Source organism: Dipodomys merriami, unplaced genomic scaffold, assembly GCF_024711535.1.
Source record: "Dipodomys merriami isolate MVZ:Mamm:240054 unplaced genomic scaffold, mDipMer1.0.p SCAF_73, whole genome shotgun sequence".
Taxonomy (NCBI): Eukaryota; Metazoa; Chordata; class Mammalia; order Rodentia; family Heteromyidae; genus Dipodomys; species Dipodomys merriami.
In genome coordinates, this window is record NW_027206324.1 from 84,873 (window position 1) to 156,961 (window position 72,089).

General features: G+C 39.5%; 1 long non-coding RNA gene across 10 annotated transcripts; it reads left to right on the forward strand.

The window, feature by feature from the left end:
* The first annotated feature begins 1,970 nt into the window (after nt 1-1,970).
* On the forward strand, nt 1,971-55,027 carry LOC138818284 (uncharacterized). Of its 10 annotated transcripts, none has more exons than XR_011369044.1 (9): nt 1,971-2,047; nt 4,317-4,385; nt 18,650-18,851; nt 19,111-19,250; nt 19,351-19,494; nt 24,027-24,109; nt 24,946-25,085; nt 26,072-26,175; nt 52,954-54,202. It is a non-coding gene; the product is annotated as an uncharacterized lncRNA (long non-coding RNA). The 10 variants fall into 10 exon arrangements; XR_011369041.1 differs by lacking the exons at nt 1,971-2,047; nt 4,317-4,385 and adding exons at nt 8,707-8,880; nt 10,403-10,457; XR_011369046.1 differs by lacking the exons at nt 1,971-2,047; nt 4,317-4,385 and adding exons at nt 8,707-8,880; nt 51,179-51,348.
* The last annotated feature ends 17,062 nt before the right edge of the window (nt 55,028-72,089 follow it).

The following is a 72,089-nucleotide window of genomic DNA, read 5'->3' on the forward strand; positions in this document are numbered from 1 at the left end:
TGTATTTTGTCTATTACTTTCTTATTTGAAAAAAATCATTTAACTGGTAAAAGAGGCTTAAAGTATAGATCTTATTTTACAATATCTTGTCTGATATACTGCTTGGTGTGTTAACAAATATAGTTTAGAGCCTCTCTTATTTTTTCTTTATTTGACAGCCAGTAAGATTTCTGGTACTGTTACATTTATGACTTCATAAATTGGAAATGTGGTCAGAAAGAGAAAACCATTATCACTTAGGAACTCATTCTGCAACAAGATTTTTACCCAAGATTTCATTGGAATTATGGTCTATATATAGAATCTACCTTGATGGTTTAATGTTGAAATCTGAAGTGAAAGAATTAACTCTGAATGTACTTTTGAAACCTCATTATTTTCATCATAGATTGAGTAATAACAGGCAACATTCTGATTATAGAAACTAGGTAGAAATGATCTCTGTAAACTAAATTGCTAACCTTAGTTTATTTCACTTTGTGTATCCATTGAATGAAATTTTGGTGTGCTGGAAAGTGGCAGTTAAGATACAGCTTAAACATTTTCCCAATATGAATCTGTATTACATTTGTGATTTTTGTGCTAGTGGATATTGAACCTGGTATCTTAAGCATGCTAGATAAGCACTGTCATTAAGCTATATCTCTAATCCTATATATATATATATATATATATATATATATATATATATATATATATATAAAATCCTTTATATATATATATATATATATATATATATACACAAAGATATATGAACATTTAAAACAGAAGCAACACAGAAGTGTATAGAAGTGAAGTGCATCTCAAAACCTATCAATAATACAGAACTGTTAAAATTCTGAAGCAGATTTTTATGCCTTCTTTATTTCCATACACAAAATAGTCCTCAGACATATATACAAACACACACATAAATAGAATCAAAATACAGATGTTTGTAATTTACAATTTTACTCACAAGCCTGAAATGTGGTTGTCTCATGTCTGTAAAGAAGAATCACTTTAAAAACACTATGAAATAATCTTTTATAGAAAATACAATAATATAACTAGTGTGGAACACTGAGGTTTCTAGTTTTTCACCATTGTGAGAAATACTGCCATTAACTAATGTGTATATATTTGGGTTTTTGTGAGTAGTGTAAATTGCCATGGTGAATTTGCTTGGAGGGAGGAAAACACATTTAATATTTCTAAATTTAATAGTATTGGAAAGAGTGTATGTATTATGACCAATGCATAGGAAAGGCAGTAGAGAGGATAATGCCTACTATTATAGAAACTGAAATAAAGAAGGCCATGAATGAATTTGTGCTGTTTCTAAAAGCTATTCTGACTCCTGTATTCCAATGTTAGAGTCTGTATTCCAATGTTAGTCTCTGTATTCCAATGTTAGACAAGATTTCCTGATACACAGGAAATGAAACTAATATGTAAATGTAGTATAGGTAGAAAGACTAGAAAAGATTTTTGTTGGAGTAAGACAACTGCATAACTTGTTTGCATTCAGTCCTCTTCTCTTACTCTGAGATGATCTTGTGGAATCTGAGATTACACCTGAGGTACTATAGGATTTGTGAGGTTCTCCATGAGTTCCTCACATATTCTATCTGATTGCTTCACTGTTGTTTTATTTCCATGTGAAGAAGCTAGTAGCCTTTACTGTATTCATTTCCTTCTCTTCTTTCTTCTGCCTGTTTTAGCTGAAAAATACTCTGAAATGTTGAATGAGAAGTTGGAGTAGAGTTAGAGTTGAGAAACTAGGTTTGAGAGTCTCTATTATAGCAGCATTGACAACAAGAAAAACAAATTAGAGAACTAAGGGATCATCGCTGGTTTGTCTTTTGCTTTCTGAAGGTCTGATGTAAAACACATCTGCATTGTGTAATGTGTTTTTTAGATCCAGGCTCTCTCTTTTGTGGTTTCCAGGGTTGTACTCTAAAATGCCTCAGCTCAGAAGAGAGACTCATTTTCTACTGATTATAATTTGTTCTGCTTTCAGTCCATGTTCACATGATATTAGCCTTATTACATGGAGACAAGAAAAGTGAGTCAGCACACAGTAAGTATAACTGTATGTAGAAATCAGGCCTGGAGTCACTTCACATCTCTACGGCTAACTGCTGTGTCAACTTGACAAGATTGTCAATAATTTAGTATCTTAGTTTTCTTGTTTATAAAATAAGGATAAGAATATGACTTTTCAGGCCTGGGAAGGTGGCTCAGTGGTAGAGCGCTTGCCTTGCATGCTTGAGGCCTTGGGCTCAATTCCTCAGCACCACATAAGCAAAAAGAAAAAGGCTTGAAGTGGAGCTGTGGCTCAAGTGGTAGAGCGCTAGCCTTGACCTGAAGAGCTAAGGGACAGCGTCCAGGCCCAGAGTTCAGGCCCATGACCGGACCCCCCCCCCAAAAAAATGAATATGTCTTTTCAGCAAAAGATTATTTCATAGTTTTTCAAAGTTATTCTTATTTACTGACATGAAACAACAACTGCATTTCAGGTTGCTGAATAAGTGACTATATGTAAAGGCACATAGCACATTCTTTTTATTGGGGGGGATGGGGGGTGTTCTGATTGTGGGGCCTGAACTTGGGGCCTGGATTGCTGTCCCTCAGCTCTTCAGCTCAAGGCTAGTGCTCTACCATTTGAGCCACAGCACCACTTCCAGCTTTTTTCTTTTTGCTTATGTGGTGCTTAGGAGTCGAATCCAGCACCTCATGCATGGAGGCAAGCGCTCTACCACTGAGCCACCGTCCCAGCCCCCATAGCATATTCTTAAGAAGTGAACCCAGGTTCTGGGGGCTCACATGTATAAGCTTAGCTGCTCAAGAGGCTCAGTTTAAGAATCATGGGGTTTGGAGTAGTAAAATCAGTGAGATTCTTACCTTCAACTAATCAGAAAAATGTTGGAAGTGAAGGTATGGTCAACTGAGAACTTGAGAATTCCAAGCCATGAGTTGAAACTCAGTTCTAGCACAGGAAAAAAAGAGATAGATTCTAGTATTAGTGGTAGTTGCACTGGGAATAGAATCATCAATCATGGCTATTGACATAAAAAATACAGAGAATACCTTTAATTGGTACAAAGAATGTGTATAGGAATTTGAGAGAATCAGCTTACTTTCAGTAAAGTTGAAAAAGTAACAATTCATGAAGAAAAATGCATTTGAGTAGGGTCCTAAAAAATGTGTTCCTTTTCCACTAAATCTGTGAAGAAAAATGCAATTTGCAGAATAGGGTGCCAGAGGGAACAAGGATATTGCTGAAGAAATTTGGTGAAATTTGACCTGAAATGCAGTGCCAATTAAGACAAATAGCAAGCTGATAAAAGTTATAAATGAGGGCTAGGGACTTGGCTCAGTATTGAGTGCTTGTTTAGCAATTACAAGAAGTTAATCCCAGCATCATGCACAGAAAACTTAAAATTGAGTAGTCTATGATTTATAAATAAATGACTGTGGTTCTTGTTTTGCTGTATGGGGAATGTGCTGTTCAGATGGGAGAGAACCTTGCCCAGGCCAGTGAGGAGCTGTTCAAAATTTGACCTCCTCTATCCTGAACAGGGAAGTGAAGAAGCTTTGAAGGGGGAGTTTATAGTTTTCTGACACTTTGAAGCACATGGATAGATTTATTTCTACTTCCTCTAAGGGAGAACTCCTAACTCATTTTTCAGGACATAAGGAGTTAGAAATTACCCTGCTTATGGAACCAGACTTATTCTCACTTTTTATTTATTTCAGAGCCCAGTTTCTGACATTTGTATTTGCTCTTTATTTGAGGGCTTGTGAAATCTTATCTTTTTGGTTTGCTTGACTTAATCGCCCATTTTAGAACATGGATCTGCTTTTTTCCCCTTGATTTTGAGGCTTCCTATGGAAGTTGACTCCTGCCTCATGGAACCTCTAGTCAAACAAAGCCCTGGATTCTCTTTTTAGCTTGATCCCAGGAGAACCTCAAGCGATGGAACTGTGGGATAATCTGTAAATGGGACAGACCAACTGTATCCAAATTTGTGTTTGTCAGCGAATGCTTGAATGACCTCATCTAGAACACTCAGTGTCTGTATATCTCAGACTGTCTTATTTGAAAATTGATGATAATAATCATAGTACCAGCCTCATGAGGTTATTGTTAGGATTTAATTGAGTAAAACTATGTCTAGAAAATCATTTCTTAATAATGTTCATGTGTTAGAATTTATTATCTATTGTAAGGGGTTCCTGTGGGTACAAGAAGATCAACATTAATTTGACCTAGGGGAGCAAAGAAGACCTCTAAAGAGATAATGATCTTTGAACATAAATTTGATCAACAGATCATTTCCTAAGGGATGCAATGAAGGGAAGGCAATCCAAGAAGAGAGAAAGCTGATGAAATGGTTCAGGTATGAAAAAATTAAGAAGTGTATTATGTGTGGAGCTCTGGATAAATTGTGGAAATGGGGTGAGGATGGAGAAGTTAGGGCAAATGATGTAGCTGAAGAGGGTGGGACAAAGGGAAACTGGGAAGGATTTTCAGGTTAAACCAGTGATTTGTAGTTTAGTTCTGGAGAAGCAGGATGCTAGTGACATTATTTAGGTAGGGAAATAACCATGATGAGGTTTGTAAGGTTCCTCTGGTTACAGTGTGAAAGATCGATTGCATTGAGCTTGAATGTTGGCAGGGAGTCACATTTAAGAAGTTATTTCATTTACTCATGGAGATAAATTAATGTGAGTTCTATACAGTGGGTCATTAATATCACCTATGCTTTCTTTCCTTTGTTGTTGTGATAATTGCAATTCTCATACATTGCTTTTGTTCCACGTAGTCATTAGTCATTAGTTGACTTGAAAACCTTTATGCAAGCAAAGGATTTTAAAGTGTTGAAATGTATTTGACATGGTACTGAAGCTTTAATTGTGGCTATGATTCAAATCACCCCAGAATTAAGTCCATCCTTTGCTTTACTTGTCCCACCATTAGTAGTATCCCCGGGTGAGTGACCTCTTGGCATTTTTCTGCATGTGTTGGTTGGATTTAGACAGATTTCATTAAACATTTCGTTTTACTTGGCTTGCTTCAGGGTAAAGTCCAAAAGAACTCTCGATATTTGTTCCTTCCCTCTCTTCAGCTAACCTATGATTATTTTCTCAAATGGATCCTTTCACACATAGAGTCATTTAAAGAATTTTACCATCTTTTGATTCTATCAGTCTATCAAAAACTTTGTACAAGCTCTAAACAAGTCTGGAATTTGAAGTCACATGTCCTGTCAAAACATTTTTTTTATTTATAAACTCATTCTTCTTTGCTGTGTACTTCTGAAAAAATAGCATTAGCTCTCTATGGTTTTGGAAATTCCTTTTCTTTCAGAACAGCTAGGAAAAAACTACAAATAATAAAACAAAATAATCTGTAACAGACTGTTTTTTTTTTAATAAAAGGGGGGGAAAAACCCTCATTTCAGAGAGGTAAGGTTGGTCAAGCATTTTAGGTAATGAGAAAGGGAATTTTTCTTAGCCAAACAGAAATGAGGGTTTTAGTGCTTTTAAGGGACTTCCAGAAAGTATTGGTGACTCCTCTTTGTTTTGATGTCTTTTCTGAGTCTCTCTGAATATGTTAGAAAGATCCAAGTAATTAAAGATCTTCAGTGTCTCAGATGATAAGGATTATCACTAAACTTTCTTTTTCCCACCTATATTGCCAACTTCTTTTAGAAAAGAAATAGTATGTGCATCTAACCTTTAGAGGGTCTTAAAGGAAGAGGAGGGATTTCTTCACAAATCTGGACAAATTTAAAATATGAAATACAAAGCTCTATGGAATAGTACTGGGATAAATGTATAACTAAAGAAAAGAAGTAAAAATTTCCCCACGTTTCTGTAGGTCAGTGAAATGTTAATAAATGTTGAGGGTAGCCTGTGGAAAGTTAATATGGTTAGGTGAGTTAAGGAATGTTCTACCCATCTTAAACAGAAAGCTAATGAGGATTATAGACAAAGAGGATTATAGATACCCAAAAGGAATAGATTTTCTGCTTATTTGACCACACAATGTTTTTCATGGGGTAGGTCAGAGGACCAGAACTCCTCATTTGGAGCACTAAGAAAATGTTTGGGTACATAAAACTAACATGTTTTAACATTAGAAGTTAAGAGTTTTCAGGCATAAATTCTAGTTGAAATCAAATACAGTGGGATACTGCAAAGCCATTGAAATTCAGGTTATTTTTAAGACATAAAAAATGAATATTCTTGGGCTGGGAAGGTGGCTCAGTGGTAGAGCACTTGCCTTGCATGCATGAGGCCCTGGGTTCGATTCCTCAGCACTACATAAGCAAAAAGAAAAAAGCCAGAAGTGGCGCTGTGGCTCAAGTGGTAGAGTGCTAGCCTTGAGCTGAAGAGCTGAGGGACAGTGCCCAGGCCTAGAGTTCAGGCCCCATGACCAGACTCCCCCCACCAAAAAAAAATGAATAATCTTGGGGGACTTACTGGCTCTGAATTGCTGTGGATGGCTTTAGGATATATTGTACTCTGACTCTTCCCATCACACTTTAACTAGACCTTACTTGCTTGGCACAGAGCATGAAGACTTTATGCTGGTTGTTGAGTATTTATCAATGACTTCTAGAATCTTACCAAAAATCATATGTGTCTTCTGAAATTGCACATGACATTGTAATCATTAATATGATTTACATGATGAAGTGAATAATAGAACTAATTTTATTTCTATATATGTTGACATACTCTGCTAATTCATAGATTAATTCCAAAGAAGGTGTACATAGTTTTGTTAGATTAACAATATGTGACTAAATTTAGAATTTCAAAGGCTAATAGAGTCTTAATATTAAGATCCATAGCAGTTGAAAGCTACTTATTATTGTATTTTTAAAATAGTATTTTTAGACATATATAATGGACTTTTAGAAAAGGCAAAAACCACAGAAAACCAATGTTTTCTAAAACACACACACACACACACACACACACACACACACACACACACACACACACACATGAATGTTTTACCTATTTATGCAAATCTAACTCCGTAAGTTTAAATAGTGACTTACTTATATTTTTAATGCTGGATTACGGAATTTGAATTTCAAGAAATTTGAACAGGATGAAATGACTAAATTTTGTAGAGGTAAATGTTATATTCTCTATTTAGAACTGTTAACTATCTCACTCACTGTGGAGCAGAATAATTTTACTTAGCACCAAGTATCAAAAATATCCTGGGCTTACCCATACAGTAAATGTGCACTCAAGTTACAAAAATGAGTCTAATAGGTGAAAGGGATGGCATCAGTTTCAACCCAACAATAGCTTTTAGTGAAGAAGTATAAGGTTGTCTCAGAATATTCAGAGGAATGAAATCAAGATAGGAAGAAATTTCCTATTGTGCTATAGGAAACGAAGCTAAAATTTTATGTTTTCTGAAACTCTAGGAAAACAAAGTTATAGAACACGATATCTGCTTCAAATGGCAAGATTCAATCAGTAGATAGAAGCTCTCAGGGAATGGATTATATAGCTCTTTCAAAATAGTGACACTAGAACATTGAGGAAGTAATTAGGTTGGCAAAAGATTAGAGATTTCCCTGATATTATTGCTTCCATAGTGTGTAGTTCAATTTTAGGAAAATGTATTGAACATCTATAACATCTCTTCTAAATTTATGATTATAGGCTCGTAAACGTAGAATTAGGTGCATTAACTAATAGTTTTAATTAGGTGACAATCAAAGGACAAGGGAAAATTTTGGAAGGAACTTGGAAATAGTACTGAGGAGAAATGAAAAAAAATATTATTAAAATGAGTTTTAAGAGTTTTCTTGAGCATAGTCTGACTTTGCTGTGGAATTTTCTTGAGAGCTATTTGCCTACTTTATGGATATCCACCAATGTGCAGCCATGGGTAAGGTTTTGAGGATAGATGTGTTTGAAATGGGATACATGAAGAAAAGTCTAACTACAGGACTATTAACACCATCTCTTATTTGTATACGCATCCTATGTGCCTTCTATATGTAACACCTAGGATATTATAGTAGTGAAATAATTCAGTGAGACTGTAAGAATTTGTTGTATGCCAGAAAAGTTCTACACTGAAATTGGCTTTGTCTTCTAGAGTAGTGTAGACAATAGTTTTCACTCATAATTTCTTTTGGGGGGGAGGAGAGGGTCCGGTCATGGGACCTGAACTCTGGGCCTGGACGCTGTCCCTCAACTCTTCAGTTCAAGGCTACTGCTCTACCACTTGAGCCACAGTGCCTCTTCCGGCTTTTTTCTTTTTGCTTATGTGGTGCTGAGGAATCGAACACAGGGCCTCATGAATGCAAGGCAAGTGCTCTACCACTGAGCCACCTTCCCAGCCCCTTCACTCATAATTTCTTTGAGGTTGATTTTAATTCAAGTTTCATTAGTCATTCTAAAAGGAAGGATATTCTTTCTTCAATTGAGATACGTCACAGTGCTCTAATTTACTTGGTTTTTTATTAACTTGTGAAGAAAGAGGGCAAACAAATGTTTCAATATTAGTTTCAATAGTTAAAAATTATTAAACTGGTTGCATAATTTACATTCATTAATAGCAAATGCTTTTATTGCAAGCCATGCATTTTCTAATTAGGAATCTGAGGTTAATATGTTACTTAGGACTTAGGTAGGGATTTTAAATTTTATTAACTGCTTAATTCATCCTATTCTCTGGCTACAGTTGCCTTTCAAAGGTTTAGAACCAGAAGCTGTGACTGTTTTCTATGGAGGGACACTAGTCACTCACCTACTTAGAACGTCGAATAGAACTGTTTTCTATTGTGGTTGGAACAGTGTTGGCCTTTGATGCTGACATTACTGTGACCTTTGGAAATCATGTTAAGTGAGGTAAGGCAGGAACAAAAAAGCAAATGTGCATAATCTCACTCGTGGTAGGACTTAAATGTTCAGAAATTGAGAATAGAACAGTGATTTTATAAGAAATAGAAGTTAGGAATGGGAATGGAGAGATGGAAAAATATTGCTCCGTATGTAGAGATTAATAATTCAGTAGAAGTAACTTGTAGTGTTCATGGTAGACTGACTACGGAAATATATACTACATGTTTCCAAAAGAGCAATGAGAGGAGTTTGATTGCTTTAACAGAAAGAAAGTATAACTATTTGAGGATATAGGGTTACTCTCATTGTTGGCATACAGAAAAGCCACGGAATTTTGAGGGTTAATTTATATACCTTGCCATTTTGCCAAAGTTTCAGATCAGCTCGAATAACTTGAGGGTGGAGTCTAGGGGATTCTTTAAATACAAAATCATGTCATCTACTAAGAGGAAGAGTTTTTCTATTTAGATCCCCTTAAAGTTTGCATCTTGTTTTATTTTTCTAGCTAGGTATTCTAATATTATACTGAAGAGGAATGGAGAGAGTGGACAATCTGTCTCATTCCTGAAATTTGAGGAAATGGCTTTACTTTTGCCATTATGTATAATACTAGTTATAGTATAAGTTATAATGTAAGTTTGTCATACACAGCTTTTCTTATATTGAGGAATGTTCATTCCATGGATTCCTAGTTTCTGCAGAGCTTTCTTAATAAAGTGGTGTTGGATCTTGTCAAATCTTTTTTCTGCATCTATTGAGATTACTATGTAATTCTTATCCTTGCTCCTGTTGATGTGATGTATTACATTTATTGTTTTGTGTATATTGAACCAACTTTGCATCCATGGAATGAATCCTGTTTGATCATAGTGTATGATTTTTTTGATGAATTGTTGAAGTTGATTGGCCAGGATTTTGTAGTTTTGCATTAATGGTCATCTGAGAAATGGGTCTTGAGTTCTGTTTCTTTGATGATCCCCTGTCTGTTTTGAGAATGAGGGTTGTGCAGGCTTCCTAGAATGAGATTAGTAGTGAACTTTCATTTGTATTGAAGAGTTGGAGTAGTATCAATTGAGTTCTGCTTCAAAGGCCTTGTAGAATTCAGCTGTGAATGCATCTAGTCCTGGACTTTTCTCTTACTCTCCAGTTTTGAATTTATTTATTTTTAACATCCTGCAGCATGGAGAGCTGCTGCTGCCATGCCGCAGAGGGTGGGGCCACCTCTGGCTCTGTTTACTCTGTGAAGAAAGTTGCCCTGCCTTGGATGGTCCTTCCCCCATCTGGAAAGGTCAAATTTCCCCAGTATGGAGCTGAGTGCCAGTGGTTGGGTTGCTTTGCACTGTTGAATGGCTCAGCAGTGTCTAATTCTAAGGCCTGAGGTATCTACTGGCTTCCCTGGCTCCGTCTTTGCCAATATGAAAGATGACATTCTTCTGGGATGATAGGGGAAGAGCTACCTTCCAAACTCTGTTTTGTGAGAAGGAATGGGAATGCCTTTTTGGGTACTTACCTTCCCTTGGTTTTTCAGGCTATCTGTGATCTGCGTCCATCTGTGGTCAGCAGGATGAAGATTTTTGCTCCTGGTAAATTCACACTGGTAGTGAATAGAAGCTGCTTGCACTCTGTTTCTGTCACCTTTTCCTCAGGCTCGGTCTACTGTTATGTTGGCAGCCACAGCCACTGCCACCTCGGTCACTGGTGTATGCTCAAATCTGCCTCCTTAAACAGGCTGCCTGAAATTTTCCTCTCTGGCCAAACTCTCTGTACTATGATGGCTCACTTGGGTGACTCTCCAGCCTTGGATTTTTCACTGGAACACTAAAACTGGTTTCTTCATGATATCTCAGTTAGCTCCTAGGTGCGCCTCTGCAATCTTTGAAGTCCAAATTTTTTTTAATTTTTTAATTGTGAAAATAATGTACAGAGGGGTTACAATTACATGGGTAAGATAGTGAGTACATTTCTTATCAATCATTGTAGCCTCCTCCTTTGTTTACCTTTCCCATCCATACCCATCCTCTCTCTCCCCCCAATTCTCCCACCCCCAAGTTGTAAAGTTCGTTTTCTACATGACAACTTGTACTTCTCATTGTTGCAACAGGTCCAGCTGTATCCTTATTTAAACAACTTGTTTTTCCCCTTCCCCTCCACAAACTATACCGACATCAAATACAGTGAAAACAGGGTTTATACTGTGGGGGAGGGACATACAAAGCAACAAAGAAATAATCTTATATATGCATTAGAAACAAATGGATAAAAGAAAAAAACATTAAAATACATATCTAAGGGTTCATTTTCCTCACATCATATTATCTGACCTTTTCTGCTTCACTCATACATATACTAGATATTACAAATAAGGGAAACCATGGGACCTATGCTTTTTTGGGCTTGGCTTACTTCACTTAATATAAGTTTTTTCCAAGTCTTTCCATTTCCTAACAAATGGGGCAATGCCATTCTTTCTGATGGAGGCATAGAATTCCATTGTGTATATATACCACATTTTCTTGATCCATTTCTCTGCTGAGGGGCATCTGGGTTGGTTCCATATCTTAGCTATGGTAAATAATGTTGCAATAAACATAGTTGTGCTGGTAGCTTTAGTGTGGTCTTGTTTGTGAGCATTTGGGTAAATGCCCAAATGTGGGATTGCTGGGTCATAGGGGAGCTCTATGTGAAGTCTTTTGAGGAACCTCCATACTGCTTTTCAAAGTGGTTGAACAAGCTTATACTCCCACCAACAATGCAGTATGGTTCGCTTCTGTCCACATCCCCTCCAGCATCTGTTGTTGTTAGAGTTCTTGATTTTTGCCATTTTAACTGGAGTGAGGAGAAAACCAGCAAGACCACAAAAAAGGCCAAGACACTGCACCCAAACTGAGAATTCAAGAACCATAGGAAGAACCCAGTTTTTGCAGCCCCCAAGAAGGTGCATAACATGGCAGGAACTCCCAAATACCTCTCCGTCCTATCTATCAACATTAACGGACTTAACGATGCAATTAAGTGACATAGACTGTCTAGTTGGATTAAAAAACAAGATCCTTCTATCTGCTGCCTTCAGGAGTCACATCTTGCCCATAAAAACAAACACATTTTCAATGTTAAAGGCTGGAGAAAAATCTACCAAGCAAACGGCCCCCATAAACAGGCGGGAGTTGCAATCCTAATATCAGATAAAATAGACTTTAAATTAAAATTTGTGAGAAGAGATAAAGAAGGTTGCCACATACTAATTAAGGGATCTCTCCTTCAGGAGGATATTACAATTTTAAATATCTATATGCCAAACAACGGAGCACCCAAATTTATCCAAGAAACACTACTTTCCCTCAAATCCCACATAGATCCAAAGACATTAATTGTTGGGGATTTTAACACACCACTCTCCTCACTAGATAGATCAACTTGGCAAACACTCAACAGAGAAACCACAGATCTAAACAACTGCATAGATCAACTAGATTTAACAGACATCTAACAAATATTTCACCCAACCGCATCAGAATACACGTTTTTCTCAGCAGCACATGGAACGTTTTCTAAAATAGACCACATTTTAGGCTACAAAGCAAACTTGTCTAAATTCAGAAACATTGAAGTTATACCTTGCATTCTCTCAGACCACAAGGGAATAAAATTAGAACTCAACACCAAAAGCCACCAAAGAAAGTCCGGTAACACATGGATGTTGAACAACACACTGCTGAATCACGAGTGGGTCATGGAAGAGATTAGAAAGGAAATTCACAGGTTAATGCTATTCAACAAAAATGAGCACACAAATTACCGGCTCTTCTGGGACACAGGAAAGGCAGTACTCAGAGGCAAGTTTATAGCTCTGAGTTCCTACATCAACAAATTGGAGAGATCTGAAACCAACAATTTAATGAGACATCTGAACCTCCTTGAAAAAGAGCAGCAAGATAATCCCCAATCCAGTAGACAGAAAGAAATAATTAAAATTAAATTAGAATTAAATGAATTAGAATCCAAAAAAACTATAGAAAGAATCAACAAAACAAAGAGTTGGTTCTTCAAAAAAATTAACAAAATTGAAGTCTAAACATTTTTTTGATTAAAAAGCAACTTCAGGAGAAGATATAGATGTATGTATATATGTATATGTATATATGTGTGTATACATGTATATATGTATATATACACACATGCTTATGTATATATGCACATATACACACATTTATGCATACATGTATATATGTATATAACATATATACATGTATGTATAACATATATACATGTATATAACACATGCAACATATATAAAACATATAACATATATGTAGATATACATACATAATATATAACATGTATATACATGCATATGTTGTATATGTATACATGTGTATGTATATGTATGTATATATATATATGGAAGTGGTGCTGTAGCTCAAGTGGTAGAGTGCTAGCCTTGAGCTGAAGAGCTGAGGGACATTGCCCAGGCCCAGAGTTCAAACCCCACGACCGACCAAAAAAAAAAGAAAGAAAGTAAAAATGACTTGTACATTTACAGGACACTCACAGTCTGCAGTTTATGTTTATATATCTCGAAATCCCCTTCTGAGAATATAGTGAAAGAACCAAAATATGGGAATTTAGTTTTCTTCTTTCTTCTGTTAGATAATATAGTATCTTTCAAGTCTCTTACAGTTCAGAATACTCTGAATAATTGAGACAACATCTAAAGATAAAAATTACTAGAATGAAAGCAACTGGTTTTTCAATGTGTGTGCGTGTAAGTGTGTGTACTTGTGCACATAGTGGTGTGTATCATGCATTAAGCATGTTAGAAAGTACAGACATAGCTGGTGCTTGGACAGCAAGTCTTCTGACCTCTGAAATAACAGTGTTGCTGTGTTCGTTCACCTGTCAAACTTCCTTCTGTTTGGTTTAAGAATAAGCACCTTGCTAGATTTGTTTAGGTCTTTCCATGTCACCTAGCTGTTTCATTTGTATCACTGGCTAAATGTCACGCTGAGCTGCTGAAACCTGCCTGTGTTGCATTATATTCTGTACCCTTTCATTCCATATACCTAGTTTTTAAGTGGTTAGTAAATTTCAGGTACTACTGATTCATTCTGTGCAGCCAGAGGTGAAAAGTTTAAACTCTGGAATCTTTGTGAAATAGATGGTCATTCAAAAGGCAGTTTTAAATCTTTTATGCAAAGCTAAAAGATTAAGCCATTACTAGAATAGCATAAAATTGATAAAGGACCTCCCCAAACTGTAGTAAATAGCTTTTTCACTGTTTTATGATATAGGCGACTCTGAGTTCCTGTGTGTAGCCTGTGCTGACCTGGTAGATAGGTAAACATTTATTATTGGGTTTTTTTCAGTTCCAATTAGGATGAAGAGACATTGATCTGTTAAGTTTATCTTAACCTGTCAAGTCTCCAGCTGACAAAGATATATCTTGATGGAAACTCTTTCCTCTGTTTATCTGAAGTTCTCACTTTGCATATTCTATAAACCAATACAGTCAACCCTATGTCACTTAGTTCCTGTTTCTTCTCTTAATCTTCCTTCCCATCATCATTTAGTTACATGCTTTTTAATTCCTAGTTTACAGATTAACATTTTGCAGAATATTATTTCTTTCTGGGAATCTTTGGATCCTTGAAAATGAACAAATCTCTGTTTCGCAAATAATCCTGTATTTTTTAGAGCATATATCACAATGGGAAATTGTCTACTATTTTTCTTTTTATAGTTTAAAATGTTTTGTTTTTAGTATCTTAACTCATTTATGAATAATGTAAATGTAATGAAATGAACATGTAATCCAAAGTGGTGTAAAGCTTTCACCGGGTTTCATCAAGTTTCAACCAGTTATGAAATACACACACACACACACACACACACACACACACACAAAGACACAGACACAGACACACACACAGACACACACACACACAAACACACACACACATACTGTGGTACTGCAGAGTCTTGTGTGTTAGGCAATGACTACCACTGAGCTATGGCACCACCTTAACATCAACTCTTTATTTATTTATATTATTATTATTAACTTTATTCTTCAAGATAAACTATCCCAGGTCCACAAGTACATTTGAATCTTAACCCAGATTCCTCATAACAATCCTCCCCTTTTTACTTTATTGTGAAAATACTGTACAGAGGGGTTACAATTACGTGGGCAAGATAATAAGTATATTTCTTATCAAGCATTGTAGCCTTCTCATCCTCATCCTGACCGCCACCCAATCCTCCTCCCCCCCACCAAAGTTGTAAAGTTTGTTTTCGACATAATGACTTGTACATCTCATTGTTGCAATGGGTCCACCTGTATCCCTATTTAAATGATTTGTTTTTATCCCTTCCCCTCCACAAATTATACCGACATCAAATACAGTGAAAGTAGGGGTTATAAAATGGGGGAGGGACATAAAAAGCAACAAAGAAATAATCTTATAAATTTGTTAGAAACAATCGCATGAAAGAAAAAAAAGCATTTGAATACATATCTTAGGGTTCATTTCCCTAACATCAACTTGTCTGACCTTTTCTGCTTGACTCAAGACATACACTGGTTATTGTAATAAGGGAAACCTTGGGACCTATGTTTCTTTGGGCCTGGCTTACTTCACTTAATATAATTTTTTCCAAGTCTTTCCATTTCCTAACAAATGGAACAATGTCATTCCTTCTGATGGAGGCACAAAATTCCATTGTGTTTATATACTACATTTTCTTGATCCATTCATCTACTGAGGGGCATCTGGGTTCGTTCCATATCTTAGCTATGGTAAATAATGCATAATAAACATAGTCATGCTGGTAGCTTTAGTGTTTGTGAACAATTGGGTAAATGCCCAAAAGTGGCATTGCTGGGTTATAGGGGAGCTCTATGTGCAGTCTATTGAGGAACCTCCATATTACTTTCCAAAGTGGTTGAACAAGTTTACACTCCCACCAACATTGTAGTAAGGTGCCCTTTTGTCCACATCCCCTCCAGCATCTGTTGTTATTAGAATTCTTGAATATAGTCATTCTAACTGGGGTGAGGTGGTATCTCAATGTTGTTTTGATTTGCATTTCTTTTATGGCTAGGGAGGTTGAGCATTTCTTCATGTGTCTTTCCACTTCAGAGAATTTTCTCTTTAAATCTTTAGCCCACTTATTTATTGGACAGTTGTTTCTTTGAAGATTTTTTGTTGGGGGACAATCTCCCTTTTTAAAATCTTTTACTTGAAAAAATCTGTGAAATGTTGGTAGAATTTGCAACATTCTAATATAGGCTGATAATAGTTTTGATTATAAACAAAATGGGGTGATTATAATTTTGTACTATATTGTAATATGCTGTATATAATATGGTTATGTCAGTGTGTTTTACAAAGCCAAAATTAAGGTATTAACAGAAGTAGTGAAGTAGTATAATGAACCACATTTCTCAGCTAACATGAAGACTTAACTATCTTTTGGGACTTAACTCTTGGCTAACCTTCCTCTCTACCCTATCACTTCCCTTCACCTGGCTTCTGCCATGTAACAAATTACCCAAATCCTAGCAGTTTAAAACAACTATTTGCGCCGGGCGCCGGTGGCTCACGCCTGTAATCCTAGCTACTCAGGAGGCTGAGATCTGAGGATCGCGGTTCAAAGCCAGCCCGGGCAGGAGAGACTGTGAGACTCCTATCTCCAATAAACCACCAGAAAACCGGAAGTGGCACTGTAGCTCAAGTGGTAGAGCGCTCGCCTTGAGCTGAAGAGCTGAGGGACAGCGTCCAGGCCCAGAGTTCAAGCCCCACGACCGACAAAAAAAAAAAAAAAACTATTTGCTCATAATTTTATGAATCAGAAATTCAAGACAGGTATTATTTAATACTTTAGTGAGTTTCTAGACAATGGCTATCAGATATTTTCTGGGCTACATCATCTGAAAGCTTTGTCAGCATAGATGTACATAATGGAGCGTTTGAGGTTCTGGGTCACTAATGCTGGCTGATACACACTGTGATGACTGAAAGCCCTATGTGTAATCATCTAAAGACTTATTTACTCACAGTGTAGTATCTGTGCTGAACTAGACAGAGATCATTCTTTTATCTAAACTATTACCATAGGGGCCCTCCAGCTGAGGTGGGGAACAACTAATGCCTTTGTTTGCTGTTCATTTTAGTACAAGGTCTCAATTATTTCTAGTTTCTCAGCTTTTTGTGCACCTGGGACTATAGGAACACCCCTACCATGTTAGGCTCAATCCAGTTTTTTGGTGTGTGTGTGTGTGTGTTTATGTGTTTGTGTGTGTGTGTGTGTGTGTGTGTGTGTGTGTGTGTGTGTGTCTGTGTGGGTATGTTGGTCTTAGAGATTAATCTCAGACCTTGGGCACTGTCCCTCAACTATTTTGGTCAGGACTAGTGCTCTACCACTTGAATCACAGCTCTACATCCAGCCATTTGGTGGTTAATTGGAGATCAGGTTCTTACAGACAGGGCTGGTTTAGAATCTTGATCCTTAGATTTCAGTCTCCTAAGTAGCTAAGATTACAAGTTTGAGCTACTGGTGCCTGGTTCCCTTTGGCATGTTTGTGTGGGGCATTAGTGGAAGGGGGTGTAGAGTGGGGTGAGGCAAGGGAGTAGGAGGGCAAGGATGGTAAGGGGAAACAAATGAGGCGGCAACAATGCTTGATAAGAAACGTACTCATTACCTTTACCTTGCTCATGTAATTGTAACCCCTCTGTACAGTATTTTCACAAAAAAAAAAAACTTATTAATAGCCGGGTGCTGGTGGCTCACACCTGTAATCCTAGCTACTCAGGAGGCTGAGATCTGAGGATCGCGGTTCAAAGCCAGCCCGGGCAAGAGGGACCGTGAGACTCCTATCTCCAATAAACCACCAGAAAACCAGAAGTGGCTCTGTAGCTCAAGTGGTAGAGTGCTCGCCTTGAGCTGAAGAGCTGAGGGACAGCGCCCAGGCCCAGAGTTCAAGCCCCACGACTGACAAAAAAAAATTAATAAAAGAATTCTTTTTAATCATTCTATAATATGATCTTATGTTCATTGTAGCCAATCCCCATTTGCACACAGGCAAATAGACAGCTGTCTATTGGTTCCTCCATAGTACAGCATTTATACAGGATTGTTCTTCATGGCTGTAAGCACATTCCACTGATGAGAAAACAGTCTTCACCTTATTTCTTTTTTTTTTTAATTTAATTTAATTTTATTTGTGAACATACTATACAGAGGGGTTACAATTACATGGGCAGGATAATGCACACATTTCTTACCAAGCATTGCAGCCTCCTCCTTTGTTTACCCTTCACATCCCTTCCCAGCCTCCCCCTCCCCCCATTCCCAATTCTTCCCCTCCCCTCCCCCCGCCCCTGCACCGACATTGTAAAGCTCATTTTCGACATGACAACTTGTACTTCTCATTGTTGCAACAGGTCCACCTGTATCCTTAAACGACTTGTTTTTCCCCATCTCCTTCACAAGTTATACTGACATCAAATATAGTGAAAGCAGGGGTTATACTGTGGGGGAGGGACATACAAAGCAACAAAGAAATAATATTATAAATGCGTTAGAAACACATGCATGAAAGAAAAAAAAACATTAAAATACATATCTAAGGGTTCATTTTCCTAACATCACTTTATCTGATCTTTTCTGCTTGACTCATACATATATTATATATTGCAAATAAGGAAACCATGGGACTTCACATTATTTCTTAACACACTTTTCCTCTGACCTATTTTGTCCTCTCTCCTTAAAGGAAACTGGCAGTCCTTTTTCTGGCAAAAGTCGTGCCCTTGCTCCTGCCTCATGGCTTCTCTATCGACTGGGGAATAGGCAAAACTGAGTTCACCTTAGAGAAGCCTGGATAGTGAAGCACAACAAGGAAAGGATTTCTTACTTATGTTTTGTGTTGGATTTTGTGTAGCTGTCCTCCAGCTATGCAAGTATCATGAGAAAAGGTATTTCTTTTTTTGTTACTGAAGTTTTATTATGTTTTGAATATAATTGCTGTAAAAGATGCAGGCGGCATGGTCCTTCCTCCTTCAAATACTGCCTGCTCAGCCTCCACACATTCCCTGGCTGTAGAGTTGTTCAGTGTTGGGGATAACTGAAAAAGATATTTCTGATCTGAAGGTATTACATTGGACTACTGACGTTTCTTTTTTATTTGTTGTTGGTTGTGGGGCCTGAACTCTGGGCCTGGGTGTTGTCCTTCAGCTCTTCAGCTTGAGTGGCTTGAGCCACAGCACCACTTCCAGCTTTTTTCTGCTTATGTGTTGCTGATGAGATGAAACCAGGGACTCATGCATGTAAGGCAAACACTCTACCACTGAGTCAACTTCCCAGACCTATTCAAGGTACTTGATAACACTACTGGAAAACTATAGAAGGTATCTGTGAACATTCTATTCCTTTGTGAATCACCTAACCCATTAGGTTTTCTGTAATTGGTCATAGCATTCTTCAGAGCAAGAAGGAAGATGTGATACTTAACTGTGCCTACCCATAAGAGGTTGCTATTGGGAAGTTTCTTGGGTCTCCTGTTTGGTCTTCTGGGAACACTTTTTCACCAACTTGTTCTTAGACTGTGGATCTGAATAGGTGAGTACTTTCTTTTCCTTCCTTGCTGTGTAACAATGTCAGTCATGTGGGTTGTGTGATATTTTTTTGTGCCTCTTATTTTTTTCTTTCTTTAGTACCATTATTGGGGCTTGAACTAAGGATTGGAAAAGTGTCCCTGAGGTTGTTTGTGTGTACGTGTGTGTGTGTGTGTGTGTGTGTGTGTGTGTGTGTGTGTGTGTGTGTGTGTGTGTGTGTGATGTCTAGTTCTCTACCACATGAGGCTTTGAGTAGCTAGGACCATAGGCATGAGCTACCAGCATAGTGTCTCTTTTCCATACAAAACTTTTCAGCTCACAAGACTAGAAATAACCTTTGTCTTGGTCATCATTGTTTCTTTAGCCCTTAGCAGAGGCTATGTATATAAAACTGCCTAAAATAATTTGTTAATTGAATTGTGAATGAATAGCTCTCATTTAGTGGTAGCTTATTTGTTTTATTATTTTAACACTGGAATATTTTTCACTATATCAATACTCAGTATAGAATAGTTAAAGAGTGTGTCAGGATATGAGTATAGCAAAGGAACTTCCAAGTTGAATAATTATAAAGTATTCTGGATTTGAGGTGATTACACAAAGAATAATACAGTATCCCTAATGGTATAGAAGGGCCAGAAAACAGCAAAACAAAAATTTCATGCCTTCTACAATATGCACCAGTCATGTTTTAAGAACTTCTGATGAAGAATAACCAATGTTTGATTTAAAGGCAATTGATTGATTTTTTATTAATAAGTTTTGTTTTTACTGTGAAAATACCATACCAGAGGGGTTACAATTACATGAGCATGGTAATGAGTACATTTCTTATCAAGCATTTACCTCAAGATAAGGACTTAAATTGTTTTTCTTTCTTGCTATTGTTTCTAACATATTTATAAGATGATTGATTTCTAGTTAATCTGCCAGTTATAATTTTTTAAAAGCTCCAGAAGCCATTTCAGTTATATATTAATTTCCTTCAAGAATTTTCTACTTTACCTCATTGTTTTTCATATCCAGCTTGGCTTTATAATTAAACTTTATTTTGGGGCCTATTGGCTTTATGCCTAATAAACTGGAAGCACTTTTTATATATCTATGTGAACTTCAACATAGATTTCATTTTTTCCCCCTCACAGAACTCTGGTGCCTAGACAAATCATGCTAAACAACTTGAAATACATTTTTATCATCTAATCTTTTCTTTTTACTGTGAAAATACTGTACAGAGGGGTTACAATTACATGGGCAAGACAATGAGTACATTTCTTATCAAGTATTGCAGCCTCCTCCTTTGTTTCCCCTTCCCATCCCTTCCCATCCTCCCCCCATCCCCCACCCAATGCTCCCTGCTACCCCCCTGCACCAAAGTTGTAAAGTTCCTTTTCGACATAATTACTTGTACATCTCACTGTTGCAATGGGTCCACCTGTATCCCTATTTAAATGATTTGTTTTTATCCTTTCCCTCCACAAATTATACCGACATCAAATCCAGTGAAAGCAGGGGTTATACTATGGGGGAGGGACATACAAAGCAACAAAGAAATAATCTTATAAATGTGTTAGAAACAATCGCATGAAAGAAAAAAAAACATTTGAATACATATCTTAGGGTTCATTTCCCTAACATCACCTTAATTGACCTTTTCTGCGTGACTCAGACATATACTAGGTATTGCAAATAAGGGATACCATGGGACCTATGTTTCTTTGGGCCTGGCTTACTTCACATAATATAATTTTTTTCCAAGTTTTTCCATTTCCTAACAAATGGGGCAATGTTGTTCTTTCTGCTGGAGGCATAGAATTCCATTGTGTATATATACCACATTTTCTTGATCCATTCATCTACTGTGGGGCATCTGGGTTGGTTCCATATCTTAGCTATAGTAAATAATGCTGCAATAAACATAGTTGTGCTGGTAGCTTTAGTGTGGTCTTGTTTGTAAACATTTGGTTAAATGCCCAAAAGTGAGATTGCTGGGTCATAGGGGAGCTCTATGTGGAGTCTTTTGAGGAACCTCCATACTACTTGCCAAAGTGGTTGAACAAGTTTACAATCCCACCAACAATGCAGTAACGTAATCTTTTCAACATCATAACAATCCTGGTGATTTTTCCAAGTTCTTAGACAGTAACCTACAATTTGACTCTTATTGGCTTTCAATCTTTTAGTTTGATTTGTGGATTATAGAGTCATACTTGATATATGTTAAAATGTCAGTTTGTAGAGCTTTCTGTCCAACTAAAATGACTAGAGTTATTTAAGAAACATTCTAGAAAACCAAGTACAAGGATTATGTAATGGAACAACATCCTAAAACATTTTTAACAATGGAAATATGATTTAACTGCATCAAAAATTATTTAACATTATAGAAAAAAACAGAAGTAAGCAAAAGAGTAACTCCTAAATCAGTTATTCTTATTTTAAAGGGGATTAAATTGAGGTTGGAAGCTTGGATTAGTTGGTAGAGCCAATGAGCGAAAGCAGAATATACTGATTTAGAGTTCCAGTCTTGGACATAAAATTAAAAGAAATCAAAGGTTTTGACAACTTAGACAAATTCACCATATAAACAATGAAAAATCACTAGATTTTTTTTAGTGTATCAATTTAGAACCAATTTATAAAGACTGGGTATTGTGTGACAAATTTGTTTGATTTGCTTAACATAGAACAACAATGGATTTTTAACTTTCAATAGATATGTTTTTCTATGCCTTCAACATGATGTATATATTTAGAAGGGCTGTTTACCAGGTCTTTTTACAAAGACTGTCAGGATGAAGTGAGTGTAGTCATTCAAGAAACAAAAGCAAACATGGCCCATTTTCCAATGGTTTTAGAAAAAAAATACAAAGCTCATAACAAAGTTATGCACAACTCCTACATTGGAGAAGAATCAAGATAATTCATAAATATTTATGCTCTACATAATTCAGACTGAAATATTTAATACTACCCAGAAAGATTTGTAGTTTAAATTAAAAGTCTGATTTCCCTTTTTCTTTTACTTTGCCCTAAGAATGAACTGAGTAATAAATACATGGAAGTTTTTGGAAAAAAATAGATATAAGTATGTATTTTTATGGGTCTGACTTTTCCATATGCAGTGCAAGAATCCTAAGACCCACCAGCTTAGGAAAAATGGGATCTGTAAGGATCCCATCCAGACAAGTCAGTTGATCTTCTTTCTCCTCTATAGAAGGTTCTGTATACGAACTTCTGAGAGAGTACATAGACTGAGAAGATCTTTCGTTACAAAATATAAGGCAATGTAGTCAGAAAAAACAACTTTTTCCTTCTATTTCATTCCTTTATCATTTCTACCCCAGATGGCTCCCTCATCTATTTATGAACTTGCTACTGGGATAATAAATAAGAATACAAAATTGGAGCATGTGTTTATTTGAATTTCTTTTCTGTATTTTTAAAAATATTTTTGCTCTCTGAAAGCTTATCTGGATTAGATGTATATAATGGTGCAGTTTTATTACTGGTCATGCATTTTAGGTGCTACATGCTGTGATAATTCAGGCCAAATCTTCACAGATCGAAAGGCTTCATTACTCTCATGTGTGGTCCCTGGACTGGAACAATTAAAGACAAGGACTGGTACCTGTACTGCCTCCATGAAGCCTCTTTACCCTGCCAGTTGGGGAGCTACTAATGCTTTTTTGTTTGCTGTTTGTCTGGCTTATGTTATATTTGGCTAGGCTTATGTTCTTGGGCTCAAGTAATTCTTTCTGCCTCTAATTTTTTAATAGCCTAGATTACAGATATACCCTACCATGCCATACCCCATGCAATTATGATGCATCCCATCTTGGGGTCAATGTGGCAAACCCCATTCTGATACTTGGCCCCAAGAGAGACTACTTACTGGTTCTATATATGCATATAGCTTTTCTGTACACATTACAAAAAAGATATGATGTATGATAGCATTTGTAACATTTCTTGTCATGTTTTGGAGTTCCTGCAGTGCAGCATGTATCAGTGGCTTGTCCCATGATGCTGCTGAGCTTGTGCCACTGATGAGAAGCCACACTCTTCTAAGTCTTACTAAAATACATTTTTCACCCTAAAGTGAATGGGCAATTTCTTTTTGGCAAAATTCCTGCTGATTCTCCGGTTTCATGGCTCTTCCACCCACTTGTCCAAAACTGAACCTACTCTAGAGAGGCTAGACCTTTGAAAACTATGGGGAGAAGCTTCCTTGCTAACAGCAAGTGCAGATAAATATCTTCTAGCTTACTGAATATTGTCTTATCTCATTATGTCTATAGACCTCCAGCTGCTCCAGGACAGTATAAAAAAGACATCCCTCACCTGAGGTTATAACATAGGATACTCAGGGTTCTTGATCACTACTAGGAAACAAGGCTCTCTGTGACCAATCCATTCCTTTGTGACTCACCTAACTCCTCAGAGATAAAGGGTTTAGACCAAAAGCATCTTTAGAGGAAACAGGAAAGTGCTGATATTCAACTCTACCTATCTAAAGGAAGTTGTTATTCACAGGCTTCCTGGGTTCCTGTAAACTTTCCTTGTCTGTTGGGAAAACTTTTTGTATCAGCTTGCCCTTCAATTGTAGACTTGAATAGGTGAGTACAATTGCTTTGCACCTTGTGGAATTAATGCTATTCTTTACTTGTTTTGTGTGGTAATTGTCTAATGACCCTTTTCTGTAGAAGACTTACAGTTTATAAGACTAGATATAATGTTTTTGCTCAACACTATATCTCTAGCTCTCAGCTCGGCCCAATAGTTCATTCTTGCAATCCTAGCCACTCTGGAGTCTGAGATCCGAGAATTACAATTTAAAGCCAGACTGAGCAGGAAAGCCTGTGAGACCCTTATATCTAATTAACTTATGTAAAAGTCAGAAGTGGCTCAAGTAGTAGAGCTTTAGCTTTAAGCAAAATAGCTCAGGGACAGCACCCAGGCCTGGAATTCAAGCTCCAGTACAGCAGATATACCCATGTCCCCCAACCCACAAAACTGTTCAAAATATATTTGTTAAATGATTAATGAATGAATAGCATTGTATGAGTGATAATTGTTTTATGTTCTTTATTTTGAAAGTGGCATATCATAACTTATATTGATATTCAGTAAAATAATTGAATAATCATTCAGAATAAGAGTAGCAAAATAACTTCCATGATTAGTGATTTCTGAATGTAGCTGTAGGTTGAGGTGATAACACATCTCAAAATGTCCAAAATGGAATTAGGTGAACCAGATGAAGGGAAAGCAAGGCAGCCATTTCTGTCTGTCCTGTCTACCAGTCATTAAAAAAAAAAAAAAAAAAAAAAAAAAAAACTTCAAAAGCAAGGCAGCCATTTCTGTCTGTCCTGTCTACCAGTCATTAAAAAAAACTTCATGAAAAATAATAACCAATTATCATATACCTTTGATGCCTTATTTTTTAATACAGATTGTTTTGAGGTTTGGAGAACTGGGAAGGCATATATTTGACTTAACAGAAAGAAGAAAAGGAAATCTAAGATCACACATCTCTGATTATTCATCTGTAAGATGTACTATTGAATTACATTGTACTGAGAAATCATTCAGGTGAGCAAGAAAACTAGCTAAGTTAGTTCTTAATACTTATGTCTGGGAAGAAAGATGAGACAGATGAGGGAACCATATATGGCCTAAAATTGGGCTCACCTCAGGGGATACATGATACCCCACAGAGAAGAATAGAAAAAAGATAAGAGCAATAGTACCAGAAGATTATGTTTAACAGATCCTAATAAGGTAAGTGTAGTAGTACATAAAGCACCAAGAGAATAGATTTCTAAGATATTGTTTAAAAGCCTGTCCAAATTCTTGAGGACAGAAGAATGGGCAAATTTATAAAGTATTTTGAAGGCATAGTGCTGTAAATTAATATAAAAGTAGGCAATATAAACAGAGTTCTGAATTATTTGCTTGAAATTTGGATCTCTGAAACCTCGGATCTCAAAATCCTTGGGGGTAGGATACACAATTATACCTAGAAAAAGACAATAGATTTCCAAGGAAAATCCTCAAGGAATGGCCAAGAAAAGCCTCAATACTAATAATGTTATTATGATATGATTATATTATATTGTAATATTAATATTAAGTTCTGATATTAATAAAAAATTCTTCTTAAGAGAAAAATGTAAATATAAGCCACGGATTACTGAGGATCTCAACTAACCACCCAATGAGTTTTCATCATTGTGGGAATTCATGGCAGTTAGACGGGAAATAAAACACCCTTGGCTCTGACAACCAAAAAATTTGGAGATACCATAAAATGACCATGTAATGAGGAACCCTAAGAAATTAGCCATACTTGCAATGATATATGGTCAGACAAATGCATATGTAGCTATACTTGAAGACAGTAAAAAAAACTTTACAAATAAGTACACAAGAGAGATTAAAAAACTTTACTAATAAGTACATCAGAAATTTCAGTCATTAATGTACACGAGAAGTATGTCATTAATACATTAGCTGCTTGCTATATGATGCATGATACATCACAGATCTTTAAATATTTATTGTAACTATTTTGACAGCACAAGATAACATTCTGGACAAAGTTAATTCCATTTCAGAGCCCCATACTCTTCACAGTTACCTCTTCAACTCAAGAGAGAAAACACATCAAACTAAAACCTAGGTAAGTTAAACCTATAGATACGTAGACATGAAGTTAATTGCAGGAAAAATAGAGATAATTTTGAAAGAAATTATCCTCAGGGTAACCAACATACAAACATTTAACATGATGGAAACAGGAACAATTGCTTTTTCCAATCCTGGGTATGGCTCAGCACTTTTGTTCCTTATGAGAAATCTATGAATCCTCCTGCTTATAGTGTCAGCAGAAATAACAGAATAAGGTCATGCTTTTCTACCAGTTTCACAGTGAATAATATGATGCTTTACTTCTGCTTTCTCTTCCTTTTTATCCTTCTGCACACCCATCACACCCTTTCTGCCTACCTCTTCCTCCTCCACCTTCTCTTGAGCTACTGAGGATCAAACTCAGGACCTCTCACTTGTGCTAGGCAAATGTTCTACTATCCAGATGTTCTTTTGAAATCATGCATTTGACTTATTCTTATAACTGCTGATAACAAAAAAATCAACTCTAGAAGAAAGACAATAAACTTCAAATCTCATCATGAAGTAGCCAATTGAAGAAATTAGCATTTAAAGGAAAGCTTTACTTTTCAGATAAATATTCTATTTGTATAAAAACATATGTTCTTTTAAGAGTCAGACTTCTTTTGATGATCATCAAAATTAGAGATGTAAGATAAACATTGCTAAAACTTACTAATAATAAGTTTTTATTATTGTGAAAATACCATACAGAGGGGTTACAATTACATGAGCAAGGTAATGAGTACAATTCTTTTTTTTGGGTGGGGGGTCCGGTCATGGGGCCTGAACTCTGGGCCTGGCACTGTCCCTCAGCTCTTCAGCTCACGGCTAGTGCTCTACCACTTGAGCCACAGCACCACTTCCGGCTTTATTCTTTTTGTTTATGTGGTGCTGAGTAATCAAACCCAGGGCCTCATGCATGCAAGGCAAGCTCTTTACCACTAAGCCACCTTCTCAGCCCATGAGTACAATTCTTATTAAGCATTGTTGCCTCCTCCTTACCATCCCTGCCCTCCCATCCCGTGCTCTCGCACCCCCGCCAAAGTTGTAAAATTCATTTTTCAACATAATGTCTTGTACATAATGTCATTGTAAGAAATTCTAAATCCATAACCACCTTAATCTTTCCCCCCAAACTGAGTCAAATTTTATTGGCTTTACCAGGTAATTATTTAACTGTATTTTCCCATTATGTATTTTAAAATTGAAGGATGTGAATAAGTTGCAAATGAAAAAAAATGTGCTACTTTCCTATTTTTTTATATTGTATCAATTTACTTCTTAATTCTAAACATTGTAGATCTGAGCTTTCAGAGACTGAGCAGCCATAATAACTAGGATAGAACTAAATGTAGAAGGGTTGACCAAGTCAATAGGATACTTCGATGTATTTTGATAGGCTTCAGTTTTTTAATGTGTTGATTCTTTTACTTATAATATTTTCTTAGCCCTTCCCTTATTCATTCTTGTTTACTTCCTTTGTTTCTTGTTCCCTCTTTAACTCTGCCAAGTTATACTGCTCTATTTTTGATTCTTGATTCCAAAGATCTGGTTTTACTCCATGCCTCAAAATTTTAAGTTGTACAGAATCAATTGCGCAATATTTACTAAAATCTGTTCCATGTATTAGAAGAAGACAGTGGCTGAAAACACCATTCTCTCCTAATGAAACAATACTCTTATTACAGTCTTTAGACCAATGAGGCTTCTCTTGTATTTCTGAAGACTTGCAGTAAAATACAAGGGAGATTTCTATTTCACTGGTTTTCAGTGCCCTTGCCATGGTATTTTATTTTATTTTTTTTTATTTTATTTTTGTGAACATACTGCACAGAGGGGTTACAATTACATGCGCAGGATAATGCGTCCATTTCTTATCAAGCATTGCAGCCTCCTCCTTTGTTTACACTTCACATCCTTTCCCAGCCTCCTCCCCACCCCCCCACCCAATCCTCCCACCTCCCACCCCAACACCAACGTTGTAAAGCTCATTTTCGACATGACAACTTGTACTTCTCATTATTGCAACAGGTCCACCTGTATCCTTAAACGACTTGTTTTTCTCCATCTCCTCCACAAGTTATACTGACATCAAATATAGTGAAAGCAGGGGTTATCCTGTGGGGGAGGGACATACAAAGCAACAAAGAAATAATCTTACAAATGCATTAGAAACAAATGCATGAAAGAAAAAAAAACATTAAAATACATATCTAAGGGTTCATTTTCCTAACATCACATTATCTGACCTTTTCCGCTTGACTCATATATATACTAGATATTGCAAATAAGGGAAACCATGGGACCTATGTTTCTTTGTGCCTGGCTTGCTTCACTTAATATAATTTTCCCAAGTTTTTCCATTTCCTAACAAATGGGGCAATGTCATTCTTTCTGATGGAGGCATAGAATTCCATTGTTTATATATACTACATTTTCTTGATCTTTTCATCTACTGAGAGACATCTGGGTTGGTTCCATATATGAGCTATGGTAAATAATGCTGCAATAAACATAGTTGTGCTGGTAGATTTAGTGTGGTCTTGTTTGTAAACATTTGGGTAAATGCCCAAAAGTGGGATTGCTGGATCATAGGGGAGCTCTATGTGAAGTCTTTTGAGGAACCTCCATACTACTTTCCAAAGTGGTTGAACAAGTTTACATTCCCACCAACAATGAAGTAAGGATCCCTTCTGTCCACATCCCTTCTAGCATCTGTTGTTGTTAGAGTTCTTGATTTTTGCCATTCTAACTGGAGTGAGGTGGTATCTCAATGTTGTTTGATGTGCATTTCTTTTATGGCTAGGGATGTTGAGCATTTCTTCATGTGTCTATTGGCCATCCTTCTTTCCTCTTCAGAGAAGTTTCTCTTAAGTCTTTAGCCCACTTATTTATTGGACAGTTGTTTCTTTGAGGATTTGTTGTGGGGGTTTAATTTGTTGAGTTCCAAGTACATTTTAGATATGAGACCCTTGTCTGTTGTATGGCTAGTGAAGACCTTCTCCCAATCTGTGGGCTTTCTATTGATCTTGCTAGCTATGTCCTTTGCCATGCAGAAGCTCTGCAACTTCATGCAATCCCATTTGTCCAACCTTTCTTTGATTTGTTGTGTTTCCGGGTCTCTATTCAGAAAATTTTGGCCTGCTTTCTTCAAGGAAATAGAAGAGGCAATCCAAAAATTCATATGGAACAATAAAAGACCCCGAGTAGAAAAAACGCTCCTCAACGGAAAGAACACTGCTGGAGGAATATCAATACTAAATTTCAAACTCTACTATAAAGACATAGTAATCAAAACAGCTTGGTATTGGCATAAGAATAGACCTCAGGACCAATAAAATAGAATTGAAAACCCAGAAATGAACCTACAGACCTATAGCCATCTAATCTTTGAAAAGGGAGCTAAAAAAATAGAATGGAAGAAAGACAGCCTCTTCAGTAAATGCTGCTGGCAAAATTGGTTAACTACTTGTAGAAAACTAAAGCTAGATCCTTATATATCACCCTACACCAGAATCAATTCCAAATGGACCAAAGACCTCGAAGTCAAAGCAGACACTCTGAAATCATTACAGGATGGAATAGGAGAAACCCTAGGTCTCCTTGGCTCATGCCGAAATTTTCTGAATTGCCATGGTATTTTCATGCACTGAAAAACTGCAGAGAACCCATGTCCAGAATTCCTTCCCAGCCAACTCTTGGAAACTTTCACCTTAAAACCAGTGTTCAGATGCCTCAAATATCTATCTTTAAGTCCCCTTTTTCAAAGGAAAGTCAATTGAAAGTTGCTATATTATCATCATTTAAAGTATTTTTTCTCTGGAAATACTAGGATTTGAAATCAAGTCTTTGACATGGTAGTCAATTACTCTCTCTTTTTTTTTTGGTCCGGTTGTGCGGCCTGAACTCTGGGCCTGGGAGCTGTTCCTCAGCTCTTCAGCTCAAGGCTAGCGCTTTACCACTTGAGCCACAGTGCCACTTCCGGATTTTTTTCTTTTTGCTTATGTGGTGCTGAAGAATCAAACCCAGGGCCTCAGGCATGCAAGGCAAGTGCTTTACCACTGAGCCACCTTCCCAGCCCCCTCAATTACTCTCTTATGAGCACAGAAGTGCTTGTGAGTTTTGAGATAAAAATATCTGCTTTTGGCATGAGGCAGCATAGGCTGTAATCCTCCTGTTCTTTGTGTGTGTGTGTGTGTGTGTGTGTGTGTGTGTGTGTGTGTGTGTGTGTGTGTGTGTGTGTGTGTGTGTGTCTATGTGCCCTAGCTGAGATGATAGGTGTGCACCTCTACACTCTTTCTGGTTGAGAATAGGGTCTTGTAAAGTTCTGTCTCATATTGACCTTGAACAATGATCTTCCTCAGTCTAATGAGTAGGGATTGCAGATGTGAATCACCATGCCTACCTTTTCTTTTCTTTTTAAAAATGCCTTGATGATTGTACTGTTTTATTATGCCCATTGGAAACATTATGTGACAAATTCTATTCAGTTACTGATTCATCTTACTCATTTAGGTTTTGAAATTTCAATATCATTTCCTATAACAATAGATGGCAACATTTTGCATTAAGATTACAGACATTCTGTTTTTTTTCTTGTGTTTTGCAGCATGAACTGCCCTTACTCAACCCTATGCTAACAAAGTAGGCAGCAGAACTCAAAACGCAAGCAAGCAAAAGAATACTGAGTGAAATCCACTTTGAGTGAAATGCATCAATATAGCATTTTTGAATGAGAAAATAGCAAGCAAGTTTAAATCAACTAATTTGTAGAGATTACCTTTGTCTCACTGCATTTGCATTCTTTTCATATTGTCATTCTGCACCATAGTTTGAGGAACTGTAACAATTTAGAAAATGAGTCAAGTTAGATTAAATTGCACTAAATGATACCAGGAGGAAATCAACTGTTATGTTGGGAATGTTTTGATATCTTCCTCTTACATTTCTATTTCCCTAAGAAAGGAAGACAAACTTCAGATCTATCATTGGATTCTTTCCAAACTATAACCATAACTTTTGCTTATATATCTTCAGAATTGTATTCTTGGAAGATGTATGGTGAATCTGAATTTGACAGTGTTAATCTCCACCTCTCAAGATACAGGCTTCAGTATAGTAGTACTTGTTTATTGTTTATGTCTAGGTTAATCAAAGCCTTTTTTCTCTATTTTACCTCTCTTATTCCCAAATATCTATTGATACTTGATATATTTATATAGACATATTGTTATCAAATATTTAAAACATGCATAAGACATTGTTGAGCTATTTTTGGGAATTTGAGCTAATATACATACTATTGTGAGGATAATAATATATCAATAACCTATTGATACTTCTACTCCACTTCCCAATTTTCCCAAGCACTAGTCATGTTTATACATGAACATATTTCATGATCTTTGAGATCCAAACACAGTATTGTATTGTCCTGCTGTCATGCAGTAGGTACATAGAAAATGTTAATGGAATAAATTTATTTGGTACATGTTTTGTATAAGGCTCTGCTTTGAGAGCTGGAAGCTTTCTTTTGGAAATAAAGTGAGGCTGGGCACTGGTGGCTCACACCTGTAATCCTAGTTACTCAGGAGGCTGAGATCTGAGGATCACGGTTCAAAGCCAACCCAGGCAGGAAAGGCCATAAGACTCTTATCTCCAATAAACCACTCAGAAAACTGGAAGTGGCCCTGTGCATCAAGTGTTAAGAGTGCTAACCTTGAACTGAAGAGCTGAGGGACAGCATCCAAGCCCCATGACCAACAACAACAACAAAAAGAATGGAAATAAAGTAAGACTAAGAAGGTGATTGGGTCCTGGCTTCAATGAGCATATTTAAAAAACATGATGACCATTTACACTTTTAGTTGTCACGAGAGAGGAGGGGGGAGAAGTGTAAGAATTCTAGCCTCAAATTTAAAAAGGAGATATGTAAATTTAAAAAGTATAGGGCTTGACTGTGTGGTGAAAGATGGAGTGAGCTGTTTGAGAAGATTGTGCTCAGTTCCTGTAAAAGTAAAATGCTAGTTATGGATGTTTATTTTCCTTTTATGTTGAGGCAGGAGACAAGAACTTAGAATAGGAATATATAAATGCTTGTGGAGGCTTTTAATATTGAATAATTAGCAGCAAATATATTTCTGCTCATATATCTACCTATCTAGCTATTTATCATCTATCTACATAAATATATACGTAGACTATCATTGTATGTCTGAATGTCATGATAAAAAGTATTGTATTATTCAATCACCTACTAGCTAGTTTATATGTTTCTTCACTTTTTAAGTTATGAATTAGCATGGTAAACATCATCTTAGCTTATCAATTGCCTCTCTTTTATTGTTTTGTTACAGCCAGTGGGTTGAAGGGTACTAGTATTTTTAGTGCTTTTTGTATATATTTTCAAAAGGTCTTTTTGACAATTTATATTACTCTGAGTATAATATATGATGTTATTTGACTGAAACAAGTTTTGTTTTGCCTTTTGTGCCTGTATTGTGTATTGCCACAGCCCCTCTTCTGGTTTTTTATTATTTATTTACACATAAGGCTCAAGGATCTTCTTGCTTGGATTGTCTTTGAACTAAGTGCCTCAGATATCAAGCTGAGTAGCTCGGATTAGAGGTGTGAGTCACTACTACCAGCCTAGGAAGATTTCTTTTTAGTGAGTTTTGAGACATTTGTGTGTGTGTGTGTGTGTGTGTGTGTGTGTGTGTGTGTGTGTGTGTGTGTGTGTGTGTGTGTGTGTGTGTGTGTGTGTGTGTGTGTGTGTGTGTCTGTTGGTACAGGGCTTGAACAATGGGGTCTGGGCACTATTTTTGAACTCTTTTTGCTTGGGGCTAGTGCTCTACCACTTGAGCCAGAACTTTTATTTCTGACATTTTGGTGATTAATTAGAGGTGAAAATCTCATGGATTTTCCTGCCCAGATTGGCTTCAATACTCAAATCCTCCTAAGAAGCTAGAGTTACAGTTGTAGCCACTGGCACCCAGCTAATTTTTTTTTGTTTTTTATATTTTGATTATCTTCAAGTAGTTGTACAAAGGGTTTATCTGTCAATGTACCAGTTTATAAGTACAAAGTATCTTACTCAATATCAATCCTATCATCATTCTACCAACTCCCTCTCACCAACCCAAGCCATTTCTTCAACTTTCCTCATTTCATAGGATATGCATTGAATATTATCACTGCATACTGCCATTACTACCCACTCTTCATTCATTTACACTCCTCCCCTTTACTTTCCCCTGTTATATTTCAATTTCCAGCTTCATTTTGTTGAGCTACAACTCTGCATCTGAAAGCTTAAAAATATTTTTACAACATATATTACCTATCAAATATGTTGCAGATTATTTTTTTACAAATATGTTATTCTAGTTTTTGTTAGTGATATATACCAACATACTATCTTATGCCAAAATTAGTCCATCTTTTTTCTTGTTTCTGATATTTACATTTTGCTTTAAAGTTCCTCCCTGACTCCACAGTTAGAAAACATAATCTCTGTTTCCTCCATATACATTCATAATTTCATTTAAATAACATCAATTTATTTATATTTAAGCTCTAAAATGCTGATGTAATGGCACTACCTTCCCTATTATTTTCATCGAGATAATAATAGTTTTATTTTATTTTTTGTGCTAGTACTGGGGTTTGAAGTCAGGAACTTGCTTTTCTTACTTGGCTTTTTGTTAAAGGCTTGAGGTCTACCTCTTGTATCACACCTTCACTTGTGGCTATTTTCTGCCTAATTGGCAATGAAAACAAGCAGATAGACAAGGTTGGCCCATATAATGCTGTACTATAAGTAAGCATATAGGAGATACATAGTGTAAATGGGATCATTTTTCTTGGTCTTGTTTGAATATTTTCAGTTCTTTACATAATACGTTATGGCTTACATCTTTGCTGTTTTTGTATCATATTGCAGACTATTTATGTGCTGCTGCTATCTTTTGATGGAATTACTTGTACTTTATGAATAGAAAGGAAGTTTTAGAGGGTGCCTTCTTAGAATGAAAATGTAAATGTAAGCCATCTTTCTAGAGATGGTGTTTTGTGTCCTTTTCTTAAATATCTGTAAAGCTTCCCCAATGCTTTGTCTTTAATCAACTTGTCATGAAAAAATATCCAGGCCTTTGTTACCTATAGAAATCTCGGGCTGTCGTTAATGATTTCTCAAAGACACAGTATTAGTATTAGCCAGCAAGAAAGTCCGTAAGACTCTAATCTTCAGAAGACCGGAATTGACCTTGTTTCCAGTGGTAGAATTTTGAAGAGACAACACCCAAGCACAAAGTTCAAGCCCCACAACCGACATAAAATAATAAAATCCGAAGTGTAGCCAGGTGCTAGTGGCGCACTCATGAACAGTCCTCAAAACCTGGAATTAGAGATGTAGCTCAAAGTGGTAGACCACTATCCACGAAATAAAGAGCTCAGTGACAGCACCCAGGCTGAGTCCAAGCTTCATGACATCAGTGATGAAGAACAACAATCCAAAGACAAAACTAAAACCACAAACAAAAAAACCCATTAAAGTGTACACAGAGGTCATTTTCAAAGCAACACAAATACATGAAGTTTCATGTGCTTTCATTTAAAGTGTTGTAGTATGTGGGTTATGTTTAGATCTATGAGGTTTTTTTTTTTAATTGTATTTTATTTTATTTGAGAACATACTGTACAGAGGGGCTACAATTACATGGGCAGGATAATGCATACATTTCTTACCAAGCATTGCAGCCTCCTCCTTTGTTTACCCTTCACTTCCTTTCCCCGCCTCCCCCCTCCCCCCACCCAATTTTACCCCCCTCCCCCCACCCAATTATACCCCCCTCCCCCCCACACCGACATTGTAAAGCTGGTTTTGACATGACATTTTGTACTTCTCATTGTTGCAACAGGTCCACCTGAATCCTTAAACGACTTGTTTGTCCCCATCTCCTCCACATGTTATACTGACATCAAATATAGTGAAAGCAGGGGTTACACTGTGGGGGAGGGACATACAAAGCAACAAAGAAATAATCTTATAAATGCGTTAGAAACACATGCATGAAAGAAACGAAAACATTAAAATACATATTTAAGGGTTCATTTTCCTAACATCACATTATCTGACCTTTTCCGCTTGACTCATACCTATACTAGATATTGCAAATAAGGGAAACCATGGGACCTATGCTTCTTTGGGCCTGGCTTACTTCACTTAATATAATTTTTTCCAAACCTTTCCATTTCCTAACAAATGGGGAAATGTCATTCTTTCTGATGGAGGCATAGAATTCCATTGTGTATATATACCACATTTTCTTGATCCATTCATCTACTGAGGGGCATCTGGGTTGGTTCCATATCTTAGCTATGGTAAATAATGCTGCAATAAACATAGTTGTGCTGGTAGCTTTAGTGTGGTCTTGTTTGTAAACATTTGGGTAAATGCCCAAAAGTGGGATTGCTGGATCATAGGGGAGATCTATGTGAAGTCTTTTGAGGAACCTCCATACTGCTTTCCAAAGTGGTTGAACAAGTTTACATTCCCACCAACAATGAAGTAAGGTTCCTTTCTGTCCACATCCCCTCCAGCATCTGTTGTTGTTAGAGTTCTTGATTTTTGCTGTTCTAACTGGAGTGAGGTGATATCTCAATGTTGTTTTGATTTGCATTTCTTTTATGGCTAGGGATGTTGAACATTTCTTCATGTGTCTATTGGCCATCCTTGTTTCTTCTTCAGAGAAGCTTCTCTTTAAGTCTTTCGCCCACTTATTTATTGGGCAGTTGTTTCTTTGAGGATTTGTTGTTGGAGGGTTTAATTTTTTGAGGTCCAAGTATATTTTAGATATGAGACCCTTGTCCGTTGTATGGCTAGTAAAGATCTTCTCCCAATCGGTGGGCTTTCTATTGATCTTGCCAGCTATGTCATTTGCCCTGCAGAAGCTCTGCAATCTTATGCAATCCCATTTGTCCAACCTTTCTTTGATTTGTTGTGCTTCCGGGTCTCTATTCAGAAAATTTCGACCTGAGCCAAGGAGACCTAGGGTTTCTCCTATTCCATCCTGTAATGTTTTCAGAGTGTCTGCTTTGAGTTCAAGGTCTTTGAACCATTTGGAGTTGATTCTGGTGCAGGGTGATATATAAGGATCTAGCTTTATTTTTCTACATGTGGTTAACCAATTTTGCCAGCACCATTTACTGAAGAGGCTGTCTTTCTTCCATTCTATTGTTTTAGCTTCCTTATCGAAGATTAGATGGCTATAGGTCTGTAGGTTCATTTCTGGGTTTTCAATTCTATTCCATTGGTCCTCAGGTCTGTTCTTATGCCAATACCAAGCTGTTTTGATTACTATGGCTTCATAGTAGAGTTTAAATTTGGTATTGATATTCCTCCAGCAGTGTTCTTTCCATTGAGGAGCGTTTTTGCTATTCGGGGTCTTTTATTGTTCCATATGAATTTTTGGATTGCCTCCTCTATTTCCTTGAAGAATGAGGGTGGAATTTTGATAGGTATCGCGCTGAATTTGTAGATAGCCTTGGGAAGTATTGCCATTTTCACGATGTTAATCTTGCCAATCCAGGAGCATGGGAGGTTTTGCAATTTTTTAAGTTCTGTGTTGATTTCCTTTTTCAAGATTTTAAAGTTTTCATCATAGAGGTCCTTCACTTCTTTGGTTAAGTTAATTCCTAGGTATTTTATTTTTTGTGGGGCTATTACAAATGGAGTTGCTTTCCTAATTTCAGCCACACTTTTCTCATTGTTGGCATATAGAAAACCATTGATTTGGGGGGGTTAATTTTATAACCTGCTACTTTGCCAAAGTTTTGAATCAGCTTGAGTAATTTGGGAGTGGATTCTATGGGATTCTTTAAATACAAGATCATGTCATCTGCAAAGAGGGAGAGTTTTATTTCTTCTTTCCCTATTTGAATCCCCTTTATGTCTGCATCTTGTCTTATTGTTGTAGCTAGGCATTCTTATACTAGATTGAAGAGAATTGGAGAGAGTGGATATCCTTGTCTTGTTCCTGAGTTAAGAGGAAATGGCTTTAGTTTTTCACCATTGAGTATAATGCTGGCTGTAGGTTTGTCATATACAGCCTTTATTGTATTGAGGAATGTTCCATTGATTCCTAATTTTTCCAGAACCTTCATCATAAAGGGGTGTTGGATCTTGTCAAATGCTTTTTCTGCATCTATTGAGATAACCATGTGGTTCTTATTCTTGCTCCTGTTTATGTGATGAATAATATTAATTGATTTGCGTATATTGAACCAGCTTTGCATCCCTGAAATGAATCCTGTTTGATCATGGTGTATGATTTTTTGGATGAATTGTTGAAGTCGATTGGCCAAAATTTTGTTGAGAAGTTTTGCATCAATGTTCATCAAAGAAATGGGTCTATAGTTCTCTTTCTTTGATGAGTCCCTGCCTGGTTTTGGCATGAGGGTTATGATGGCTTCATAGAATGTGTTCGGTATTGAGCTTTCTCTTTCAATTTCATTGAAGAGTTGGAGGAGTATTGGTGTGAGCTCTGCTTTGAAGGCCTTGTAAAATTCCGCTGTAAAACCATCTGGTCCTGGACTTTTCTTAGCTGGGAGGTCTCTTATTGCTGTTTCTATTTCAATGCTTGATATGGGCCTGTTAAGCTGGTTTAACTCATCTTGGTTTAGTTTTGGCATGTCAATATTTGCTAGGAAAAGGTCCATTTCTGTCAAGTTCTCAAACTTATTAGCATAAAGTTTTGAGAAGTATTCCCTTATAATGTTCTGAATCTTGGTTGTTTCCGTGGTGATGTTTCCATTCTCATCTCTGAGTTTATTAATTTGGGTGTGTTCTCTCCTTTTTCTGATAAGGTTTGCTAAGGGTCTGTCAATTTTGTTAAGTTTTTCGAAGAACCAACTCTTTGTTTTGTTGATTCTTTCTATAGTTTTTTTGGATTCTAATTCATTTAATTCTGATTTAATTTTGATTATTTCTTTCCATCTACTGGATTGGGGTTTATCTTGCTGCTCTTTTTCAAGGAGGTTTAGATGTGTCATTAAATTGTTAGTTTCCGATCTCTCCAATTTGTTGATGTAGGAGCTCAGAGCTATAAACTTGCCTCTGAGTACTGCCTTTGCTGTGTCCCAGAGGAGCTGGTAATTTGTGTGTTCATTTTTGTTGAATAGCATGAACATTTGAATTTCCTTTCTAATCTCTTCCATGACCCACTCATGATTCAGCAGGGTGTTGTTCAGCATCCATGTGATACCGGGCTTTCTTTGGTGACTTTTGGTGTTGAGTTCTAATTTTATTCCCTTGTGGTCAGAGAGAATGCAAGGTATAACTTCAATGTTTCTGAATTTAGACAAGTTTGCTTTGTAGCCTAAAATGTGGTCTATTTTAGAAAACGTTCCATGTGCTGCTGAGAAGAACGTGTATTCTGATGCTGCTGCGTGAAATGTTCGGTAAATGTCTGTTAAGTCTAGTTGATCTATGCAGCTGTTTAGATCTGCGGTTTCTCTGTTGAGTTTTTGCCAAGTTGATCTATCTAGTGGGGAGAGTGGTGTGTTAAAATCCCCAACAATTAATGTCTTTGGATCTATATGGGATTTGAGGGAAAGTAGTGTTTCTTTGATAAATTTGGGTGCTCCATTGTTTGGCGAATAGATATTTAGAATTGTAATATCCTCCTGAAGGAGAGATCCTTTAATTAGTATGTAGCGACCTTCTTTATCTCTTCTCACGAATTTTAATTTGAAGTCTATTTTATCTGATATTAGGATTGCAACTCCCGCCTGTTTATGAGGGCCGTTTGCTTGGTAGATTTTGTTCCAGCCTTTAACCTTGAAAATATGTTTGTTTTTACAGGCGAGATGTGATTCCTGCAGGCAGCAGATAGAAGGGTCTTGTTTTTTTAATCCAACTAGACAGTCTATGTCGCTTAATTGGAGAGTTCAGTCCGTTAAGGTTAAGAGATAGGACTGAGAGGTATTTGGGAGTTCCTGCCATGTTATGCACCTTCTTGGGGGCTGTGAAAACTGGGTTCTTCCTAAGGTTCTTGGATTCTCAGTTTGGGTGCAGTTTCTTGGCCTTTGTTGCGTTCTTGTTCGTTTTCTATGTGTAGGACATCTTTAAGAATCTTTTGCAGGGCTGGTTTGGTGGAGATGTATTGTTTCAATTTTTCTTTGCTATGGAAGGTTTTTATTTGGCCTTCAGTTATGAAGGAGAGTTTAGCTGGGCACAGCATTCTTGGTTGATAGTTGTTTGTTTTTAGGGCATGGCACACGTCATTCCAGGCTCTTCTTGCTTTGATTGTCTCTGCTGAGAAATCTGAGGTAATTCTAATTGGTTTCCCTTTATAGGTGATTAACCTTTTCTCCTTGACAGCTTTAAGGATCTTTTCCTTGGTCTGGGTTGATCCTGTGTATATTATAATGTGACGGTGGGATGTCCTATTCTGGTCTGGTCTATTTGGGGTTCTAAAAGCTTCTTCTATCTGAATAGGCCTATCTTTTTGTATGTTTGGGAAGTTCTCTGCTAGGATCCTGTTAAACAAATTTCCTAGACCATTAACTTCTGTTTCTAGGTGCTCCTCTACACCCATTATCCTTAGATTGGGCCTTCTGATGGTGTCTTCCAGGTGTTGGATAGACCTATCATATTTCTTGGACTTGTCTTGGATGGTTGTATGTTCTTTCTCTATAATATCTAGGCTGTCTTCAATCCCTGAGATTCGATCTTCTGCATGGTCTAACCTGCTATCAAGACTCTCTACTTTGTTTTTTATTTCTTTTCCTTCTAATTGGTCAGCTTTGATGGCTTCAAGTTCTTTGTTGAAGCTCTGTTTTAGGTCTTGTATGAATTTCTTTACTTCCTTAATTTGGTGTTCAGTGTTTGTTCTCAAATCACTTAGTTGATTGGTTATGGTTTCTTTGGACTCCCATTCCTTCTGTTGGGTTCCATTCAGCATTCCCTTTGTGGTCTCCCTGACTTCCTTCAGCTCTTTGTTAATGGATTCCATGAATGCCTTTAGTGATCTTTGTGTATTCTCTACCTGGTCTCTTAATTCGTGAATTACTCTTTGATTAGTTTCCTCCCTTCTGTGGGATTCCTGCAGTTCTCTTTGAGTGTTCTCTGCCTGCTCACGCCATTCCTCCCTTTCTCTTTGAGTATTCTCAAGTTGTTCACGCAAATCCTGTATCCGTTTTTGAGAAGCTTCCTCACGCTTATGATATTCCTGTATAAACTTCTGGGATGCCTCCTCTCTCTCCCTATCACACTCATACAGAGTCCTTTGTACATTGTCAAACTTCTCATTTATCATGTTTGCTATTAGTGTTTGTAGAGCTATTTGGGAACTCTCCTCTGGATTATTCTTTATCTGTTCTAATCCCTGATTATCCAGGTTGGGAATTGAGATACCCGAATTTGCCATTTTTCTTGTGTTTTTCCGGCTTACTCGGCCCATTTGAGATAAAGATTGCACCAGTTTTGTGCTAGAACAATATCTTAAGGCAACCATCAACCAAAGTTTGCATTTGTACAGTCAATAGTCTACAGATACAATCTAGTTCAACAGATACATCTATTCAACATCAAACGAGTATATGTTAAAGGACTTCGAACCGCAGAGAAGAATTTGGAAAACCAGAAATTATTAGGATTAGGGAGAGATGTGGGTAAAAAATAGGAATAGATTGGTGTGGGGAGGCACAGGGAGAGTTAACTATGTCCTAATCACAGTGCAGGAAATGGGTTGGGTAGAATGCAAGTAGAGAGAGAGAGAAAAAGAAGAGACGGAAAGGGGAATAAAGAGAGACCAGAAAAAGAATAGAAACGTAAAAATTAATGTTATTATAGAGCTTAAAAGACCGTCTATTTAGAGAGGAATGTGAATATGTTCAGAGAAGGGGAGGGACATAGAGGAGATGTGAAAAGCTTTAAGGATGGGAAAGGGAGAAGAAAAGATCAGAAGTTCAGTAGAGCTAGATAAAAAACAAAAAGATAATTAAGAAAGAAAGAAAAAGAGAAAGAAGACAAGAAAAGAAAGGAAAACTCTTATTCACGTATTCCTAAAATAAAAATTATAAGATGAGAAAAAAAAAAGTTACTGGAAAACAATTATTTTTTCAGAAGAGGCAAAAATTAAAGATTAATAAAAGTTTTAGAAGGGAAAAAATTTATATATATATATATATATATATATATATATATATATATATATATATATATATATATATATATATATATATAAGGTAACAAAAAACAAAAAACAAGCCAAAAAAAAGAAAAGAAGAAGAAGAAGAAGAAAAAAAGAAAAAGAAAAAAAAAGTCTTTTGATTTTTTTTGGGGGGGGGGGGGGAGGAGTGGGAAGAATCCTGTATCTCCCTTTTGTCTGCCACCAGTCTCTTGTTGGAGTCTCTGGTCAGCTTGAGGAACTGTGGCTTGATTGGTTTCTTAAGTCGGTTGGTTGGAAGAGGCAGAAAAATGCTCTGCTTTACCCAAGATTTTGAGATTCCCCCTCCCAGGTTAGTTTTCTGGGAGGGTGGTCTGCTTTGAGAGTCACAAAAGAGGGGGATGTGGTGATGAGGCTAGGTTCTGGGTAGAGTTGAGGCCTTTCAACAAACAGTAGCTTTTCCCTGGGGCTATTTTGTGATAAAGCTCACAGTGCCCAGCCTGGAGCCATTCTCAGGGTTTCTGTTTTTCAATTGATTGTGGTGGCTGCTAGAGGGAGGGGCAGCCTCTGGCTCTGGTTACCCAGTGAGGCAAGGCACTCCGATGGCTGGCGCCTGAGCTGGGTGACTTTTCCCTGGATGGAGCTGAGTCTGGCAGGTCACTTCGCCGTTAAGTTCTTGTGACCTGCTAAATGACTCATTTTATTCCAAGGCCTGAGCTGGAGCTAGAAGCTCCTCCGAGCTTTGTCGGTATCCAAGATGGAGATCACCGGTGCTGGGGGGGGGAGGGGTGGCCTTCCCTCCTCTGCTCCCTGAGGAGTGAGGACTTCGGGCTTGTACTCACGCCGAGTCTTGGATCCTGGGTCGTCTCTGGTCTGCAAACAGCAGGATGAAGATGTTTGCTTCTTGTCGGTTCTTGTTGGTGTTGAGTAGAATCCGCTTGTCCGCTGCGTCTGGCTCCTTCATCTCCGGCTCTCTGTGTCTCAGGTATGACTCCGCGGCGGTGGTTGCCGCCGCGACCCCGCCGCCGCCGGAGCGGCAACTGATGCGTTTCCTTGGCTTCCCCTCTCTTGTCTAACTCTCTGTCCTGTGATGGCACACTTGGTGTGATTCTCTGGCTTAGGACTGTTTACTGGAACTCTAAAACTACTTTCTATGCGAGAGCTTGTTCAGATTCCAGCTTCTCCTCCGCCATCTTCCCGGAACTCTTCTGAGGTTTTTTTTTTTTTAACTTGGCATATTTAAAAATATTTTTATAATTATATAGTTGATGTACAGAATGGTTACAATTTCATAAGGCAATTAATGAGTCCATTTCTTTTGGACAATATCAGCCCTTCCTCTGCTCCCTCCCAATTTTCCCAAGCCACGTTTTAAAACTACAAGTGCCAACTCCTAGGACATCATTTATTGTAAAATTATTTACTGTGTCAAAATCACCTGACATTTTTCTTCAGTGAAAAAAAAAATTGGTCTAGAGGTTTCAGGAGGAATTAAAAACTTTTTTAAAAAAAATTAATTATATATTGAAGATTTTTATACATACTAATGTTTCTTGAAACTAGATTTTGCAGATGTGATGTTTCCTTTGTAGTTTTCCCCCCTGCCAGATTCTATTGTGCACCATTTTAGTTGGTTTCTTTCTTGGTTTTTATTTATATAGGCCATTTCTTTTTTTTTTTAATATTTTTTGGCATTTTAATTAATTTATTTATTTTTGGGTCCAGTCGTGGGGCCTGAACTCTGGGCCTGGGCGCTGTCCCTCAGCTCTTCAGCTCAAGGCTAGCACTCTACCACTTGAGCCACAGTGCCACTTCCGTGTTTTTTTTCTTTTTGCTTATGTGGTGCTGAGGAATCGAACCCAGGGCCTCATGCATGCAAGGCAAGCGCTTTACCACTGAGCCACCTTCCCAGCCCTATATAGGCCATTTCTTTCAGTAATTATCACTGTAAATTAATTATACAAAGAGTAGTTCTTGTTGTTGTTGTTTTGTTTTGTTTTGTGCTAGAGATCTAACCCAGAACCTCACATGGTCTATCAAGACCTGTAACATCCATATCCTTTTTTTGTTTTTTTGAGACAAAAAATTTTACTGTAGAGATGGCTTTGAACTTGCAGTCCCCTTGCTTCTGCCTCCACAGTGCTGAGTATTACCATTCCCCATTATACATAGCTTTAAAAAATTACTTTATTGATGTTTTAGATGTGATATACAATGAGGTTACATTTACATATGTCAGGTGATAAGCACATTTCTTTCCTTTTCCTTAGTATCATCTGTTCCCTCATTCTCTCTTTCCTTTCTTTCCATCTCCTCCACGAGTTGCTTGGTTCACTTACATCAATGTCCAATGCAGTTGATGAGCCCCACTGCTATCTACTTTTACTTGTCTTCCACTGATTCTGTGCTCTGTCCCCACCTTTTTTCACATATGCATGTGAATACACCATATATGAGGTAAAAAAATAGAGTAATCTAAAAATGATAAGACAAATTAAGAAAAAGTTCTTTGTTTTCTTTGGAGTTCTTTTCAATATGTGTATGATTTTATATATATATGTCTATGATTATATATATATATATATATATATATATATATATATATATATATATATATATATATATATATATATATATATATATGAAGAGCTGCTTGTGTATTACATTTTGGTGCTTTTCTCCTAAGGCTATCCTCTTTTGGTCTCACTATATATCTGTGTCTAGAACCCTGTATACTTGATCATATCTTGTTGTGCTTTAAATCTAACATCTGCATATCAGAGAGAACATGCACCTTTTTTGTTGTTGTTGTTGGTCATGAGGCTTGAACTTTGGGCTTGGTCGCTGTCCCTCAGCTCTTCAGCTCAAGGCGAGTGCTCTACCACTTGAGCTACAGCGCCACTTCCATTTTTCTAGTGGTTTATTGGAGATAGGAGTCTCACAGTCTTTCCTGCCCGGGCTGGCTTTGAACTGTGATCCTCCTGAGTAGCTAGGATTACAGGCGTGAGCCACTGACGCCCAGCTCATGCACCTTTTGTCTCCATAATCTTGGCTTACCTTGCTCAACATGATTTGTTCTAGTTACATCCATTCCCCTACAAATGCCATTATTTTATCCTTTGTAATGGCTGTTTAAAATTCCATTGGCTATAGGTACCACATTTTTTGTATCCATTCATCTGTTGTGGGACATCTGAGTGCTTCTTGTGGGAGGTTGTGAATATTGCAGCAATGAACTTGGATGTGCAGGTATCCTGTTCATATTCTGGTTCATGATGCTCAGAATAAATGCCTAGGAGTGGTATGGCTGGATTTTGGGAAGGTCTATGTTTAGTTTTTTGAGGAACCTCCAGACTGCTTTCCAGAGTGGTTGTATTAGTTTACACCCTCCAGTAGTGCAATAGGTTCCTTTTTCTCCACATCCCCGCCAGCATTTGTTTTTGTCTGAATTCAGAATATTGGCCAGTCTAACTGGGGTGAGATGGTATCTCAGGACTGTTTTGATTTAAATCTCCTTTATGGCCAGGGATGACAGTTTCTTTGCCATTTTTACCTTGTATTCTAAGAAACCTCCTTTGAGGTCCATTGCCCATTTAGTGATTGGTTTATTAGACTTGGGAGGGGCTTAGTTTCTTGAGTTCCCTGTTTATATGGAATATTAGGCCTTGTCTGATGTATTGCTGGTAGTGATTTTTCCCAATTGATTGGCTGTCTTCCTTGTTTAGTACCTATGTCTTTTCATTTGTCGAGTCTTTCTCCAATCTGTAGTTCCCCTGGGATTTGATTTAGGAAATTCCTGCCTGAGCCTATAAGTTCTAAAGTCTCTCCTACACTGTCTTACAGTAGTTTCAGAGTTTTGAGTCTGAGGTTGAGGTCTTTAATCCATTTTGAATTGATGTTTGTGCATGTTGACAAACATGCATGTGGCTTCCTGGTTTTTCCAGCACCAATAGTTGAAGAGGCTATGTTTTCCCTACTGTATGTATTTGGATCCATTGTTGAATATCAGATAACTGAAAGTATGTGGTGTTACTTCTAGGTCTTCTAATCTCATTGGTCTTTGGTTCTATTTTGGTACTAATACCAAGCTGTTTTTATTATCATGGCTCCTTGTAGAACTTGAATTTCTTTGCCTATTTTAGGTCTTTTGTTGTTCCACATGAATTTTTTTATTTGTTTTCTCTATTTCAGTAAAGAACACCATTGGGATTTTGGTGGGGATTTCATTTAATGTTTATATTATTGGGCCATTTTTTTTTCATTTTTTTTTGGTTGGTCATGGGGCTTGAACTCGGGGCCTTGGTCCTGCCTGAGCTGGCTTTGAACTGTGATCCTCAGATCTCAGCCTCCTGAGTAGCTAGGATTACAAGTGTGAGCTACTGGTGCTTGGCAGTATAGCCTTTTTCACAATATTGATTGTACCTCTCCAAGAACATGAGAGGTCTTTCACTTTCCTAGTGTCTGATTTCTTTTTTAGATGTATATAGTTTTTACTAAATAGATCTTTTACATCTTTGGTTAGGTTAATTCCTATATATATATATTTGAGGCTATTGCAAATTGTGTTGTTTTCATGATTTCCCTTTCTGCTTGAACATTGTTGGCATACACAAAGGTTGCTCTTTTTTGTGGATTAATTTTGTATTCTGCTACTTTGCTGAAGTGGTCTATTATGAGTTTGGGAGTGGAGTATTTGGGGTCCTTCAGATATAACAGCATGTCATCTGCAAATAAGGATAGTTTCATTTCTTCTGTCCTTATGTGGATCCCTTGAATGTGCTTTTCTTGCCTTACTTCTCTGGCTAAGGATCCTGTAACCATATTGAAGCAGAATGGAGAAAGTGGGCATCTATGCATTGTTTCTGATTTTAGGGAAAATGGTTCTAGTTTTTCCCCATGTAGTATTCTTTTGGCTGTTGGTCTATGATATGTTACTTTTGTTGCTTTAAAGAATTTTCCTTCTGTTCTTTGAATATAAGTGCCTTATATTCTTTGAATAGGAGTGGATGGATTTTGTCAAAGGCTGTTTGTACATCGGTTGAGATGATCATGTGGTTCTTGATCTTGGCTCTGTTGATGTGCTGAATTGCATTTATGGATTTGCATATGTGGCATGTAGGTATGTATGTATATATCTTGTGTATGTATCTTGCATCTGTGGGATGAAGCCTACTTTGTAATTTTTCATGTGGCATCCCAGATCTTGTTGGTTTGTCTCCCCTCCTCCTCCTCCTCCTCCTCCTCCTCCTCCTCCTCCTCCTCCTCCTCCTCCTCCTCCTCCTCCTCCTCCTCCTCCTCCTCCTCCTCCTCCTCCTCCTCCTTCTCCTCCTCCTTCTTCTTCATTTTTGGTAACCTCACAAGTGGTCTGTCAATTTAATCACTTTTTAAAGAAGAAGCTTTTTGTTGTATTAATTTCAGGTATATTTAAAAAATTTCTATCTCGATTTCTGCCATAACCTTTTTTAACATCTCTCTCCATGTAGCTTTAGATTTAACTTTTTTCTTCCTTTTCTAGCAATTTTAATTATATCATGAGATTATTTACTTGAGCTGCTTCTGTTTTCTTTATGCTTAGGTCTTTCCCTTCAGCACTGTTATTGCCGTATCCCAGAGGTGCTGTTGTGATGTGTTTCCATTTTCATTGAATTGGAAGAACTTTCTAATTTCTTCTGTGACCCAGGTGTTACTCAGTAGTGTGCTGTTCAGCCTCCCTGTATTTGACTAATTTCTACAGTATGCTTTGTTCTTACAAACTAGTTTAATTCCACTATGGTCTAATAGGATGCAAGGGATTATGTCAATTCTCTTTATTTGTTTAGGTTCTTTATGTGAACTATAAAATTATCTATTTTGGAGAATGTTCCACAAGCTACTGAGAAGAGGTTATGGTGTCATTTAGTTCAGAGGCTTCTTGGCTTGTTTTGTTTGATTGACCTGTCCTTTGGTGAGAATGGAGTGTGAAACTCTCCCACTATTATTTTGTTTGGGTCTTTCTTGTTCTGTAAATCCAAGAGTTTTTGTTTAACACATTTAGATGCGCTATTGTTTGGTGCACAGACATTGACCACTATGATTTTCTCTTTATGGATCATTCCCTTTATTAATATGTAGGGACCTACATTGTCTTTTTGTACTGATTTTAATGAGAAGTCTGTTTTTTATCAGATATCCATATGGTGACTACTGCCTTCTTACAGGGTACATTTGGGTGGAAGATCTTTTCAATAACATGACTTGGAGTTTGTTTTTACTTTGGCTGTGAGATGGGTCTCTTGGAGACAATAAATTAATAGATCTTGTTTTCTTTCTTTTTTTTGCTATTTATTTATTTATATTGTGAAAATACTGTACAGAGGGGTTACAATTACATGGGCAAAGTAATGAGTACATTTATTATCAAGTATTGTTGCCTCCTCCTTTGTTTCCCCGTCCCATCCCTTCCCATTCCTTCCCATCTCCCCTCACCCCCTACCTCCCCCATGGATCTTCTTTTCTGAGCCAGTCTGTAGTTCTTTTTCTTTTGATTGGAGAATTTGAGTGTGTTAATGTTTAGGATTATTAGAGAGAGATGTGTTATGTCATCTGCCATTTTCTTGTTTTCTTGTTGCTTCTTTCCTTTCCCTGCGCTTACTAAATTGATCTTCTAGTGATTTCTGTCTGATATGATTCCCTGATCTTAATTGTTTTCTTCAGATTGTATTCTTCTTTTATTATTTTTTGCAGTGTGGGTTTAGTGTTCATGAATTTCTTTAATTTTTGTCATGAAAGGTTTTCATTTCGATAGCTTCTCTGGGTACACCAATTTGAGTAGGCAGTTGTTGGAAACTACATTATCAGGCTCTTTGCATTGAGGGTTTATGTGGAAAGGTCCTCAGCGATTTTGATTTTTCCATTGTAATGTAATTCCTTCTTTGATTTTGTGGCATTTAAAATCAGTTCCTTGCTACTCAGGTCTAATGGTTTTACTATGATATGTATAGAAGTGTTCTAGGATCGTGTCTACTAGGTGTTCTATATGCTTCTGTTATGCAGGTGAGATTTTCTCTCTTAAGACTGGGGAAATTTTCTGTAATGATCTTATTGAATAGGTGTTCCATAACTCTTTTGAAATTTTTCCATCTCACCTATCCCAATTTATATGTTGATTTGAGTTCTTGGCTTTTTCTGCCAATTCTTGGATTTCCTTTTGGTAATTTTTGAGTTCTTTTTTCCATACCTATTAATTGCTGTTCCAGATTCTCTGTTTTATCCTCAACTCCTGATATTCTATTTTCCATCTCACTTATTATGTTACCTATAGCTTCCATTATGGTTTGCATTGTGGAAATTGACAACTTATGGTTCCTATATCAGGTCTCATTGTTAATTCTATCTTTTAATGAGGTATATACTGTGTCTATTTTTGTCTGTATCTTTTTTGAAGTGTTGGAAGTTCTTTGATATTTCTTTTTGTGTTCTTGAAATTGCTTTTCCATCTTCCCTTTTATTTCATTGGCCAATTTGGCCATCATTTCTTTACTGGTTTCTTTGTCCTCCATTTCTTCTTCCTTGTTACTGTAGTTCTTTCCTGGATTGCTGCTGGCTTTTGGATTTGGTTTGTTTTCTTTACTGTCCATGACTCTTGTAATCTTTCCTTTTGGTATATGCATTTGGGTTCAGGGATTGTCGGTGCTGTAGTCTAATCTTTGTCTGTTGGCCCAATTTTTGCCTGTCAGGTACCAACAGCCTTCACTTTGCCTGGGCTGGTTTACACTGGGTAGGGTAACTGAAGCAGGGTCCCCAAGCTGGCTAGCACCTGTGTGCATAATCAGCCCTGGGATAACTGAAAGGAGCTTGGTCTGGTCTGCAGCAGGGACTGAAGTTAGCTTCAGGAGTCTGGGTTAGGCATTGGCTTCAGAAGGATTGGGGTCCTCACTGTGCACAGGGCTTTTTTTGTGCCTTGGCCCTGGGTTGGTTCTCTTCCAACAAGTGACCAGCAGTTGGTCTGGTGCATCTTGTATGTGTTTACATGTGCTCTGCCTGTTGCTCATAAATTTACTCTTTTTGCAGTTCCAGACAGGGACCAGTGGGTCCTGGCAGGGTTCAGTGCTGCAGCTACCAACAAGGGTGTGCTCTGTTGGTGGACAGCATGTACCTGTGATTTGACCTGCAAATGTTTAATGGGCCTGCAGTTCTCGTCAGGGTTTGGCACCTAGGCAGCTTGCACTCCTGTATAGGGCTGGTGCATGCATTCACTTGGCTGTTCCTGGTGGAAATGCTCTACAGGTGGCTGGTTAGCACACATGTTTGTGTTTTCTGACAGGAGAGCCCTCTACCAGTGCCTGTCTTGTCTGTTAGGGAGGGCCGAGATTTGGACTACTCTGGGATGAGGGGGCATGTCCCTGTGGGTGAGTGAACGTTGGTTCTCACACTGACCTTTCTCTGGATAGCCAGTGCTATGGGGGATACAGGGTCCTAGCACCTGTCTAGTTGGAGTTCCTGTAGCCTTCCACTGGAAGCCAGCAGTTGGGGTGGTGGGAATATGGAAGGGCTCAGGCCTCTTTGTGTGCTTCAAGTGTGCTGTTCCTTCTTAGCAGGGAGAGAGGTCCAGATCAACCTCTGTGGGTCACTAACCAGTGCTGCAGTACTGGTCTCCTGTGTGGGGCGAGTGGCTCCAGCCTGATACTTACTGATCCTAGAACTGGTTTTGGCTGACTGTCAGTGCTGTGGCAGATTTCTGTATCTATTGTTGCAGATTTCAGGTTGGTAGGCCACTATGTTCCTTCATATCAATTGTGGGCTGAGCAGTGGGGCAGTGGGAGCTGTCTCTGACTGGGTGTTGCTGTGCCTGGTCTCTGGTCTTGGTCTCTGCCTGGTCTGTGTCCAGTGCTATGGGAGTTTTCTGTGTCTGCCTTTTGAGATTGGCTTGTGTTCCTGAAGACACAAGCAGTGGGCCCCTTTCAATGCTTAACAGCACTGCCATGAGGGGTCAGGGGGTGGACTTTGAGATTTTCCATCTTTGTGTGTGCAAATTCCTGTGATTCTCTGCATGTTTGTTTATTCGTTATTGTCTATTTCTTGGGGGAACTGCATATGGGACCCTAAGTCTATTTGGTTAGAGAGAACTAGGGCCATTCTCTATTGCTTCAGTGCCATTTTTATACATTCAAAACTTAATTTCAGTAGTAAATACATGATTATCTAGGTTATTCTTTAAGTAATATGAGTCTTTCAAAGGATTGTTTTAATTTCATTGTTGACCTTATAGTCATCTCTTTTTGTTGTATGAGAACCATTTTTTAAAATTTTGGGTCTGGTCGTTGGGCCTGAACTCTAGGCCGGGGCGCTGTCCCTCAGCTCTTCAGCTCAAGGTTAGCGCTCTACCACTTGAGCCACAGCACCACTTCCAGATTTTTTTCTTTTTGCTTATGTGGTGCTGAGGAATAGAACACAGGGCCTCATGCATGCAGGCAAGCACTCTACCACTGAGCCACCTTCCCAGCCCCATATGAGAACCATTTTAGACAACTATAACATCTTATACTTCTCCAAGGATTATTATTTCTTTTGCCTGTAGCAGTTTAGATATGATAAAGAACAGAAAAGGAGAAGTACAGTTTATCATATTTACTTAATGTTCCAGGGCAGGGGGTTGTGTTTTGTCAGTCAATCTGCATCAGAGGTTGGCCCGGTAAATTCCTTAGCTTCTTTGAACTTCTGTCTCCTCTTCTACCAAGTGGGAGAAGTTAATGCCTACAATTCAAAAGAAGCCATTGAGAGAAGGTGCTGAAATCATCCTAAATTCTACTAAATAATGGCTGTTATGATCAATAAAGTTAATGATACACATTCTTTCTGGGACAGGGGGTGAAATGTCAGACAGACAGGAAAATATCAATCTGCCTTTATTTCCCCTTTTGGCTGGAAGAATGGAGCAAGCCTTGCTGTAGTTAGAACCCTCAGAAGAATCTGGATCATGCTAAGCAGATGATCTGCTCAGGGATACAGGCAGCAAACTGCACTGATCCATATGGGTGAGTGGAGATGAAGTTCCAGGAAATGTAGCGCCCCCTTTCCCCTGCCCCCCCCAATCACCTTTCTGGCCTTTCAAATGGTGGGAAGTTGGAGGCATAGAAATGGAGGGACAAAGGGTGAACCAATGCTGTAACAGTACTCAATGGACACTTTTAAATGAACTATCCAACTTACTGGTGGAGATGGGAGTGGAGGAAACACTGCAAGAGAGCATGGGAAGGGGTGACCACTGGCTAAGAAGAATTGTCCTCATGACTTGACTTATGGAACTGTAACCCCTCTGTGCATCATTTATTTTATAATAACAAGGATGTTTTTTTCTTTTTTTGTCAGTCATGGGGCTTGAACTCTGGGCCTGGGCGCTGTCCCTCAGCTCTTCAGCTCAAGGCTAGCGCTCTACCACTTGAGCTACAGCGCTACTTCCGGTTTTCGGGTGGTTTATTGGAGATAGGAGTCTCACAGACTTTCCTGCCCCGGCTTGCTTTGAACCGAGATCCTCAGATCTCAGCCCCCTGAGTAGCTAGGATTACAGATGTGAGCCACCAGCTCCCAGCTAGAATGACATTTTTTAATGGTAGCAATTTTCAACTCCAGCTATCTATTCCTCCAGATGCAGAATGAAACCATCTATTCTTTAAATGTTGAAAACTAATTTGTGTGTGGTAGTGGGCACTGAAACTTGAACTCAGGGTTTCATGCTCTGATTTAGCTTTTTAAAAAATTCAAGATTGGTGCTCTACCAACTTGAACCACACCTCTTCCTCTGTCTTTTTTGCTGATTAATTGGAGATAAGAGCCTCTCCAGTTGGTCTGCTCAGGCTGGCTTTGAACCTTGATCCTCAGATCTCAGCCTCTTGAGTATCTGGGATGACATGTGTGAGCCACAGGCACCAGACCTGACAAACTAATTTGAAAGTCTAAAATCTTCTGTGGGTCAAGCAAAACCGTCTGTGGGTACCAATCTGGGGGATCTATAGCACAATATAATATCATCAAAATATTGTCTCTTTTAAACACACACACACACACACACACACACACACACACACACACACACACACACACACACACACACACAAACGAAGGCAGAGAGACTCATGTGGATGAAATAATCATGGAGTTTTCTCCTTGATCTCTTTGCTACTCTACATTTGGCAATGGTCAAGGCTCTTAGTCTAGTTGCCTATGTTCTGCATTTGTGTATTTTCTGTCCCGCTAAACTCTTCAAGAATCATTTCCAATGCAGTTTATGCCCAGTGTTTACTGGCAATTATCATAGTTCAAAGTGAGACATGCAGCTCAATTCTAACATGTTGAGGGAGCGACAGGCATGGGGTGACCAAACAACTCGAGCCCCCAAGCAGGAGAGAGATCCAGTCTGAGCAACAACCTTTTGCTGATGACCTCCTTCTAAACAGCAACAGCATATGATCATGCTTCTCTGCTTATGAAAATAGTACTGTTTGGGACCAAAATACACTTTCAGATAGGAAAAAGAATACAGTGTATCGAGCACTGTTAGAGGCAGGGCCTAGACCAGAGACTTCCCATGAGTTATCTTTGCAATCACCCTGTGAGGTAAACGTTATCTTTGTTCCCATTAGGTAGACCAGAAAACTGAAGAACAGGCAAACATTATCTCAAGATTTGTGATGCTGGAAAGGAGTAGAGACAGAAGGAATGAGTCAGCCTGATGCAGAAACCAATGTGGTTCCCCATCCCACGTGTCTGCCATCTTTGGAGCAGCGAAAGAGACGTGTGGTCACACGGTCACATGATCTTCTGGTCATGTAATTATGTGGTCTCCTTCCTGACGATGTGGAGGATAGATCAACAGAAAGCATCAGCTGACTTGTGCCAACTTTGTCTGTGAAACAAGATTAGGCAGGTGACCTATTCCAGGATTCAGGCAGCATGGATTCTGGAGCAAAATTCCATGGAAGGAATTTGGGGACTATATTTCTCAGTACTTGCCTCAGTCCTTGGTATTTCTTCCTTTGACTCTCCTGGGAGTCTGGCCTCAAAGGGCATGCCCAAATCCCCCCTATGGCAAGAAAGAAGGGCCAGCATTGGACTTGTGCTTATGATATTACAGGATTATGAATGAATTAATGCATTAGGGAATGAATGAAATGATATAAACACATGGTAAATTGGTTCCAACTCTCCAGTGACATTTGACACATAAGCGAAGATTTCAAAGAGAAGCTTTTCAATTTTAAGCTTAAAATATAATCAGCAGAGCCAGGAGCCTGTGGCTCACCGCTGTCATCCTAACTACTCAGGAGGCTGAGATCTAAGGATCGCAGTTCAAAGCCAGCATGGGTAGGAAAGCCTGTGAGACTCTTCTTTTTAATTAACTACCAAAAGAAACCACCAGGGCTGGGAAGGTGGTTCAGTGGTTGAGCGCTTGCCTTGCATGCCTGAGGCTCTGGGTTCAATTCCTAAGCACAACATAAGCAAAAAGAAAAAAAGCCAGAAAGTGGCACTGTGGCTCAAGTGGTAGAGCGCTAGCCTTGAGCTGAAGAGCTGAGGGACAGCACCCAGGCCCAGAGTTCAGGCCCCATGACAGGACCCCCCCCAAAAAAAAATTTAACAAAAGAAACCACCAGAATTGGAGCTGTGACTCAAGTGGTAGAGTGCCAGCCTTGAGCAAAAAATAATTCAGAGACAGTGTCCAGGACTGGTACAAAAAGGAAAAGCAAGAAAACAAAACAAAACAAAAAAAAAAACAACCAATAATAAGCAGAAAGCCCACAAGGGTGAAAACAAAGATTGGGTGAAAAAATCTTTTCACTGCTAACAAAGCAATTGTTCCCAGAGAAGGATAAATGAGTAGATAAATCTATTGGGAGCTTCTATTCTGGATGCTTGGGTCTCTGCAGAGAACAGAAACTTTAGAAGAAGAAAAAGTAAAGAAAGATGGAGAAGGAAGTAGGAGGCGGGCTTCACTCTGAAGCTTCACCTCTTCCTCTTCCTCCCTGTCACTCTAATGCCTTCCTCCGAGTCCATTCATTCCCAGGACCTAGGTTTGCTCAGATAAGGGATTTGCAGAGAAAGAACTCTCCCTATCTCTCCCCTGAAGAAGAAAAGTTCTACCCACTTTCCTCTCTGCCAGTGTCCCAGATGTGATCTGCTTGACAAACAAAAATACACAGTGAATTTTTAAAAAGGGCAGTGGCAGCCCAAACAGCTATCTGTTCAACCCCAGAGAATTTTTCTCAGCCAGGGCTTGTTTTCTAAATTCCTCTTATCAATTATTGGCTCAGGAATTGGCCAGGTGATGCAGTTCTGGCCAATGAGGGAATGCATGTCAAGGGTGTAAGGGAGGAGGGGAGAAGTTTCCTGTCTCTGTGAAGCAACAGCAGACAATGTCTCCTAGAGCAAGGCCACCCATCTTATTCCCAAAGATGGACTTAATATGTTGAATAGATATGCCAAAATAAACCATGATGCATCCCCACCCAGCTACTCTCTGCGTCTTATCTTGACACATCCTTCCTTCTGTACCTGCACGTGGTATATATCTGATGTTGTTTATTTAAATTCATTTGTGCCACAGGGTTCTGTTCATGGTAGCCAGAAGCCTCCAAAGTGATGAAACAACTCCTTTCCCCTCCATTCCACATGGATCCACTCACTGGCCCTAAAAGTGTGGGTAGCAGGGCTATCACCAAAGACTGTGAACAACAGAAGTGGTACCAAAAAAAAAAAAAAGGAGGAAAGTGATAAAGCAGCATTGGGGGGAGGGGTGCGGCTATGCTCTGAGCCTCCCTCTCAAATTGAGAAAATGGTGAGTCTTTCCAATTTTGTATTCCAAGACAAGTTCCAGGTAAGCCTCTAGCAGGGGACAAATCTTCATCACAATGGACAGAGCTCTCTGAAGGAATGACTGAAGAGCTTCCAGCAGCTCTGCTGTACCCACTGAATAGCCCGGAGTCTGTGAATCACTGTCTCCACATGATTTCTTCTATTACTCATAGATGCAAAGGTTGAGGCAAGACTGGTCACGATTTTGCTTGAAATGTGTCCCCAAAGTGTCTGGTGGTTACATTTTGTTTTTTCTACCTTAGGCCTGAGTAAATGAGCTGTGATTCGAGACCAGAGGTACTAGCCCCATCAGACTGTTGGTGTGAGCTAGTGATAATCCTTGCATTGTTAAAGCAGTGTTCAAAAGAAGAGGAAGGAAGAAGAGTAGGTCCAGAGATCCTAGGATCCACAAAGTCTAAGAAGTTTCTTGTCTGTGCTTCTTAGTGGATTAACTTTGTTGGTCCTGACTAATAGCCTACGTTCATCTGTCATAAGCAACCATCAAAGATAAATAAAGCCAGGTGCCAGTGCCTCACACCTGTAATCCTAGCTACTCAGGAAGCTGAGATCTGAGGGTCACAGTTCAGAGCCAGCCTAGGCTGGCATATCTTCCATAAACCACCAGAAAACCAGAAGTGGCACTGTGGCTCAAGTGGTAGAGCACTTGGCTTTAGCTGAAATGCTGAGGGACAGTGTTCAGGCCCAGAGTTCAAGCCCCACAACCGGCCAAAAAAAGAGATAAATGAAAGAGTCCTGTGTGCTGAAATGAAAGCAAAAATGTTAAGCAAAAATTGAAGAGGTCTGCACACACCATGAGTGGCCTAATTACTGTTGTGTTAAAATACTGGGGGAGAAAGAATTTATTAGATTCATCCAAATAAAATGTTGAAGTAAGCACTCAGGAATCTTAACAACGATCATCTCTGAGGGAAATGAGATGCCATAACATAGAGATGCAGAGAAAGCCTTGTCTTTTGTGTCAGTACTAGGATTTGAACTCAGGATCTTGCACTTGCTCTTGGCTTTTTTGTTTCTTTTGCTCAAAGTTGGCACTCTACCACTTGAGCCACAGGGCCACTTCATATTATGTAAACAATGCCTACTCTGTCTGTGGTGGAGGCTGTGTGACTCTGATAATGTCACACACCTTATCTGGGCCTCATGTACTTACTTCTAAGGTTAAATGATTGCCTGGATCAGGTGTCATAAATGATTGGGCCATCAAGTATTAAAATGGCTAGACAGGTCAAGAGGTCTGGAACTAGAGAGCTCTGGGCAAGTGCAAAGCAAGGTGTATACTCATTCATATGTACGCACACATATGCACACACATGCATGCATGCACAAACACACACACACACAAACCAATTTCTCATAGTATACTACTGAAGACGTATAAGGATCAATATTGGCTTGAAATGTGACTTAATGATAGAGTGCTTGCCTATCATGCATGAAGTCCTGGGTTCAATTCCTCAGTACCACATAAATAGAAAAGCCGGAAGTGGTGCCATGGCTCAAGTGGTAGCATGCTAGCTTTGATCAAAAGAAGCTCAGGGACAGTGTCCTAAGTTCAAGCCCCAGGACTGGCAAAAAAAGACCAATGTTATCAAAAAATCTGGTGTCCCAGAGGAGCTAGAAACACATGTGAATTGCATGTGAAAATATCTCATTTTTAAGTCAGGCACCTGGCTCATGCCTGTAATCCTACCTACTCAGGAGGCTGAGATCTGAGGACCATGATTCAAAGCCATCCTGAAAATTCATGAGACTCTCATCTCCAATTAACCAAAAGGCTGGAGGTAGACTTGAGGCTCAAGTGATAGAGCAGCAGCCCGGAGCACAAAAACTCAGGGACAGCACCCAAGCTCCAAGCTTAAGTTCCAGGAACAATTCGCTGGTACTAAACCAAACCCATCTAACAAGTCATCTACCTACAGGCTGCCTATAGCTACCTCTCACTAAACAGTCATTGTAAGCTGGGCACTGGTGGCTCATGCCTGTAATCCAAGCTACTCAGGAAACTGAGATCTGAGGCTCAAGGTTCAAAGCTAGCCTAGGCAGGAAAATTTATAAGACTCTTATCTCCAATTTACACCAAAATGATGGGAGTGGAGCTATGGCTCATGTAGTAGAGTGCTAGCCTAAAGATCAATATCCAGGCCCTGAGTTCAATCCCCACTTACAGCCCCCCAAAAAAGTGATTGTGGATACTGGAAGTCCAAAGCATTGAAGCCCTGATGGAGATACAGAACTCCATCTTCCAGAAAGTTCTAGCTTCACTAGCCCCCTCCACCAAAAGCTTACATTCCTTTTCCCACTGGTGTCTCCTCCTCCCCCAGACAAATGAGAGCTGGCAGAAGACCCTTGGGATAAAAATTCTGAGCAAAGCCAAGCATGGGTGGCTCACACTTTTAATCTGAGCTGAGATCTGATGATCGTAGTTCAAAGCCCAGGTTAGAAAAAAGCCTGTCATATGACCATATAATATGATGCTAAGTGAAATTAACTCCGCCTCCCCCCCCCCAAGATAGGGAAAAAAGAGGTTTTATCTTTCTTGCTGTTATTTTAATGTATGTATAATGTACTATGTGATTTTGTTGTTTGTTTTGTCTGTTCTTTCCCCATTGGTATAACCCCTGGTTCACTGATTGTAGTGCCCTGCATCTTGTATATACAATTTTCTAATTTGGGGAAGGGAAGGGAAATAACAAAATGCTGAAATAAAGATACAGGTTGACCCATTGTGACAATGAGATGTACAAGAAATTGTGTTGAAAATGAAGTTTAAAACTTCTGGGGGGGGTGGGAGGAGTGGGCAGGTAGGGAGGGAAGGGATGGTATGGGAAAAACAGAGGAGGAAGTAACAATGCTTCCATGGGAAATGTACTCATTACCTTACTCATGTAACTGTAACCCTCTGTACAGTATCTTTACAAAAATATATTAAATAAATAAAGTTTTCATAATATATATTTGAATATATATCTGTATATATACATATACATGTATTTGTACATATGTATATACACATATATACAGATATAAATACATATGTGTATATATATATATATATATATATATATATATATATATATCTGAAAGCGGAGCTTTGGCTCAAATGGTAAGGCACCAGCTGCCTGGAGCACAGGAAAATCTAAAGGATAGCACCTAGGCCCTGAGTTCAAGCCCCAATACTGGGGCACCCACAAAAGGAGGAAGAGGGAAGTCAGCGGGAGCCTCTTTGTACCCTCAGGGAGCAGAAGGGACAGAAGCTTTCCTTGCCCGCAGACAATTCCCTGATGTGGAGAGGTAGCTCTCTTTCCCCATCCCCCCTGTCCAGGCGATGGGTACCTCCTTTCAGTCCCCATAACCAACATCTTGCCATTTTTTCCCCAAGTGATTTCCCCCACCCCAACCTTCCATTTAAAAGCCACACACCCCTCCTCCAGGCGACCCTGACAACCAGGCTCAATGTTCATTTTTTAGGGGGGAGAAGTCCTGTCGTGGGACCTGAACTCTGGGCCTGGGCACTGTCCCTTAGCTCTTCAGCTCAAGGCTAGCACTTTACCACTTGCCCCACAGCACCACTTCCAGCTTTTTTCTTTTTGCTTATGTGGTGCTGAGGAATCAAACCCAGGGCCTCAGGCAAGCACTCTATCACTGAGCCACCTTCCCAGCCCTCAATGTTCATTTTTGCCATGGCTGGGAGCCACACTGTGTTCCCTGGTGACAATACTAAGGTGAATGGAATACTGAAAATGCTGACGGTGGGCATGTCTGTGTGCACATGCATGCTAGGAACAGCTATCACTGGTGGGGCGGGCAGAATTGTCAGCCTTTGCTTCCCAGTTATAAAGAAACACGCCATACAGAGAACTGGAAGGAGAAAATGGCCTCGTTCTGTATCCAGTCAGGGCCCCCTCAGTCCATGCAGGAATCAGCTTCACCCTGCACTGAAAGCTGCCCATCTGCTAGCACCAGACTCCTTGCCACCTGTGTGCCATAGCTTGAAGCCTAAGCATCAGTCACTCAAACAATCTCCCAGAACTCTCTGCACCCCTCCCTCTCACTCAGAATCCCCTTCCCTGGAAGGAGGGCACACTTCCATATTTAATTAGAAGACTTTGGATGTTCTACAGTGTCTATTTGTGCAAGACACTGTTGAAAATGAACTTTATTCTAGAACTCTTGACAGAACCGCTGGCAATGCCTTCCAGTGAATCCACATGGCCAGTCCTAGAAGGAATAAGACATTTTACTGACTGAGCACCTTCTATCAGTCAGACATGATGCTGAACTTTTTCCCTACTTCAAATGCTTGAGATCTCTCAAACCAGCATGTTGTCAACCAAAGACACTGACACAGACAGGTGGAGAGCCCTGGCTTTCCTCCCTCTGCTCCTCCACCTCACATTGGCTAGAAGTTGGGCGTGAGATAACAACAGTGAACTATTCGATGTGAGATGCTTGAGACGATGGCTAGCACCAAGGCTGCTTTTATGGCACCATCATAACGGGGAAATCTGGGAAAAGTAAATCATCAGCAGAGTTCCTCCCCTGAGACACTTGAGAAAAGGAAACAGGTGTTCAGAGAGATGCTTCAATTTGAGGAAAATAGGAAAAAAATCATGATAAAATCACCTTAAAATTTTTTTGGTGTCAGTACTGAGGCTTGAACTCAGGACCTGGATGTTGTGTCTCAGCTTTTTCACTCAAAGCTTGTGCTCTACCACTAGCTCCACGAGCCACACAGCTCCACTTCTGGCTTTCTGGGTGATTCATTAGAGATTTTTAAGTCTCTCAGACTTTCTTGCCCTACACTGGCTTTGAACTACAATCCTCACATCTCAGCCTCCTGAGTAGCTCAGATGACAGACACGAGTCATGGGCTCATGGAGAAGATGTCATTGGAAGAGGTTTTTCCCAAAGGGAATCAGGAGACCATTGTGAAGCATGTCTTAGGCAGAACACCAGCCACTGATGGGAAGGTAAATTCAGGCCACCTCTGCGTTCTCATCTAGAACAAGACTGGCTGCCAAGATGACTCAAAATGCCTTCCAAGGCTTTCTTTTTACATACTTTTCTGGCCCTTGGACTATGTATCTGCATTCTTGAGTTTCCTTCCAATTAGTAATATGGCTCCTGTCACAGAGTCTCTCCACTCAACTCCTATAGAAGATTTCCCATGAACCAGCTTCCCTCACCTAGCAAGAAACCAACACCAGCTGCTCAATAGAGGCTCCACCCCCACATTCCTGCTTTCTGCAGAAAATGGCTGTAGAGCTATGCAGATGTTACTGTCCTGAATTGCAATTCTGAAGATCCCAAACAAACCCCTTTCTTCTTTTGCAAATAATAGTAACAACAACAACCCTATACACAGCTTTTACATAACAAAGTCAAACCCAGGACCCAGGACTCCAAAGTATGGGTCAGGATCACTTTATAGGAAAATATTCTCACATCTGTGGGGAAACAAAATGAGAGACCAAGATGGAGGTCTCAGTAAACACGTGAACGCAGGGAGAACAGATGCATGTCATTCCCCAGACACAGAGTTCATTTCTTTGGAATATCCTTTCAGGGGGTCTGTTTGTGACTGAAAAGATCTGAGGTTCCTTATCATTTGTTCTTTTTTTTCTTTTAATGAATGAATCATGGTAGTTCCTATTTAAGCCCCCTAAAAGTTCTTATTCAGAAGGTTTAATCCCAGGTGGTAAAAGGGCTTTGGGGTCTGAAGAAACGTGGGTGTTGATCCGCTAGTGTCCAGCAGAGGGCACCCACATCCACACACTCAGCAGCAACAAAGGGAATGAAGTGGGCAATCACAGCTTTCAGACAGACAGCCCCATCCTTTCCAGGTCATGGTCAGACTTCAGTGGGGACTGGAAAACACCAAGAAATAGAGAGAGCTTTTGAAAAGCAAAGCTCATTTTCACATGCCTGTGGGTTTCCAAGTGAAGCCACCATCACCCCTACTGCCCTCTCCAGATGGAGACTGCAAAGCCAAGACCTCTTCTGCCTGCATGGCACCATGGCTGCCCCATTTCTGGCAACTCTAGGGGGATCGCTGACACTGGTGGACAGAGATTTCTCTGTATCCAATCACAGGCCTCCTGGGAATTAGTCTCAGAGACCATTACCACCTAGTGGGTGCTGAAGTATGTTCTCATTAGACTCAATATGTTATTTAGTTAATTAAATGCTGTCCTTTTGATGACATTAATTAGACCTACTGCTAACTCCTCAGAAACCAAAATCAAAACAAAAAGGGAAAACTTTGCTTCTAACCCAAGAAGGCTCAGTGGAGCCAAAGAGAAGTCATTCTCTCTCTCTTTATCTTTGTCTCTATCTCTGTCTTTCCTTCTATCTCTGTCTGTGTGTCTGTGTGTCTGTGTGTCTGTCTGTCTGTCCGTCCCTCTCTCTCTCTCTCTCTCTCTCTCTCTCTCTCTCTCTCTCTCTCTCTCTCTCTCTCTCTCTTTCTCTCTCTCTCTCTCTCTCTCTCTCTCTCTTAGACAGAATTAGTTCAAATGGGGCCAGAGCCAGGTGCTAGTGGCTCACACCTGTAATCCTAGCTACTCAGGAGGCTTAGATCTGAAGATCACAGTTCAAAGCCAGCCCAGGTAGGAGAGTCTGTAAGACTTTTATTTCTCAATGAATCACCAAAAATACTCCAAAATACTCCTGCAGATGTGAGGCATATGGCTCAAGATGTAGAGTACTGAGCTTTGAGTGAAAAAGCTAAGGGACAGTGCCTAGGCCCTTAGTTCAAGCCCCAGGAGTCATACACACAAACACACACAGTTCAAATAGAACTTGAAGCAAATTAGACTTCATGAAGTCATTTTTCCTGTGAAGATGTGATAAGATGTTGTGACTGAGATGAATGTGGCATTCTGTGTAGTATTTTAGAGGTTGCAATGGAATGGAATACGATCTCTCTCTCTGAAGGAATGACAGATCTAAGATCTAAGAGTCAAAATGTTGAAAACAAAAGGCCAAACCTGAGGCAAACCCAAGGCTAGACAGACTTGACACTAGGTTCCCATGAAGAACCAATTTTCAGACATATGTGGCCAAGTCTACAAGACAAATTTTCTTGTGTGTATGTGCCAGTAATGGGACTTGAACTCAAGACCTCAAACTCTCATTTGGCTGTTTTGCTCCAGGCTGTCATTCTACTGCTTGAGACACACCTCCACTGCTAGCTTTTGAGTGGTTTATTGGAGATGAGTCTTATGGACTTTTCTGCCCAAGCTGGTTTGGAAACCATGATCCTCAGGTCTCAGATTCCTGAGTAGCTAGGATGACAGGTGTGAGCCCCAAGAAGATAAGGAAGGCTGGAAGGTAATTTATTGAAAGAAGGAAGGAAGGTCTGTCTCACTTGTCTGGTGATGTTGAGTAAAAGATCCCTTAAAAGGACCAAGTGAGCCTTCAAAGAGGTTCAGTCCTGATGCTAACAAAACAAAGATGGAAGCAACATTTGAGATTCTAGCCCAGTAGGTCTTTCTGCACAGCAGAACCGAGATCTGAGTGTTCAAAACCACCGTGGATGATGTGGGGACAATGTTATCATTTAATGGAAGACGTGTTGGAGAGTGCAAGTAGGAACAAGTCACACCAGATCCAGGAGCCTCTGGCTCACAGGGGAGAGGGGTCAGCAAACATGGACAGGGCCCTGTGCTCTGCAGCTTGACATCCACCTGCTGCCATCTGCCAACACTACCCTCCACAGCTGACTCCTGTTTGCTGAGAGTTTCCAGAAGAGTCCTAATTCTCAGCAAAGGAACCGAATGGGACAGCTAGTCTGTATTCCTAGCAACTCAGGAGGCTGAGATGTGAGGATCTCAGTTTGAAACCAATCCTGGGCAGGAAAGCCCATGAGATTCTTATCTCCAATAAACTACTCCAAAAAATGCTCAAATGTAGAGCTGTGGCTCAAGTGGTAGAGCACTAGCCTTGAGCACACACAGGTTCAAAGACAGCTCCCAGGCCCTAAGTTCAAGCCCCAAAACTGGCAAAAAAAGACAGCTAGTTTCATCTTCAAGAGGCTATTATTATCAACCCTATTTCCACCCCAGTTGCAGCAAAAATATAGAAGTAAAAAAAAGCTGATTCCATTAAGATCAAGAAATCTACATTACAACACCAGATATGTCATAGAATTTCTGTATATTTGGGTGGGAGAGGCAATCACTACTTTTTAAGTCTCGATTTAATCCTCTATGAAACCATTGGAGTTTGGAGTGGGGGTGTGTAGTACACTGACATTTTTCTACCCTAGTATCATATTCTTTTATGGTTCTGTACAGTGAGATTCCTCTAAAATTCTAATGAGACCTGGAGGCGGTCTCATCAAAGCCATCAATTAGGAAGACAATGATCATCTAGGCAGGTGGTCACAGAAGAATTTCAACAGCCTAATAACTCATGGGTCAATTCCAGTAGTTGTATTTACCTTGGGTGATCAAAAGTACAATAAGACTTTTAATGCTAAGAAATGATATTGAGTACCTGGATCAAGCCATACTTGAAGCCAAAATAGTCTAGATTTTATCATTACATGTGTCAGTCAACTTCCCCTGCTTTTAACTTCTGTGGGTTTAAAAGTTCCCCATTCTTGATTAATCCTGCTGCTTTCCATTTGTTTGTAATTGCAAAAGACCTGGGACTGTGCCATCCATCCAGAAAGGAAAATTACTTCTGCAGCCATGATCTCGATTTAGATGTTTGTATCAGGTTTTCATTTCTATAGGTCAAGAGGCACAAAGTGGTCTATGTCAAGAACCTACAAGTCTGGATTGCAGAACTGAGATGACCTTTGGGAGAGTCACACTGAGCAGTTCTAATGAGCAAGTGTTCTTTCCTCACAGGTTTAATGGCAGAAAGCTGTTTCTGCATCCCATAATATAGCATTGTGGAAGTTGGCAGAGAGGCCTCTTTGCCAGCTCATCAACAGACAGACATCTCAGAGAGGTTCTGGTGGAATGTTGTGGACAACAGATACTTGGAGAGGAGGGACAGCCATCAACTGAAATCCTACTGTGTGCTGCCCATCCACACAATGATCCTGATATGCACCAGGCTCATTCACACACTGTAAAGGTGACGTTCAAAGTCAGAGATATTAAGTAATTTCCCAAAGTCAGTGGTTAAGACTGCATCCGATGAGCATTCTGTCATTCAAGCCACTTTCCTCCATGAATGAAAATAACTTTCTTATAGTTCTCTTCCTTCTTTCTTTCCTCCCTTCCTTTCTTCCTCCCTTCCTTCCTCTCTTCCTTCCTTCCTTTCTTTCTTCCTTTCTTCCTCCCTCCCTCCCTCCCTCCCTTCCTTCCTTCCTTCCTTCCTTCCTTCCTTCCTTCCTTCCTTCCTTCCTTCCTTCCTTCCTTTTTTCCTTTCTTTCTCCCTTCCCCCACTTTCTCTTTTCTTTTGTCAGTCTCAGGGCTTAAACTAAGGGACTAGGTGCTGCCCTTGAGCTCTTTAGGTCAAGGTTAGTACTCTACCGCTTTAAGCCACAGATACACTTCCTTTTGCTGGTGGTTCATTGGAGATAAGAGTCTTACGGGCTATCTTGCCTGGGCTGTCTTTGAACCTCGATTCTCAGATCTCAGGCTTCTGAGTAGCTAGGATGATAAGCATGAGACACAAGCATCCAGCCAAACTGTTATTATTACACCTCTCAAACATAACTGTGTAAAAAGAGTGCCTTCCAAATTGTACCTCACCTCTGCAGCTCAGATGGTTTGGTTAAGCTTTAGATAAATACCCCTGGCACTATGGCTTTGGGCCAGCCAGAGTTGGAACTTCCATGTCTTTCCTCACTGCAAGAATTACCCCCAGCAATATTTACTGTTTATCTATCTTCAAATTTTAATGACAGAGAATGCCTGCCCCCATTGTGATTCAAGGCACAAACACTCCCCTTGACAAACACTCTGATCAACTTAATACTGCCCATAGCAATGCTTAGATTTTTTTTTTTTTGGCAGAACTGAGATTTGAACTTAGGGTCTTACATTTGACAGGCAGGTACTGTATCACTAGAGCCACACTTCCAGCTCTGGTACACAGATTCCTAACAAGTTCACCTCTTCATCCCTTTCAGGTTTTCGGTAGAAAGCAATTACTGTTTCTTAATATATTCTTTTTTTTTTTTCATTTGTGTGTGCAACTATTGGGGCTTGAACTTGAAACTTGAGCACTGTATCTGAGGAGTTTTATGTTGTTGTTGTTCAAAGTTGGCATGCTAACATTTGAGCTAAATCTCCGCAACCAGTTTTCTTCTGATTCATTAGAGAAAAGAGTCTCATGGACTTTCCTGCCTGGGATGTTTTCAAACTATGATCATCAAATCTCAGTCTCCTGAACAGCTAGGATTACAGGTGTGAGCTACTGGTGCTTGACTCTGTTTTTCTTTTTTGTGTGTGGGGGGTCCGGTTGTGGGGCCTGAACTCTGGGCTGGACGCTGTCCCTCAGCTCAAGGCTAACACTAACACCTGAGCCACAGTGCCACTTCCAGCTTATTACTTTTTGCTTATGTGGCACTGAGGAATTGAACCCAGGGCCTCATGCATGCAAGGCAAGCACTCTACCACTGAGCCACCTTCCCAGCCCCTGACTCTGTTCTTTTCTTTTTTCTCTTTATTTTGGGGGGGTCTGGCTGTGGGGCCTGAACTCTGGGCCTTTGTGCTGTCCCTCAGCTCTTCAGCTCAAGGTTAGCGCTCTACCACTTGAGCCACAGCGCCACTTCCATCTTTTTTCTTTTTGCTTATGTGGTGCTGAGGAATTGAACCCAGGGCTTCATGCATGCAAGGCAAGCGCTCTACCACTGAGCCACCTTCCCAGCCACTGACTCTGTTTTTATAGTAAGAAATTCTAAGCTGGACGCTGGCAGCTCACACCTGTAATCCTAGCTACTCAGGAGGCTGAGATATGAGAATTGTGGTTTAGAACCAGCCAGGGAAGGAAAGTCCTTGAGACTCTTATCTTCAATGAACCAGCAAAAAACCAGAGTGGTGCTGTGGCTCTAAGTGGTAGAGTGCTAATTAGCCTTGAACAAAAGAGTTTAGAGACAGAGCCTGGGCCTTGAGTTCAAGCCCCATCACTGACCCAAAAAAAAAGAAGAAAGAGAAAAAGAGAAAGAAAGAAAGAAAGAAAGAAAGAAAGAAAGAAAGAAAGAAAGAAAGAAAGAAAGAAAGAAAGAAAGAAAGAAAGAAAGAAAGATTGAAGGAAGGAAGGAAGGGAGTGAAAGGAACAGAAAGGAAGGGAAAGGTAGGGAACGGAAGGGAGGGAGGGAGGGAGGGTGGGAGGGAGGAAGGAAGGAAGGAAGGAAGGAAAGCAAGGAAGCAAGCAAGCAAGCGAGGAAGTTTCCACATAGGTTCTGAAGTCTCTCCTGTTCTTGTCTCTGCTCTGGGATTGCATTCTATTTCTCTGAAACAGAGGCATGTCTATTCTCTCCTCTCCTATTCTCTTCTCTGCCTCGGCTCTCCTTGGATTTAGGAGTATATCTGGAATGTTCTCTGCCCCTGGCTGAGCAGATCAACACAGCCCTCTGCTTTTTCAAGGTGATCTCAACCCCTCAGTGCCTCAGATTAAGAAAAGAGAAGATGAGAGAACAGAGGCACCTCTCAGGAGCTCAGTTTCCCCATCAGAAGGGGATGGGGGTTAGACTACACAAGGCCAAAGGCCCTCACTTGCTCTCCCAGGCTCTCCCATGACTATCACCACGCCTAGCTATTCACTCATAAAAGCTGCTGTCAGTCAAGAATGATGCATGGTGGGAGAAGTAGATGTTTACCTGGGCTTTGGGCCAGACAATCTTCTCCTCCCATGAAGACACAGCCCAATGGAGGGCCACATCTCTCCCCTCACAGAAGAACATGATGGCGTCCTTCCTGGAGCAGCATTCCGAGCTCCTCTACTCTCATCTCTAGTGTGAGCAAGCCAGAAGAAGGGCTTTCTTTAGAGGCTGGCTAGATCTTGGCAAAGCCATTACTCTGAAGACAATGCTCTATGTCCCATCTTACAGTCAATAAATCTATTTATAGGTAAGAATGGAAATGAATACTATCTACTGGGAACCGTGGCTTATGTCTGTCATCCTAGATACTCAGGAAGATGAGGTCTGAGGATCCTGGTTCAAAACCAGACCAGGCAGGAAAGTCTGTGAGATTCTTATCTCCATTGAACCACCAAAAGAGCCAGAAGTGGAACTGTGGTTCAAGTGGTAGAATGCAAGTCTTGAGTGAAAAAGCTCAGAGTCAGTGTCTAGGGCGTGAGTTCAAGTCCTCATACCAGAACCAATATAGATAGATAGATTAGATAGATAGATAGATAGATAGATAGATAGATAGATAGATAGATAGATAGATAGATAGATTGATTGATAGATAGATAGATGGATGGATAGATAGATAGATAGATAGATAGATAGATAGATAGATAGATAGATAGATAGATAGATAGATAGATAGATAGATAGATAGATAGATAGATAGATAGATAGATAGATAGATAGATAGATAGATAGATAGATAGATAGATAGATAGATAGATGAAAAATTGAAAATTAGAGATAGACATTGGAACCTGGCATGCACTTCCTTTGCAGTTCACTCTTCATTCTGGCAATAGGGAGTTATTGAATACTTTGGAGGAAGGATGGGAGGGAGCTGTAGAAACTTGGGTCTGGCAACCATGCTCGGCTTATGACTGGAAGGTGCATGGAGACCAGAGGCATAGAAGCAGGCAGGAGGTTGCCTCATCTTCTCTCCTAGGACTCTGTAACAAGGCATTGATTTAAGGCAGCACATAGCTGCCACTGTTGGGAGAAAACAGAGGGGGAAAATAGATGTGAGAGAATTCCAAATTCTTTCTTCAGATTTTTTTAAGTGGGCTAAAAGTTAATGTGAGAATTAGGCACTGGTGGCTCACACCTGTAATCCTAGCTACTCAGGAGACTGAGACCTGAGGATCATGGTTCCAAGCTAGTTCTGGCAGGAAAGTTTGTGAGACTCACTTATCACAGATTAACAACCCAAAAGACAAGAAGGGGAGCTGTGGCAAGCACTAGCCTTGAGTTAAAAAAAATGAAGGGACAAGGCCCAGGTTTTGAGTTCAAGCCTTGAGACTGGCACACAGAAAGAAAGATGACGAGGAAGAACAAGAGAAGGAGAAGAAAATGAGGAGGAAGTGGAGGAGGAGAAGACAAAAGAGGGGAAGAAGGAGCAGGGAGTAAGAGAGAAGAGGAAGGAGAGAAAGGTGGGAGGAGGAGAAAGAAGGAGGAGGAGAAGGAAGAAGGAGGAAGGAGAAAGAAGGAAAAAGAGAAAGGAAACAGGAAGAGGAAGGAGGAGGAGGAAGAGGAAAAACAAAGAAGGAAGGAAATAATGAAGGAGGGATAGCAGAAGGGAGGGAAGGAAAGGGAGAAAAGCTAGGAAGGGAGGGAGGGAGGAAAGGAAGGAAGAAAGAGGAAGGGAGGGAGCGATGAAAGGGGAAGGGAGAAATGGAAGAAAGGAAGAAAGGGAGGAGAATGCTTTGTCTCCTTTTTTTCTTTTTTTTACTAGACCCACTATAAACCATCAATCAGTGTTGTGGAGCTGATCTGTGATCCTACAGGTGCCAGGTGCAACCCTGTCTGTCATGAGAAGACCCTGTAGGATGTCAAGTCTTTTGTTGATAGAGATAGAAATCCAGCTTGCAGGTTTCCACCCTAGAGGAGCTGTTCATGGTGCAAGCCATCTGTCTCACTGGTTCAGACTCAGCCTGAGTGTTAGTATGCCCATATATTTACCTTCCCATAGGGTCAATGTGCTGGTGGAGGTGGTTTTGCATGGCTGTGTAAACCCCATTACTAATTCACATGATGATAGAGATGAGGAGACCTCCTAAGAGCATGCACACTACCATCATTACCTGAAGAACTCAATGAATGCTTTGCACCCCTGAGAGGGAAGGCAAGGACTATAAAACTCACCCCACAACTCAGCCATCAAGGTTATGGAACTGAGTGTTGGGTCACACAAAAACGTTGAGAATGGCCTTACTTCTGTACTCCTCACCTCCTCACAGTATCCCCTAGTAGCTCAATCCCTTCATAAAGAGAATTCAAACAAGTAAGAGCTAATTCAGACATTAGAACCATGATTGCATCTATTTTTATTATTATTTTGTGCTTGTCCTGGGGCTTGAACTCAGGGCCTGGCTAGTATCCTTGGTCTTGTTTTTTTTTTTTCTTTTCTTTTTGCTCTATTGTGGAGCTTGAACTCAGGGACTAGATGCTGTCTCTGAGCTCTTTTTGCTCAAGGCTAGCGCTCTACCACTTTGTGCCACAGCACCACTTCCAGTTTTGTGGTGGTTCATGAGTCTCATCGACTTTCTTACCAGGGCTGGCTTTGAACTGCAATCCTCAGATCTCAGCCCCCTCAGTAGCTAGGATTACAAGCATAAGCCCCCAGGGCCTGGCTGACCAACAGAATTTTGAAGTCTCGAGTTCTGTCCATTTCATTTCCATATAGCTCACCTTAGTCTGGTGTCTAATTCTATGTGATTCCTGAGTGAAATACAAATTAGAATTCATAAATGAGCTTATGCTGTTTGAATGGACATCACCAAATATAGCTCCAAGCTATATATTTGGAAAGCTGGCTTCATGAATCTTTTTATCCCAGTTCTCAGAAATCACAATGGTGGCCTGGAAATAATACCAAGATACAGAGGACAAACTGACACTTTTGTTCACAGTGTGTTTAATTCTATTCAGCAGAAAGGGATAAAAATCCTAGAAAAGGCGGGCGCTGGTGGCTCACTTCTGTAACCCTAGATACTCAGGAGGCTGAGATCTGAGGATCACGATTCAAAACAAGCCCAGGCTGGAAAGTCTGTGAGAGTCTTGTCTCCAAAAAACTACTAGAAAAACAGGAAGTGGTGCTGTGGCTCAAGTGGTAGAGCACTAGCCTTGAGTTGAAAAGTACAAGGACAGCGCCCAAGCCCAGAGTTCAGGCCCCATGACTGGCAAAAAAAAAAAAATCCTAACCATCATCCTTTCTCCCTCTATCTAAAGTTCCTGGCATGTTTCCTGGTGCTCATATGATTTCACATGGAAGTCCTGAATATACTTGTTTAGCACTCAGAATGTTTTATATCAGAGATGCAGAAAGTGAGATCACTGTGATCTGAGTGCACACACACACACACACACACACACACACACACACACACACACACACACACACACACACACACACACACGAGTTCACATGCTGAACAATTAATCCCCATTCTCTCAGTGTTAGAAGGTGGTGACTTGGGAAGGTGTTTAGGCCAGGAAGGCTCTGACCTTGTGGAGAGATTAATGCTATCAGAAAGGAATCTAAGGGGAGTCTGACCATTGGTGTCCATGTTCAGCATGTGTCTGTCCCCATCCAAAGATGCTATGTTCCAAGCACCATGTTGGAAGCCAAGTGTAGCATCATCTGACAATTGAGCCTCTGACAGCTGGGCCATGAACTTGTCTCCATTTTCAAGGCAATAAAACACAAGTTTCTCTTGTTAATAGCCTCTGGTATTTTGTTATAGTCATAACGATGGACTAAAACGACAAAAGATGGAGCCCAGAGCCATGGGGTACACTGTGGTGGCTCTCCTAAATATCTAACAATGTGGAAGTGGGTTTGGAGCTGGATACAGGGCCCAAGCTAGAAGGGTTTGGAGATGAATGCCATGAGGAGTCTTGCTTTTTTGTAAAGGAAGCATTAGGCAATGGGTTCTGTGAGAATAAAGTGGTAGGGAGGGAAAACAACTGTGTTCTCAGCAGTTGCAGTCAGGACTTAGAATCAGCTGAAATGGACCCTCAGTTAGACGTGCTGAGCAAAGTGTGAGAAAGAAACAAGAGGAAAGGCCAGCCTTGCTGTGAACTTGCAAAGATGCTGGGTGAATTCTGTCCCTCTCCTCAGAAGCTATAGAAGGCAGAATGTGTGGGGTGATGCTCTGGAATCAGGCAGGAGAAATCTCTCCAGGGAGCAAAGGTTCAGGAATCTATGTGGCTTCTCTGAATAGCTTCTTGTAAAATGCAAGAAGAGAGGAATTATCAAATGATCTGAAGCCCAGTATTTACACTCAGGAAGGAATGAGCATGGAAAGATCTGGAAAGTTCTGAGACGGTCCATGTAAAGAGTCAAAAAAGAATGTTCAAGCTGAGCACTAGTGGCTCATACCTGTAATCCTAGCTACTCAGGGAGGCTGAGATCTGAGGATCACGATTCAAAGCAAGGCTGGTTATATACAAATCTATGAGACTCTTATCTTTATCTAATGAGCCAAAAAGCAAAGCCAGAAGTGGAGATGTGGCCCAAGTGTTAGAGCACCAGCCCTGAGCATAAAAGCTAAGCAAGAGTTCAAAGTCCTCAGTTCAAGTCCTAGTACCCATGCAAAGAGCCAAAAATGGAGGTGTGGCTCCAGTGCACCAGCCTTGAGCAAAATAGCTAAGGGAGAGCACAAAGTCTTGAGTTCAAACCCCAAGACCAGGATGCACACATGCATGCATACAAGTAAGTGTGCACATACACACACACACATACACACACATACACAAAGTGTGCTGAGGACAGAAAAGCAAAGTTGTGAACAAGTAATCATATGGAGATTAGCAAAGGCTAGAAAGAAGCTTCTAGAAGGCATGTCTGAGATTTCTAGGGTTACCCATCCCCTCACAGGCCCAGAGTACCTGTGGGACCTACGGGGCTCCTTGCCCAGAGGTGTTCTTGTGTCTGATCCCTACATTCTACCACAGCACTCCTCTGCCACACCCCCAGCTGTGGCTCCAAGGGCCAAGATTTGCCTCAGGCCAGCACAATGCAAGCCTTGTTTGTATAGTGTCCACATACAGTGAATTCCACAGGCAATTTGAAGGTGGGAGTTATGGAGGCAT